Genomic DNA, 53372 nt, shown 5'->3' with positions numbered 1-53372 from the left:
AAATGTAAAACGCATAAATAATTATGTGAATAAACACAAAAGCGTAAATAAATTTTATTGATCTCGTGGTTGAAAATGATGACGAAAGAAGTACGCAACGACACATAAGATAGAACCTTTGTATAAAGAAACAACAAATTGAATGAAAAAAATGAAAGAGAATTTAGATTTTCGTGTGTGAAATGTTAATTAATCAAATCATTTATACTTGATCTGACTATTTTCCAGCTCTCAACTTTAAATTCATGGTCAATTATCAAACGCCTAGTTTGGACTTGATTTTATCTGCAATATAGCTTAGAGCGTGTAAACTCAAAGGTAAGGTTGACATTAATTTTATGGTTTCACGAACAAATAATTGATGTGGATAAATTAGCTTTACCAAACAATAAAATTATACTAATTATTTCAAAGTAGTCTTGATTATGTTGTAAAAAAAACAGAAAATAAAGGAATAAAAAAGACGTGGTTTTAATAGAGAGTGCAATGAGTAAATTATATAGAATTTAAACACCCATGACAAAAATAATCATAAACATAGCTCAAACCCCCTATGTATTGAGGGCATTAATATGATTTAAATTTGACACGAAATAAAATACAAAAAAGTATCATTCCACTTCTCAACATGAAGCTTAGTTTATATCGGTCCCAATACAATGGGCATCAATAGTAGTAGCTTCTTTCGATGTGAAGTCAATGAGTATTAAGCAAATTTGGCTAATTGATTTGGATTTCAATTTTATAGCGATTTCAAATTATTTTATAATATCATCTCCTAAAATAATGACTAACATAAATTCAATATTTTCAAATTATTTATAGTCGTAAATATTTATTTTTTGAGTTGAATTGAAAAGTTGCGTTCAAATATCTCCAAAATTTGAATTTAGAATTATATTCTTCCTTAAAATCGTGCATTTAACAGAATAACAACTTTTAAAATCAAGATTGTATCATCCTTGTAATTATGCATTGAACGTCTACACCATTTACTTTAAGAAATTTTTGAATTGTTAATTTTATTTACAACAAAACTTGAATTTAGAATTTTATGTTAAAAAAAATTGAATTTAGAATTGTATCCTTCGATAAAATAGTGCATTTAACATAATAATAAATTGAAATTAAATCCGTATCATACCCTATAATTATGTATTTAATATTTATATGATTATGTTAAGAAAATTTTGATCATCCACAAAATCGTGTTATTTCACTAATGTCCCTCAAATAATGGCTAACATAATTTCAAAGTTTTAGGTTTGTTTCGTAAATATCCTTATCTATATTCCAGAAATTTTATACAAAATTTGATTTTAAATTTCTATTTGAAATCGCCACCCTACTAAAATTTTGATTTTAGATATTAATATCCCATAAATACCATGGTAATAGGGTGATTCTTATGTGAAAATTTTATTTGATTGTACCAATTATATTAAATAGCTTTTTATGGGACGTTATTTTTTTTAATTACATTAATATTCAATTTTATTTTTATTTGGCAGGATATATAATTTTGGGTTTGCCTACTACTTTCTTTTACGGTTGTGTTGCTTTTATTTTACTGTTATCATTTAGCGTTATGTGTCATGGCACTACAACGTGTGAAGACTATGTTTGATGGTAGATGAATTGAATCTTTCCAATATATTGACTACCGCGTGGTCGATGTATATGTTCTATGTTCGTCTTCGTTTTAAGAATTTATACAATGCATTCAAGGTAGACTTTTCCCATCTCTAAATCTTTCTGTGTATCGGTTGACTCTTTATTTAGTATAGATGTAACAATTCAAACCTTGTTCGAACTGTTGAAGATAAGGACATGTATTGGCATAATTATGTAGGTTTTGTCGAATTTTTTCGATAATGATTTAGTGGTTGTCGCCACGTGCCCGAGATGACGCGGAGTGGCCGACATCCTCAAAAGAGTTAATTTTTTTTTAAAAAAAAATAGGAGTCGCCACCAATCTTTTTTACGGTGTGATTGGTCACCGAAATAAAGTAAACAATTTTTAAAAAATGGTCAAGTTGAGTTCGGAAGTCATTTGTGTGTGGGGAAGGTATTAGCACCCCACAACACCCATTTAAAAAAACGGTGACCAAATTTCAAATGTCGAATTAAAAATGTTTTTTTTTATTTATTTTAAAACTAGTATCTTATTTTACCCCTTATTACTCCAATATTAAAGCAATGATCTGATAAAATAAGTGGAATAATATTTCCTTAATTAGTCTATATGTTGAAGTAAACTTCTCACCTTAAGAAAATGATAAATTATTATAATTTCTTTAAATCTATCATGGGCTAGTCTTCGAATAAAGATTTTTTTAAAATATTGATTAAATTCATTTTTTCTTGGGATCAAATCTCAGACTCCCAAAGATATTGATCCTTCATCTCAAGAATTCTAGGAAATCGGACCCCCAAATTTTCTAGATTCCATCATAGGTTTTTTTTTTTAGCGAAATAGAAGTGTGTTATTAAAAAAGTTGATTAGGAAGACTTATGAAGTATAAATTTATATTTTAAACTTTTTTTAAAAAAATAAAAAGGATAGTTTTAAAGTAAAAATTTCTAAAGGACTAAAAAAGAAAATTTAAGAAAGGCTTCAAAATTAGGTCAATAAGAAATAATGCGCAATGAAATCAAATATATTATACAACAAACAAAAAACGATTCCCTCACCTCAATAATTTAGAAATGACGAACTCCCAAATTTTTTAATTCCATCGTCGGATTTTTTTTTAGAATAGTAAAATGTAAAGATAAATATGATGTAAGAAAAAAAAACATTTAACTGATATAAAATACCGTGATAATATTGCAAAGTGTAAAAGAAATATTCATAAATTTAATATTACATAATAATAATTATTTATAAATTTAATATTACATGATAATAATTATTATGCAGTCAACGAAAATAAGTTAAAATAAATAAGAAAAAAATAAAAACCATAAACAACCAAAAAAAGAGAAGAAGAAAGAAAGGAAAGAAAGAAGGAATAAAAGGAAAATAAAAAGAAACATTTTTTTCATTTAAAAATAGAGGTGTGGCAGCAAGGAGCAAGTTACCTTCCGGCCATCCATCATAAATGGTACAAATAAATTAATAATAATAAGTTTTAAGTATATAAAAAAAGCAATAGCAATAATAATAAAAATAAAAATAAAGTTAGAAAGGGAAGGAAAAAAAACAGTAAGATATAATGAGAAGTTAAAAAAGCAGTAATATAAAAAAAAGTATTAATAACAAATAATAGGTATATTAATAATAATGAGAATAAAAAATAAACTTAAATATAAATACATAATCTGTATATATATATTTTTAGAGGGAAGAAGGTAAAGATTAATATTTAAGAAAAATAAAACTTATGTCTTTTTCTTTTTCTCTATTTTTTAGGGAGAAGAAAAAGACATTAGTTTTTTTTTTTTTATATATAAATAACAATAAAAGTACGAAAAAGCCAAAGAAAAAAACCTTATACATTTCTTTTTCTTTCTCTCTATCTTTAAAGAAAATAATAAAAAAAAAATATCAAATCTAAAAGAAAATTAATCGTCCATGAGGTGCGAATCTTATGAGAGTAAATATCTACCACATGCAACCTCTAATCAAGTTTATTTTAACGTGAGATTTAATTTGCCAAAGAAAAACAAAAAAAAGGTAAAGATACTTTCTTCGATTTTCTAAAAAACTTTTATCTAACAACTTTCTCTAAAGATTTTTTTGTAATAAAATTTTCTCCTCCAAACAATTCTTTGTTTAAAATACTCTCTTCCCCTTTTCGAATGACATGGATTCTATTTATAGACATGTGGTATACCATAAATTAGGAAAAAATAATAGGAACAAAAATCATTTGATATTATGTTAATAAAGTAAATTTAATTTTTCTAAAATAAATAAACAAAATTAAATGTGATATCGTGAGATTTTGTGCAAAATTAGTTAATAAATTAAATAGATATTAAAAGATTAATTTTTTTCTTTTTTTTTTCCTAAAATGATATAAAATAAGTCAAAGATTTTATTAATTTATTTAGGAAGAAGATGAAGACGAAGACGAAGTCGAAGAGGAGAAGGCCTGATCGGGAAGAAGACGAATTCAAAGATGAAGAAGAAGAAAAGGAAAAACAGTGTACTGTGTTAGAGAGATGAAGAAGAAAAGATGAAAACTAAATCAATTAGGGAATTTAATTTAAGAGAAAAAGAGGAAATTAAAAGTAAAGAAAAAAAAAGTAAAAACGTAAAGATAAATTTATTTAGATAAAGGGCAAACCTTTTTTTGACATTTTAAAAATGTCAAGTATATTAAACTAGACTTGACGTTTTTAATGTGTTTAAGTATTAAACATTTTTTTAAAAAATTATGCATTTTTTAAATTTTGTTATTCTTGAAGTTTTATCATGTATAACAAACTGCAAGCGTCAAGTAAGACTGTTTTTATAGCAGTGGTAGAGGTGGATTACGTCGTCACTAAAATGCCACATTTGCTTGACACATGGTAAACACTAAACACTAATGGGACCACATGTACACGATCATCTACTTATATTAATATTATTTACCATAAATATATAATTTTCCGTGGTTTTATGGATTAAAATAATTTCCCTAGATTTTATATTATATGGGTTAATATTTTTGGATGTAATTATTACGTAATTTGTAAGGAGCAGACCCATTGGGCTATTTTAGGCTGCCCATAACTCCGATATTCGGCAACGCTCAAGTTGTTCATATTCACATTCACAGCCGAACCTCATCTTCCTCAGCTACATTTAGCGGCCTGCCCCACCGGCTACCGCCTGAGAACTTCATAGTTGAAAATGGTTGTTTCACTGAGGCTACCTTTGATCTCCTCTTTGCTTTCCCCAGCCTCATCTCGCTCCTCAAACTTAGCTTTCTCCAGGCGAGCTCTGGGGATTTCATGGAGGCACCAACGCCAACGCCCCCCCTTACGGTTCCCGCTGCTTTCTTCTCCCTTCTCTCCTCGAAGTTCCTCCACCAACACCGAAATTCATATCGACAGCTCCAAGAATCGAGTTTCTGAAGGACCTATCACTCCTCGGTCGCAGGATTTCAATGCTTGGTATTTGGATGTTATTGCGAACGCTGAGCTCGCGGATTATGGTCCTGTTCGAGGTACCATGGTTATTCGTCCTTATGGCTACGCCATATGGGAGGCAATTCAGGTGGCGGAAACTATAACTTATGTTTACTTTGTTTGGAACATTCGAACACTGTTTTGAGTTTTGTTTTTTGTATTTTTAATCAGACGATGGTTCTTTGTGCAGGAGTATTTAAATGTCAAGTTCAAGGAAACCGGCCATGAAAATATGTACTTTCCCCAGGTGTGTCTTTGGTGTGTTTAGGAATTCTAGTATGAATGTGCGTATATGCTGGAAATGTTAAATGACGTAATCTTTGATTTTGACTTCAGTTTATACCGTACTCTTTTATTGAGAAAGAAGCTAGTCACGTCGAGGGGTTTAGTCCAGAGTTAGCTCTTGTAACAATTGGAGGAGGGAAAGAACTTGAAGAAAAGCTTGTGGTACGTAGATTCAGCAAAAGACCATTTGCCCGTTTCCTGTGTTTCATTTCTCATTAGAAATATTAACCTTATTGTATGTGATACCTTGCATTGCCAAAATTGGAAATGGATATTAACCCTCAATAACAGGGCCTGCGGTTTGGTTTTGATTGTTGGTTTGGCTGAGGCTTTGGCAGGTTCGACCCACAAGTGAAACCATTGTGAATCACATGTTTACTCAGTGGATTCATAGTCACCGTGATCTTCCTTTGATGATTAATCAGGTTCGTTGACTTGCCACATCATGAAAAATTCTTCCTTTGTCTGTGGCATTTATGTTATCCGTATCTTCATATCTTTTTGTTTGTGTATGTTAATGTAGTGGGCCAATGTCACTAGATGGGAGATGCGCACGAAACCATTTGTTAGAACTCTTGAATTTCTCTGGCAGGAGGGCCATACTGCCCATGCAAGTCCAGAAGAGGCAGAAAAAGAGGTATATTTGATGCATCTAAGATTACTGTGTGGCTCTGTTTTTTATAATCATATCTTTTTCATTTAAGGGCTTTGATGCTGCATTGCAGGCTATTCAGATGATTGACATATATACAAAATTTTCTTATGAGCAAGCGGCAATACCTGTTATTGCAGGTCGAAAATCAAAGGTAGAGACATTTGCTGGTGCAGACAAGACCTATACAATAGAGGCCATGATGGGGGATCGGAAGGCACTGCAGGCAGGAACCAGCCACAACCTAGGGCAAAACTTTTCTCGTGCTTTTGGAACACAGGTATTTTGACAAGTCAATGAAATTTTTTCCGACACGAATGAACTTGTTAAAATCGTTGAGATATATTCTTAATTCCATTGTAGCACATGCACAATTCTTGTTCCTGTATCTCTTTAATGTCCAACCGTGTTTGATTAGTTAATATGATTCATAAATTCCCTTTTGAGACATTCAACCGTAACATTATTTGACGTCTGACATATTATATTGCCCTTTTGATGTGACTTGGGTTACTGAAACATTTACTGTAGTTCACAGATGAAAATGGACAAAGACAACATGTATGGCAGACATCGTGGGCAATTAGTACACGTTTTGTTGGTGGAATTATTATGACTCATGGAGATGATGGAGGTTTAATGCTGCCACCAAAGCTTGCTCCCATACAGGTATTGAGATGAATCTATAAATGAACTTGGACAGTATTACTATCTACGAATTCTATGAAGTGTATATCAAATGACAATTACCAGAAGTTATTTAGGATGTGAAAGTGACCATAAATTCTGTGCACATAACACATTTCTGTTTTTTTGAGCTGCTCGATTCATATTTTTTCTTTGATCCTTTCTTTTTACAAATATCTTTTTAACATAGCTGACTTGTATCCAGGTGGTAATCATACCCATATGGAAGAAGGATGGTGATAAAGCTGAAGTTCTTAATGCTGCTTCTTCTGTAAAAGAATTTCTTCAAACTGCAGGGTTAAAGGTTAAACTTGATGAGTCAGACCAGAAAACTGCAGGATGGAAATTCAATTTTTGGGAGATGAAGGTTGGGGCAGTATTTTATGATTAAGATCAATCTAATAAAAAAATGATTAAGATCAAGCTATAACCGTTGTCTTTCCCTCAGTTTAGGACAAATTTGTCTAAAAACAAACGCTATTGTTATATTTTCAGCATATGTTGACTGGTTAGCTGCCAATAGATATTCATGTTGAATCTTCTGTGATTTCTATATCTGTTATGGTATTTTTCCATTTGGAATCAAGTTTGTGAGAAGAAAATACTTCTGCCGTGTAGGTTGGTTGGCTGACTGGCATTTTTATTTCAGGATGTATGCTGAGTGGTTATTGCTAGTTTTGAATATTAAATTACCCCAGTTAGAAACATGATTGTGGCCTACATTTTTTCTTCCTCTCTTTTTTTATGTGTTCCTATTAAGTTTAAATCAAATATAATTTATATTGTAGGGTGTCCCTTTGAGGATCGAGATTGGGCCCAAGGATGTTGCAAGTAAAAGTGTGGTCATATCTAGGAGAGATATTCCTGGAAAGCAAGGGAAAGTTTTTGGAATATCCATGGAACCTTCCGTTTTAGAAGCTTATGTGAAAGAGAGATTGGATGAGATCCAATCATCTCTTCTTCAGCAGGCAAGAACTTTTCGTGACAGGTACTTTTTTATTTTCTTATTTTTAGATGATATTAGATAGATATGTAAATCTACATTAAATTACATTACCTTTATTCTTTTAGAATTGAAGTAATTGAATGTCGGAATGGCATACTTCTGTTAGGCCACTAATAGTGCATCAATATAGTAGGAGAGGAAAGAATAGTATAGGCAAGGGAATTGTAAGGGGTGGGTACCACTCGGGAGAATAGTATAAATATTCTCATAGTGCATTGAGTTAGTTAGTTAGAAATTGAGAGTATCATCTCGAGAGTGAGAGATAGGGGAGTTAGGGACAATCGACTATGATTGTGCCCTAGTTATTCTACTGTGATTCTTGTGTACGATCCATTACTAATACAATAAAGATTGATACCTCTTTCATATTGGTATCAAAGCAATCAAATCTGGGGAAATCATCTAATATGGCGCAGAAACGATTGGAGGAGAAGATTGATGCAAATGAAGTTGAAATTTCAGTGATTCGTATGGAGATTTAGAAGTTGGCGAGGATGGAGGAATCCATGAAATCCTTATTGAAGAGCGTGGAAGTCAACAATGTAATTCTGAAGAAATGAATTAAGTTGTTGACGGAGATTGTGCAATCACAATCTAATACATCTTTGAATAACGAACGAGGTGAATCAAGTGGTAGTAAGAATGAGAAAGAAACACTAACAGGAATGACTACAATTACGAGTGAAGTTGCACGATTTGGAACGGGAGATGCAACGTTAGAACATAGTAAGTTCAAGAACCCACTATTGCAACGTTAGAACCCACTAATCCCTATTCCTGGTTATTTCGAGCCGAAAGATACTTTCAAATTCGTAATCTAATGGAGGAGGAGAAATTGAGTGTAGCAGTTATAAGTTTCAAAGCAGCGGCTCTTGACTAGTACTGAGCGAAGGAGGACCGAGAACTGTTGTCCGATTGGAAAGCGTTGAATATGCGACTATTGCAACGATTCCGATCTCGGCAAAGGACGGTACGTAGCCAACTTCTTGCGATTAATCAAGAATCAACTGTAGAAGAACATATAATTTTTTTGATAAGCTTGTTGCACCGTTGCCTCATTTGTCTGATAAAATTTTAGAAATACATTCATGATGGGCTTGTACCATGGGTTAGGGTATAAGTTGAATGCTTGGAACCCAATTGGGCTTGTGTTTATGATGAAAGTGGCCAAAGAGTAGATAATAGAGAAGTGGTTCGGTCCGAAGTGGTGGAGAAGAATGGGGAGAAGGGTGCGACCATTGAAAAAAATAAAGGAGTGAACATGGTGCATAACTCTAAAGGAATCCCATCGATTGCAACGAAGGAGATACCAAAGATAGTTGAACTAGTTCCTACATTGTGAGGGGTGAATCAAGCTGGAGTTAAAAAAGAAGGCATGTTCAAGCGTTTATTTGACTCTGAATTCAAAGCAAAAAGAAAAGAGAAAGGACTATGTTTCCGCTGTGATGAATTATACACCATAGGCCATCAGTGTAAAATTAAAGATCAATGAGAACTTCGAGTCCTGTTAGTACAAAATGAAGATGATGAGTTGGAAGTATTTGAAGATTCAGTAGAAGAATTTGAACAGATTGAACTCCAAATTGCAGAAGTTGAGATGTTGTGGTGTTGATCGATTGTGGTGCAACACCCAATTTCATTGCACAATGAGTAGTAGAAGAGGAGGAGATCAAAGTTGAGTTGACTGCGAATTACAAAGTAATAATGGGCACTGGCACAGTGGTCAAAGGGAAAGGTGTGTGCAGTGGAGTGCGATTGCATAGTGGAGGATTAGTAATTGAAGAAGAGTTTTTGCGGGGGGTAGGTGGGGTGGGTAGATGTTCTTTTGGAGATGCAATGGTTACAAACTCTAGTGGTGACAGAAGTAGATTGGAGGACATTGACAATGAAGTTTCTGCATTAAGGGAAGTCACTAGTGTTGAGAGGAGACCCAAGCCTAAAAATGTTACAAGTGAGCTTGAAACGCTTGGCAAAAACTTAGGAGATTGGGGATCAAGGATTTTTGATTGAATATAGATCCTTGCAAGGTGTGGAGTCATGGGAAGAACTCTATGGAATAGAAGCAAAATTCAATCCAACAAAGGCGTTGACATAAATTTTGTTGAAGTATGATGATGTGTTTGAATGGCCAGAGGAATTGATCATCACGTTCATCTTAAAGAAGGAGAAAGCCTCGTGAAGGTTAGACCATATAGAATGCCCATAGTCAAAAGTTTGAAATGGAGAAGATGGTTGCAGGTCTGCTGATTTCAGGGATCATGCGGCCAAGTGCTAGCCCTTATTCCAGCCTAGTGTTGCTAGTGAAAAAGAAAGATGAAGGTTGGAGATTTTGTGTAGACTACTAGCATTGGTTCATTGAATAATGTGACCGTGGTGGATAAGTTTCCAATACCAGTGGTAGATGAGTTGTTTGATGAATTGAATGGGGGCAACTTGGTTTTCAAAGATTGATTTGAAACCAAGGTACAATCAGATTAGAATGCATCCTACTGATATTGAGAAGACTGCTTTTCGTACACATGAAGGCCACTACAAGTTTTTGGTGATGACTTTTGGCTTGACCAATGCGCCTTCTACGTTTCAAGCCCTGATGAATTGGATTTTCAAACTGTATCCGAGGAAGTTTGTTCTAGTATTCTTTGACAACATTCTGATCTACAGTAAGAATTCAGAAAAGCATCTAGGAGTGGTTTTGGCTGTGCTGCGAGAAAGTGAGCTATATGCTAATAGAACTAAATGTCAATTTTTAAGACGAAAAATAGAGTATATGGGGCATATTATCTTTGGTGAAGGAGTCTAAGCTGATCCCAACAAGATCTGAGCAGTATCAGAATGGCCAACCCGTACGGGTATCAAGGAAGTACAAAGTTTCCTTGGACTAATGGGTAATAGAAGACTTGTATAGAATTATGGAAGTATGGCTGCTCTACTGACGCAACTGTTAAAAAATGGAGCTTACTGGTGGTCAGAAAGCTAATGAAGCATTTGAACGGTTGAAGAATGCCATGGTAACTTTGCCGGTTTAAGCAATGCCAGATTTCAGCAAACCCTTTGAGATAGAAACTAACGCTTCAAGTTATGGGTTAGGAGCAGTCTTGATGCAACAGAAACGACACATTGCTTTCTATAGTCATACACTGTTGACTGCATAACGAGGAAAACCGGTATATGAGAGAGAGTTAATGGCCGTAGTATTGGTAGTGCAATGTTGGCGTACTTACTTATTGGGACAAAGATTTGTAGTGTGAACTGATCAGAAAGCTCTTAAATACTTGTTGGAATAGAGTCATTCAGCCTCACGATGGTTATCTAAATTACTCGGGGTACGATTTTGAAGTAGAATGACCAGGAGTGGATAACAAAGCAGCAGATGGATTATCTCGAAAACCAGAGGGTGTTGAGTTAGCCTCCTTGGTGGTACCCACATTGGTAGACATGGCTGCAACCCGTGCTGAAGTTTATGAAGAATCCAAGCTGAAAGAGACAATTGAAAAGTTGAAGGTGGATGGGGACAATGTTTCAAACTTTTCACTTCAACAAGGTGTATTGAAGTACCAGGGACGATTGGTAATCTTGAAGACCTCTTCCCTATCACACTTGTCATGTTTCTGTATTCAAGGGACATTTGGGCTTGAAGAAAATTGTTTCCTCTCTCTCTCTCTCTCACACACACACAAATTTCATCAGTTCCCATGGTAGTCATATTCTTGATCATAATTCTGAGTCGTAAATAGTGGGTTAGTGTATTCTGTTCATTTTTTCATCTAAAAGAATTCAACATAGTGGTTAATACAGCATGATTAAATTTGTGTATGAGTGGATCGGTTCTAAAGCTGACTGCACTATTTTTTTACACTCTTCTGGAAGACCACTGATTATCCATCAAAATAAAAGAAAGGTTAAGAAAGTAATTACGCAGGGGAAAGAGCTAGGAGAGAGAACTGGATAAAAGAATGATGCTGGTGGGCCCACAAATGATGAGGAGTATAAATAGAATAGTTTTAGGGATAGGTGAGGCGAGGTTTTAAATAGAAAAGACTGCTGTTCTTTAAAAGAGCAGCTGGCAGCCTTCTCAAAGGAGCTGGACTATTTTGGTGTGTTATTTCCTTATTGTTTTTACTTGTTATTTCTTTGATATTTCCTTGTATGAACTTTGGGTTTATTGAATATAATCAAATCACAGAGTACTGTCCCTATTTCTGCCCTTTTTGTTGGGATTCTTGTTGTTTTAAGAGTGAAATTCTAATATCTTCATAATGAAAACCTGATGCATTTACCTCTAGTAAGATGTACCTTATTTTGTTAATGACCTATTTGCAGTAACATTGTGGATGTGAGTTCATATAATGAACTTAAAGAGGCAATCTCCGAGGGAAAATGGGCTAGGGGTCCTTGGTCAGCTAGGTAGGCTTTAATTTCATTTTCCGGGCTTCATTGATAGTTTTTTATTTATATGTTTGTCTTATTGTTTGCATGTGTATTATCTTGATCATTTTGTAGTGACCAAGATGAATTGAGAGTTAAAGAAGAAACAGGAGCAACAATTAGGTGTTTTCCTTTTGAACAGCCACAAGGGCCTAAAACATGTCTTATGACTGGTAACCCTGCCGAGGAAGTTGCCATTTTTGCGAAGTCTTACTGAGATACGATATCAAGGCATTCTTAAAATCTCCAAGTCTTGTTCTTTTCGGGCCTTCAATCACATTCGTGCACTATCTTAAAGGTCATGTTAAATATTTTTGGAAGAGGGAGCCTTCTAAATCAGTTCTTCTAAGGCAAAGGCTCTAGCTAGCTGGTCTGTGTTGGCATTTGTCTTTTGAAGTTTGACATGTTTTTGTTCTCTGCCTGCCTAATTATTTTCTTGGTGGCTCAGTCTTTCATTTTTGGAGCCCTATTTAAGTGATCCATTTATTTATGAACTAATGGATTGACAATCTTGTTAAAGCATCACTTAATTTTTGTCTTTTATTTCATAACATGACATGAGCTTGTTGTTCCATTTTTACAATGTTCTTCTTGTGAACTAGCTAATGTAGTATTATATTGAACATTTAACCCCTCAGAAATTTTGCAATTTTGCCTGTTCAAGGAGACAATTTTAGCAACAGGATTTATAAGTTTTTTGTTTGTATTCTCACTTAAATTTGGTTTAAATGTGATGTAGCTCCTAGAATTTTCGGGCTGAAATGTATTGTGTTTACATTGGCTCACTTGAATGAACACAAGTAAATACAGATAATACAAGAACATGAACTTTCAACTTCATAATCGAGCATGGCCGTTTACAGTAATGACACAGCTTTAAATTTAAATTCATGCACTGTAATTCAGGTCTTTTTAGGTGAAACTTTAGATTATCTCCATAAGCAGAAGAACAAATTTTTGCTACTTCATGCCGCAGCCCTGTTGGGCCACTGAGTAAAACTCTAATACCCGATCCTTTGCAGTCCAACAAAATTTCTGTATAACAAAGCATGTTACCATGTATCATTGATGGTGGTTGCTATGTATTGTATATATACATCATATATGTATACGTAGCCTGCTTTTTGTTAATACAAAGGCAAGAAAACTTATTGTTGAGATCAGGCCTGCCTCCATAACGGATGTTGGTTGCTTGAACAGGGAAGGCTCTCAAGCTCACTATCACCTCAAAAGATCCACGACTCAGGTGATGCTTTTGGTGATTGAAAATTGTGAATTTGAATTTGTTTATCATTTGAAGCATTTGTTTTCCTTTGCCACAGAGATACAAAGCTAGAAGAAATGCAAATACAAGCAAATGCCAAGAACATGTCCCAGAGAACTTTGTAGGTGTAATTATAAATGGCATTACCATTTCGTTCAATTGGGTAAATGTAGTAGCGAGTGATGATGCCTAAAAGAATCAAGAGCATCACAAACAAAGATGAGATAATTGCACCAAAAAGCAGCCAGTTGTTCCGTCCAAGAGCCTTCGAGACTGGTGAGTCCAGTGGATTTTGCTTAAACCATGTCATGTTTATAAGATTTTCAGAATTTGTTTGAGGTTGTTCTTTCTCTCTGGTTATATAAGCTTCAATATGTAACGGTACATTTGATATTTCTGTTTGTGTACTAGATAGCGGAGGTAAAAGATCCAACATGGTGAGATCAATGGATTTCTTGAGGTGCAGATGAAGGAATTTCAATGATCAACTCTTGAGAAAAAACTAAACCTGGACTTCTCAAAAAGTTTAGTTCAACAATGCCACAATGAAGATGGCAAGCTGAAACCAGCCTTACACCGCGTTGCAATTGTAAGAATCGTAAGTATCATCGATAGCCCGGAGAAGGATGCTAGGAAGAATCAAGCACACATAAGCTACTCCCACATGGATTAGATAGAAGATGATGTAGAGTGTAAAAATGGTGAGTGTAACAGGAAACCTCAAACATTTTTCGGCGAATCGATTGAAAGCTCGTTACCCTCCTGCAACATTCGATACATAGTCCTCACTCCATTGTTTCAACTGCTTAATGATGGAACATTCAATTAGTAGTGGTTCATAAGCAACACATGAAGCAATATACTAACAGACAAATAACATACTTCTTATTGCTTGCTTTGCAGTTGTGTTTTGATGTAGCCAAGAGCTATATATTATTTTACCTCATTTTTTTCTTTCTTTCTTAGAATACAAATTGTTTTAATCACAATTTGAAGTTATTCCTTAACAAATTATATGTCAATCAAAATATAGTTATTTTGAAGCCCATAGTAACATGTATTTTATGGAAATAATGTCGATTACATGTTTTTGAAAACTTTACAGATGGTTTGCTAAAGGTCATCATTTTGTATAGTCAATTAGAACATAATATAGGGTAAAATATTCTGATATGGTCAAAACTACTCAGTTGGAAATAGAGTTTAAAATTGTGAAATTAAATATTGAATTGACTTTGTGATTAAAACCATGTTAGTGATTTAGAAAACTTCAACATTGCTTAGGAACTTCAAACATATGTTCCATCAACACACTCTTTTAGTCACAAAACTAATTTAATATTTAATTTCATACTTTCAAATACAATCAAGGAATTGGGTTTTAGTAGTTAAGAATATTATAGATCAATATTGAAAATTACAAAAATAATTTTATCTTTACCTAGTAAATAAGACAATAACTATCATAATTTAAAAATCTACGAGATTTTTTTTATTGAATTGCAAATTCACCCACGAGCTTAACCTCATGGTTGAAGGCAAATTTAATTATATATCACAAACACTTTTTTACACTTGTTGGCTTGAAATATTTGAAAGACCCAACAAGTGGAAATCAATTTTAATTGGAGAGAAAACGACAATGCATGAGGCTTAAAAACAAGACCTCCCTGGACCACTTGCTTTGATATTATATTAAACCACCAATTTATCTAAAAACTTAAGTTTTTGGATGAATTGACCGTTTAACATGGTATCAGAGTCCATTAAGCCCAAACGGGTATACGGTTCAAAATAGGTGAACCCAGACATATACCATCTTGAGGGGACATGTTGGAGATGTTGAGATTCCTATATTAGAAAAACCAAGGAGACCCACACTTCATATAAGATAGATGAACGATTCTTCTTATTGTCAATTGATTTTGAGATGGAAGTTAAATTTAACAACTAGTTGAAAACATAAATAACCCAAGAGAAAATAGACTAATGACAAATGGTACTAGAAAAAATGATGAGCAACCAATGTAAAAAAAATAAAATATTTGAAACTTTAAAAAATAAAAACAAAAACTATACTATGAAGCGTAGATAAGTTGATATATGTTTAAGATTGTACCTTTATGTTTAGAATCTAAAAATGCTTTATAAGAATGTGAAAGAACCAATCACTTTCAGATGGACCAAAAAGCAATGAAAATGAGAACTAAGAAATTAGCAGAGGCATTTGATGAATGAGGGGAAGTATATATGATGAATCCAATGGTGTGTAATGCAAAGAGAAGATTAGAAATATGGGGAAGGAAGGCAGATGCGATATTTGATGGATGATTCTGAAGCGAGTCCAATCAGAGGTAATAATGGTGTGTTATTTATTTCAAAGTTGATCCAGTTCTTTTTTGTAATTTGTAATTTGTAATTTATACTATAAATTATGAAATAGAGGAATGGGATGGCGGTTTGGTAATTTCAACAATTGGCAAGTTCCATAACAATAACATTTCCCTCCCTTTAGTCCTTTTACCAATACCATCTCTCAAATTGAAATTTTTGAAAACGAAACGAAGTACCCGCCGGAGACAAATATGAAGGGTACAGCCCGCCGCCGTCCAAAGGCGTCTTTCAATCCTCCGCCACCCCCTACTCCCCAATTCCGCCGCGATTCCGATGTCAGCTTTGCCAGTAGCCGCCCTTCTTCCATCGGAATGTCTCGTCCCTCCTCCGCTTCCATCGACATGTACAAAGAACGAGCCGTTCAAATTTCCACTGTCAACACCATCAACTCCTCTCTCAAGGAGCTCTTTTCTCACTCCTTTAACGTAACATTCAAACCCTTCTCTCCCCCTTCCCTCAAAGATCTTACTGAAACGATTAATTTGCTTCTTCAATGTCTCGATTATCCTCCCACTAAGCTTGAGGATGATCTCCCCATCCTTCTCAAATCCCTTGGGTATCCCTTCAAAATTAACAAGAACATCCTCAAGAATCCCCCTGCTCCTCATCAGTGGTACCAAATTCTTGCCCTACTTCACTGGCTTGTTCAGGTTGCTCTTTATAACTATAACCTAGCAAATGATTCCAATCCCATTTTTACGGGTCACGATGTGAATATATATGTGTTGAATAGCTATTTGCATTATATGCGTGGGGATGATGATTCGGTTGAGGCTTTAGATCAGGAGTTTATGGAGAGGTTGAAGAAAACGAGGGATGATTCACGTGAAAGCTTGAAGGAACTGGAGGAGGAAGTTAAGGTGCTCGAAGCCAAGGTCGAGGCCTTGCGGTCAGATCCCTCGCAGAGGGAGGTTCTTGAGAAGCAGCAGAGTTTGCTTGAAGAGGATGTGAAGAAGTTCCATACCATGATCGCGGGCTACAGTGAGAAGATGCAGGAAATGAAGAAACTTTTGGAGGAAAAGGAAAAGGAGTTGGACGTTAAAATGGAGGAGAGAAATAAGATTTGTGAAGAGAATGAAGAACTGAAGAAGAGGGTGGAGTCTCAATTGTTTAATCCTAGAGATGTGGAAAGGATGAGAAGAGAATTGCAGGCTGTGGAGAGGGACATTGGTGATGCCGAAGTCTCGAGGAACTCGTGGGAGGAGAAGTCATGGGATCTTGATGCAACTCTAGGAAATAAATTTAAGGAGCTTGAGGCCATTGCAATGGAATGTAACCAGGCGATGAGAAGGTTGCTCCTCCTTCACTTTTCTTTATTTGTTGTTATTATCATTTAGTTCTTGTTTTCAAATATCTCAAACTTAATACTTCCGTCCTATAGAACCAAGTTTAAGTTTATTTCCATTACTTCTAGTTCGTTCTCTTGAAATCGTTCTTGACAAGAATCTTATCAATTGAGAAGAAGTTTTAAATGTATTGATTTATTTGGGGTATCTGCCATCAAGTTTCAACCTTTCCTTTTAATGTTTTCAGCCTACTATACTATGAGAACATTTTTAAAATCTAATGTTCATAGCTATGGTATATCACCTCCATAGTCTTCTACATATTCAGGGGAAAGTATGTGGTCCAGCATTGTAAAGATACTAGAAATATTGGTCATCCCAAATCATACTTATCATTTATATTGATAAATTGAAAATTTTAAACAAACTATTGGTAAAATTGAACTACTGTGAAGTTTGTTGAATCTTTCTACATTCACGATTCAAATGTTTTCATCAAGTTAATTTAGGTATTGTATCCAACATTTACTTAATCTGATTTTTTTCGAATTATAGTTATTGCTTTGCAAGAATGTAGTTTTTGTAGTTTCTTGATTTGGTTGTTAGTAATGCATTTCTTCTCCTCTTATTTTATTTTTGTGAATTTCACATCTTATGGTACTTATTCATCTCAAACGATACCTATGAGTATAAAGGGTTATTCAATAACAAAATTCAATAGCCCCTTATACTAATGGGAACCTTTTTCTTACCAACTCAGCATATTTACTTTGTTAATACAACTTCTATTTGTTGTTATTAGATTAAAGCTCGATAGTTGTCATCAGTATGTCCTGAATGCAAAGGGGTCGACACCAGCTGATGTGATGGGGATTGACTATAAGACAACGCTTAAGCCTGCACTTGATTCCTTTGCAGAGGACATAAGGAGAAGTTCTATGATGAAGTTGGAAGAGTTGATTTCTCTTAGGCAGCAATCAAGTGAAAATACTGCTAAAATTGAGTCTAAACGCGACCACATAGCTTCCCTTCAATCCCATGTTAATGAAGTAAGGACATGACAAAATAAATGAGGGGTTTGCTTGGCTGGTAGGAATTAACTCGTACAAGATGTTTTGCTGACCGCTTAAATGGTTTCTTTCTTCCAGCATGAAACACAACTAATCTCCTTAAAAGATGAAATGAGAGATTATATTTTAAGATGCTCCACGGAATCTAAGAAGATGGTGGAGGATGTTCAACAAGAAGCTCATAACTTAGATCTCGTGGAAGGAGAAGCAGAGGAGAGTTTGAAGGTATTAGTGCTTTACCACAATTATTCCCTTTATTTATTATTATTATTATTGGGTGAGGGGGAGTTGACCTCCCTTTTCCCCTTTCTTTTGGTAACCCTGATGATCAGTTGGCTTTGTAGAGGACTATTATTTCTGTGGGTAAATAACACTGTTAGCCCTTGAATTTCAAATTAATAAGTTTCTATTCGATCCCTTGCAGATATTTTTAGTCTATGCCTTTAAGAAATGGTACTAAACTTAGTTGAATATTTGAATGATGATTTGGCAGGTAATATAATTTTTCAAATGAGTTGGATTTTTTTTAGCTTACATGGCATTTAAATCTCTTTCTTTCCCTACCCTTCTTCCTCATTTGCTCCCTCTCCTTTTATCTGAGTGCAAAAATTCATTCACCTTCCTTCATTAAAAAAATATATTGTCTTTGCCCAAACCTCTCACTCTTTCTTCTCCCAAAGCTTTCAACCAACAACACTTCATATAAGAAAATAAGTTATATAAAACTCTGAACATTGCACGCCTAACATTTGTGCAAGTGAGTGAAGAAAGGATGCATGCACATGAGTGTGAAGAATCCATGTGTGAGAGAGACATATAGAGTTGAGATAAATTTAAGAGTTGAGTGTGATATCGATAAATGAGAAAGTCAAGTGTGACTTTTTGTATTATGTCAATGCAAGTTGTGAATGAGAGAAGGATTTTGAGTTTAGGTTTTAAGAAGAGGATTGAGGAATAAGAATAACTAGTACTCATATGGAATGTTATCCGTCCATTATTTTGAGCTCGCCACTGCTGCTCCTTTTGTACCGATGAGATACATTGACCTTTGATTGGCTCCATGATCTCATACTTATCCTTCCAGATAAAATGTTATCCTCTTTGAAATCAATCCAATGCTAGCAGTGGCATACTTACTAGAAGAGGAGAAAAGAAGGAATAACAAGGGTAGGGAAAAAAAAGAGAAAATCATGTCTACAAATCTAGTCAGCAAGTTAACTGTCAAATCATCATTTAGTTAGTTAACTAACAGTCCAAGGATCTTCTAGAACAATTTCTTGGAGGGATGGGACTAGAATGTTAGTTGTTGAAACTTAAGGGACCAAACAAAATTCTATTCTCATATTTAGAGGCAATGAGAATAAAGATTGATTGATAACTTCAATTCCGTTAGAAGTTAGATAACCATTTGGTTTTTGCTCCTTGAGAACTAAATTTAACACAATTCTACCAATTCGATTTTTTATTTTGTTGTCTACTTTTTAAGAGTGTTTTCAAAAATTCAAGTCAAGTTTTGAAAACTGAAAAAAGTAGTTTCTAAAATGTTATTTTTGTTTTTGGCATTTGGCTAAGAGTACAAATGTTTATCTTGAAAGCATGAAAACTATGATTAAGAAATTGTAAAAACCAAGTACAATTTAAAAACTAAAAACCAAATGCATGTTTGAAGTTTAAATTTCTTTCTAGATTTTGGAAGAATTTTAGATGGACTGGTAATCAATCTTTTGTTAACACAACCAAGTCAGTTTTCTTGAAGATTTCTGTAGGCATTGCACCATATCATTGTATCTTGTCTTGCACCTAAACTAGGAGAGAAATCACTTTAACTATATTAACTGTTACAACACTTTCTACCACCTCAGTTTCGCTTAGTTAATTTATAGTTGATGCTAAAATCTCCTCTCTTATTGTGATCTGTTGTTGGTTCTGTGAAGAATGCCAAATTGGCGCATCAGGAAGCAATAAAGCAAGGAGAAGAAGAAATTCATATGTGTGCTCGTGAACTACTTTCATGTCTTGACTCTGTCTCACAATATAAAGCAGTTGTTAGCTGCAAAATTTCAGATATGGAAAGCTGCCTCTCGAAGGCTGCTGCCGGTATCTCTGAGGCTTTCAAGAATTCTATGCCTGCAGAATAAGGTACGCTATAGCTTTCGTTAAAAGTTTGTTTTCCATAATTCACTTTATGAATTTCAAAGAATGAATTCTAACGAAAGTTCGAATTCTATATGGAGAACAAGATTGGTCCTTGGTGATGTTCCATGTTTCATTTTAGGCTTTGACATCAAAGATCTTTTGTAATTACTCTTTGGGCAATAACTTTCTTAGTTGGCCCCCTTTTTATATGCCATGTATTTCTTCCTTCTTTCTCAATGAAAGCGCTTGTTTATATCAAAAAAGAATATATTGGATTCGAGATTTGCTTTTTTCTTTGCTTAAGTTTAGAAGCAGCCTTGGTTTTAAATCCTCTAAAAAGGACAATCAAGTTTCTGGTGTTAGCTACTAAAAGAAATTGTTTATATGAATCTCCCTCTCTAAAGAGGGAGAAAGACATTATTTATAGAGAGGTGATATTACAAAAGTTAGTTATTGTGTAACTAACTGAAACTAACTAAACAGTCTTTTATTCTATAGCTTTGTTTACACCATAATCCACCCCCTAACACTAGACTCGACCTCGAGCCGGATCAGCAAGCTGGTACTCGTCTGGTGCGTGGTATTTTTTTAAGTCCGCCACATTAAAAACTGGGTTGATATTTAGGTCTTTCGGTTCTTTCTTGTAAGCATTAGGATCATATCACTAGGACTTTGCAAGGACCAACTTCTTTATCTTTTAGCTGTCCGTAGGTCCCAGTTGGGAATCTTCTTTTTCTCAAGTGTGCCATAACCAAGTCTCCCACTTAGAAGTGAACTTTTCTTCTCTTTTTATCTTTATCTTCTTTATAAGATGCTGTATTTTTTATTTAGTGATTGTAGACTTCTTTATGAAGCTTTTGTACACGGTTTGCCATTTCTTCTGCTTCATTATGTATATCCACACCCGTAGGTAGGTTGGCTATGTCAAAAGTGAGCCTAGGGGCTTTAGTATAGACAACATTGAAGAGACATTTGCCAATGGTTATGTTCTTCGTATTGTTGAAGGCGAATTCTGCTTGCGCAAGAGTCATGTCCCACTGTTTGGGTGTGTTCCACTCAAGCATCGAATTAAGTTTCCCAAGGTCTTATTGGTCACTTCAGTCTGGCTGTCCATTTGAGGGTGAGAGGTAGTGCTGAATTTACGTGCAAATTTCTTCCAAAGTGTTCTCCAAAAGTGGCTAAGGAATATTTCATGGTTTCTCACAATTTCTCTTAAAAAAAAGAGTAGCAATATAAACATCATTAGTTTTTTGCAAGCTAGGAAATGGGCCATCTTGCTGAATCGGTCCACTACTACCATGTCAACATCAAAACCCCTTTGAGCCTGTTTGGCCCAAGAATTACCCGGGAGTGGAGTGGACTATTATAATTCATTTTATGTTTGGCCTTCAGAATTGCTTAATCTGGGGATTAAGGCTATTATAATATGTTTCACTCCTCCCAACTCCATGCGTGCTCCACGTCTTTCCTTCGTACTCCATCTTGTACTCCTCTCCAACTCCACGCCATACTCCACCTCTTGCTTCTCTTCTGGCTTTCCATTTCCACTTCTCTCATTCATCTCCTCCCAATTTTCCCCAATAGTGTCAGTCATCGGAAACTACTTAGGTCAAGAAGAATCCACAGAACTCTCCGCAATTTCAAGCTCACTATCCTCTGTCTTTCTCATCGTCATTGTCCTTTGAGAAGAAATAGTCTCTTTTTTGAACAATCGTTTTCTTAGACCCTGCTATTGAAAATGGGCAATGGTGGTTGTCCGAGCGGAAGGTTTTTTCAAAAGGAGGTGCTCACTTATGCTTACCTTCTTCTCTATATTGCTCTCTTCAGTGGCCATATCTTCTTCAACACGGCAATTCTCTTCTTGCCTTTTCCTTTTGTTTATTGTTTGTTTGGTTTCTTTCTCATCTCTCCATGCAGTTTTTCTTTCTTTTAAATCGATTATGCTCTTGAAGAAACACTTATTGTGTGCGTTTTTTTAATCTTGACTTGGACTATATAGACTGTTGAATTTTGGGTTTAGGGTGTGATTCTGGGTTCTGGCTTCAATTTGACGGCAATGGTTTCATTTTGTTTTTCTCCGGTCAGTCTAGTATAATGGTGATTGGAATGTGGGAAGTGATTGGAAAAGAGAAGTTTAAGCTTGGGGCATTTAGCACTCGTTTTTTCATATTTATGTCTTAATAAATACTTTTAGAAGGCGTAATGCATAGGTTTCATTATGTTGTTATCAAATTATGTTAGGGCGTTTCTTCTTCTAGGAGCTGTTCAGCAAGCTCGGGTGAATTAGGTAGCTTTCTGGTTGAGATAGTCGAACAAAAAATTAGAAGGAATGACGACCTACATTAACCTTTTTGTGACCTGTGAAAGAGAACAAATAAATTTAGTACTAAACTTTTTTTATCATTTTGATTCATTTCATATCATACATAATACAACGAACATCTTATTAAGGTGTATGTCCTCTATCAACAAGTCAGATGTTTGAATCTTCTTACTCTATGTTGTTGAACTCTCGAATAAATGGAATGATAATTTTTTCTTTACATAGAACATGAGTATTATGGATTATTGATTTTGTAAGGTTGACATTGAGCAATAACTATTCGCATATAGATATATATGAAACAGAGTGTCTTGACCTCAGTCTGTTTATTATCTCATGTAAAGCTACATTATAGGGGTGTATTATCAGATATCACATTTTACAAAGTTATTCTGTATGAATTTTTATTGCTCATTATAGTGGAAGAATAGGAGAAATGTTTTATGAATTTCCTTGGTATGGGTTAAGAGATATTAATGTCAGAGCCAATGGATATATGTTCATGTTCGATTTGGTTGCTTGTTAGTTTTGGTTTTTTTTCCCGTCTTCTTTTCAAATATATTGAAAATTGTTTTTTTTTTCTTTTGTTTTCTATCTTGGTTTATTTCTAAATAACAAATAAATATACATACAAAGTAGTAGTTGGTCTTTTTTCTTCAACTGACAAATATATATGCATGAGATTTTTAGTTGTTTATAACGCATATTAGTATGAATCATGAGGCACCAACATATGGACTATTAACTTGCAATAGAGAACCTCATGTTTCTAAACCATGTCATATCAGCACTAAACTCCAAATGTTAATTTGTCACGTTGGGGTAAATTTAGTGATTCAGATCTATTTATGCATGTTTTCCTATTGTTGTCTTGAAACATCTGAAAATACAGTGTTTAGTTTGAGTGTCGTTTAGGCTCTCTAGAGTTCTTTCACATGAGGTGTTATTTCCATCGGATAGAGCTTGTTTTCTCTTGTATGAAAGGTATTTTTGCTGATTCAATTTTCATTTTGTTCGTCTTTTTTGTTGTTATATTAGTAATTAGTGATGGAAGCCTATATGATAACATTAGGCTTCACAGCCTAGCAGGACAACAAACACAAATGCTACAAAAACCCATCCTTTCCTCCAATCAAGGGTGTATAAAAGATTTAGATAAAAGATTTTAAATTAAAATATTTAGATAAAAGACTTAAATCAAATGTCTTAAATTTAAATTTAATATTTTTAGGACCGTTATAACTTTATCTATATAATTTTTTAAATTATATTTATATTCTTTTATTAATTATATTATATCCTTTTATTATTTAAACGATAACTATATTAATTATTGTATAATTTTATTATGAAAATGAATGGAAATAGTTTATTAATTTAATACAAAATGAAATCTTTTTTAGTATGAAATAATTTAATAATTAAATATAATGGCATATCATTAGTTTCGTCACCATGTATTCAACTTGTGAAATTTATTCCGACACTTTCAACGATTTCGTTCTCTTTTTCAATTTCGTTATTTTCTTCCATCAATTTCAACGTTGACTTTCTTTTCTAATTTGTATTTCAAAAAATTGCTTTCTTCTTTTCTTTTGATTTGCTATAGAATATACAATTAACTTTTTTTTTCATTTTTTGTTTTGTGTATTCTTTCTTCTTTCGTTTTGTAACATATATTTTTTTCTTAAAAGATTTGTCATTTCGTTTCGTAGCATATATTCCGATCATGTTTTCTTTATTTTGTTTAATTTTTTAATATTCAGTTTATTTTCCTCTCATGTTCGATATAAAATTTTTATTAAATGTTTCGTCATTCGTATATACTATGATATACCACTAAATAATAAATTTATGTTTTGTGATTTGTCACCTATGTACTACCGTATATATTCAATAATACATACACATTCTTTTTCATGTTCTATGGATTTTTCTTATTGCGTATATATACCAATATATACACAGATTATATATGTATTTTTTTTGTTTCTTACATATATGTTACTGAATAATTCATTTATATTTTGTGATTTGTTACATATATACTACTGTATATATAATTTTTTTTTTCATGTTTTGTGATTTTTTCTTACTGCATTTATATATCACTGTATACATAGATTATGTATCCGATCAATTTTTTTTTTAATTCTTACATATGTACTACTGCATAATACATATATTTTCTTTGATTTGTTACATATATATTACTTCATATATTCAACAATACATAAATGATGTTATCTTGAATATACTAAATATACCTTAATGTATTTCGAATACAAAATATAAATTCTTACTAACATTAAATTTTTGTCAAATTTTTACAAAAAATCATTGTACCAGTCGACCATCAACGTTCTTCTTTACCGCTTATATTTCCCACCAATCTTCTATTATTCGATGTCTTTTGTGAAGAAAATGGAATCAATATTCAACATATTTGAATAAGTAAGCTTTTACTTCCTTTTTTTCAATTTTCTAAACCATAACCCATGTTCCTAATTTCTCTCCTTGTCGGTCCACCTTCTATAAACAAATTGATATAAGAACATTTCATTCATAAAATATACATCGTATTATTTAATATATACTATAATTAGGTAAAATATATGAAAAACAATGCAAAGTGAAAGAAAGAATTGATGGAGAGAGAAATTAAAAAGTGAGAGAAATCGAGAGGGAAGACTTTTTGAACAAAATCACCAAAATAAAAATAATTAATGAAATTTTTATTTATTATAATATTAGTATATAAAATTAATCTCTTACCATATTTACATAGAATATCTAATAAATGCAAATATTAATCATGATTCACTTTCATTTTTTCTTTTTCTATTTTTAATATATTGTTAATAATAAAGATTAGTAAATTGGTCATCTCGGCCTATATTTATGTAAAATATTAGTCAATTTAAGATATTTATGAAAAACCTAGAAAAATTGGATAAATCTTATAAAATGATATACCATTTTAATTATCTTAGTTAAAGATCCAAAATTTAATTTCAATTTGATAACTATAGATTAAACAAATGAAAATCCTAATTAAGAAGATTTAATAATATTAGTTTAAAAAATATTTAATTTTCATGTACCACATATATGTTTATGGAAAAACATAGTATTGAAAAACCAAGATTCAAGTTAAAGTTAAAGTTTATTAAATGTAGATCAAAATTAACAACATTTAGTGAATTAAAATTAAGAAAAAAATGTGTATTAAGAAAAAATGAGTGGCTAAGATTCTAGCTAAATTTATGAATTAAACATTCTAATTAACAAGAAAAATATGAATTTTAAAAAAAGTAGTGAAAAATGAAGTTTGAAGCTAAATTTATTAAATGAATATCATAATTAGTAAGATTAAATAAAATCAATTGAAAAAAGATGTGTATTTCATGTATAGTATATATGTAGAAAAGAAAAGGAGTGGTGAAAACCCATATTATAGCTTATAGTAACTCAAATTATAATAATATTTACTCCAAACACAACCTATAATAACTGCACTCCAAACACAGACTATTGTAATTCACAAACTATTATAATATCTAGACTATTATAAGTCATTATAATCTCTAAACTATTATAATACCCATAATATTTTAAGTCACTCCTTGCCCTCAAACACCCCATTTGTGGCTTTGGCATGCCAACCACAAAATCAATTGAAAGGTCCTCCCAAATATTAATAAGAATCGAAAGAGAGGAATATAGGCCATCGTTAGTTGTTGTTCCTTTAGCTCTTTGGCATACGACACATCTCTTCACAAAGTTATTAGTATTTTTTCTTGCTCGCAACCTGAAAAATCTTTTGCTGATTAAATGGAAGGTTTTATTCAGTCCAAAGTGGTCAACTAAACCTCTAGCATGAGCTTCTTTGATTATAACTTCCCTTAGTGATGTATGAGGGATACGTAATTGATCACTTTTGAAGAGTAATCCTTCGATAATATGAAAATATTTCATGTAAAGATGGTCAATGCAATTACACCATATTTTTTCAAAATCTTCATCATCTTCATACAATTATGAGAGATGATCAAATGCAATGATCTCCGTCGGAGGTGTTTTTTCTACTCTGAGCATCAACTACCTTATTTTCTTTCATGGTTTGGTGATTGATGGAAAATTCAAAGAGTTTAATATATGATATCCAACAGGTGTGCATTCGTCTAATATTTTTTTGAGCTTGTAAGTACTTTAGAGAAAGATGATCTGTGAATAAGACAAATTTTGTAGACAATAGGTAGTGTTCCCCCTGCTTCAAAGTCCTCACTAAGAGCATATAATTTTGTTCTTCATGATTGTCTTGAAGTGCTAATCTTTTCACTAAAGAGCTCCTCAAAGTGGCCTCTTTAAAGATAAAGCGATTTCAATCCTGATTCCACGTGCATCTACAAAAACTTCAAAGGGATTATTAAACTCAGAAAGTTTCAAAATTGGATAACTGTTGAGTTTCTATTTAATCATATTGAAATTGTCTTATTGAGCTTTTCCCTAAGAGAAACTTTCTTTCAAGATATCTGCTATAGGTATTTTTAATGAACTGAAATTTTTTATGAATTTTCTATAAAAAGATGCTAACCCCATGAAAGCTTGCACTTCTTTTATTGTTTTCGAAATTGGTCAATTATCAATAACTTCCTTTTGCTTCATCCATTCATACTTTATTTTTGTTAATGACGAAGCCTAAGAATGATTTAGTAAAAAAAGTGCTTTTCTTCATATTGATGTATAACTCGTTCTCCTCCAAAACCTTGAATATTAGCTTTAAGTGTTGATAGTGATCTTCCTCATTTATGTTATATATCAAAATAAACAACAAAAAAATTGTTTAAGAAAGAGTGAAGTACTTAGTGCATTAAGAGCATAAATGTGCGTGAAGCATTAGACAGGCCAAAAGGCATCATTAGCCATTCAAACAACCCTTCGTTTGTCTTGAAGGTAGTGGATTTGGTGGTAGCCACTTTTCAAATCCATTTTTGAAAAAATAAGGGCCCCTCCCAATTGATCCAATAGGTCACTGATTCGTGAGATATGAAAGTGATATTTGACTGTTATTCGGTTAATGACTCTGCTATCAACACACATTCTCTAGTTTCCATCCTTCTTCGGATTCAACAATGTTGAGGTTGCACAAGGACTCATACTTGGCTATAAGTGGCCTTCTTTTAGAAGCTCTTCAATTTGTTGGTGTAAAATGACATAGTCTTTTGGACTCATTCTATAATGAGGAAGATGAGACAGGGAGGCTCCTGACAAGAGATCAATATTGTGTTGTATGTCCCGTAATGGAAGAAACTTTGAAGGTTCATCTTTGATACTAGGATATTGCTCCAATAAATCTTGAATTTTTTGAGGAATATTTTCAGATGAGTCATCTTGAACATGACCTGCAATTAAAAGACCCAAGATATCAATTTCTTTCTCTTCATCAAATTGTTTTCCACTTATAGTGATAAAAAGATGGTTGCTGGAGTGCTTTGCCGTAAAGTCGTTCTCATTCTTCTTACTGACTGAAAGCAAAATTATTTTCTTGTTCATCTACTAGAACTCATTTGTGTTCTCTCTTCCTTTGTGTATTGATTGAGTGTCATATTGTCAAGGCATTTCAAGTAAATGTGACAGACATCCATATCAAGTACATCACAGACAATTTAATCTTTGTAGCTTCCTCCAATTGATAATGGAACCAAGAAAATTTCATTCACTTGTGTGCCATCTCCCTTCTTGGTCTGGCCAATTTTATAAGGATTAGGTGAGGTTTCATTTTAAGGTTTAATGCAAAAATCAGTTTCTAGGCTACAAAATTTTCACTGCTGTCACTATCAATTATCACATTATAAACTTTATTTTAAATTGTGCATTTGGTTTTGAATAAGCTATGCCTTTGTTGGTGATATGTATCTCCTCTAGGTGGTATTATGAATCTTTGGAGAATGCAAGAAAGTTTCTTCCCATCATCAGGTTCCAAGATCTCTTCTTCTTGTTCAAACACAACTTCTTGATCTCTATTCAAACCTTCCTCTTCATCCATAAAGGCTACGGTTATTCATTGAAGACAAGCACTGAATAGATGCCTAACATGTATCGATAAGAAATGAATTGTCTTATATAAATGGGCATAACCGGATAAAGAAAAAGGTAAAAAAAAAATCTGTAATCAATGGTTTTGCTACAAGTCTTAATACTCAAGGGATTTACTATTTTTCAGTTTGTTATTTAATATTTTGCCATTTTCACTGTTATTCCTATTCTTGTACTCAATTGAACTCTAGCCAAATAATAATATTTATTTGAACCTAAATATTTAGTTTTGTTCAATGGTGATGATGCTCACATCATATCAAGATTAGTCAATTTATTTAATTTAGGATACATGCCATATTTAATTAGTCATATATTCAATTATCATTCATTTGAAAAATGACGGTAACTATTTATGATTTATTCAAAAAGATTTATTGACATTTTATACCGAGGAAAATGTTTTAAAATATTTATAAAATATAAAATCACATTCTACCCATAATAAATACGAATCTATAATCAATTAAATGATAAAAAGGAGGGAAAATAACCCTTTTAAAAGAACAAAGAAATAAATTTGCCCTTAAACTGTCAACAAAGGACGAAATAATCATTACCTGAACCCCTTTTGAAATAAGTAGAGAGAAACAGAGGTGTGGATGAAATCATAAAAATGAAAATAACTTTAATTTCTATTTAATCTTTTTTAAGTTATGATTTTAATTTTAATTTAGTTTACCATTTTTCTTTAAAATTGAATTCTTATAATTAAATTAAATATTTTACTTTATTTTATTTCAGTTTTTCATTGAATACTCATTTACAAAATATTGATCTCAATATTTATTAATTAATTTAAAGTAATTATGAAATAAATTTTTTAATTTAATTAATTTTTATTCGTTTAGTAAAAATTTGAGATTAAAAATATAAATAATATTAAAATTTAAAGTCCAATTTAAAACAAAATTTAGACGTCAGCAGTAGAATACTAATCGAAATCTAAAACAAAATTTAGACGTCAGCGGTAGAATACTAATCGAAATCGATTAACTCAAAATTTAAGAGCTATATTAAAACCCCTTTAAATCTATAAACTAAATAAAAACAGGACAAGAAGCTTATTATTGACTGAAAAAGTGATTTTTCCTAAAAATTAACTAGAGAATTAATACAAAAAATTATCAATATCTATTTGATTCCATACATTTGGACGCATGTTTAAAAGTTGAAATAGCCATTTAAAAACTACGTTCTAATTAATTAACCAAATTTATTACACTAACTCATTCATAAAACTTTAGGAATTTCAACTGATATAATTGTTCATAGGAGTTTTGAATCGTCACCCCTATAATTTGACCTTTATTTTATCCAATATATATAGTTTTATTAAGTCTTCTTTATTCTTAAGGCAAATCAAAAGTACAAATAGGCCAATTCAAATATAACTTAGTTTATTAAAAATTTCAAATCTCTCATTGTTGAACTGAAAAAAAAAAAAACAAAAATCAACATAAATGGGTTAGTGCTACCAATATGACTAAAATAAATGAATAAACAAATATATATTTGAAATCAAGTGAATTGGATAACCTTCTGCTTTATTTTTCCTATATATAAAATTGGATGTGATTGTTAAATTTAAGGCAATCTATCTTGATGGGTGTGTGTTTTTCAGATTGTAAGGCATTTGTTTAGTTTGGATCTAATAATTAATAATATAGCAATAAATTTTTGAAAGGGTAAATATAACAAAGTTTATTACTTCGGTTAGATCTAGCGTAGTAGAATATTAGTGCTGTGAATTTTTATTCTATGATGCATCTATTAATATGTTGTGTTTGCATATCATTATGCATGTGTGTGTGGAGACTTACCTCTTAGTTAATTAGAAGTTATATATTTTAATAAATTGAGTTTAGTTATGATCAAAGTTGTGTTGGTTGACAAAATTATTTAAAAGTTTACTTTATAGTTTGAATTTTTAAGGCTATATTTTAATAATTTTGTTTACCCACGAGTAATACTAAACCTAGTTTAATCTAGATTTTTTCTTTTTTTCTTTTTGAAAAAGATACTAAACGTAGTTTAGATTGAGTTTGAAGGAACAACAAAACCATTTTCTCTTGTAGGGTTCAACAACATATAAATTATAACATGTAGGAGTACGTAGGAGATGCATGATGGTTCTAGTATTTTACATTTTAGTGGATGTTATAAACTTAATAATTAAGTATAGTTTTTGAGTTTTCGATCAGCTGCAGAAACCCCATATCAGTACCCTAGTAGTTAACAAAGAGATGCCTCCATAGAAAACAAAAAAACCCTAATTAATTAGTCCAACATGAAGAAAGGGTTTCCCTTGAGAGAGAGAGAGAGAAGGAAAGAAGTGAGTATAAAATAAGGTAATAATTAGTAGTATCCCAAGGCATGAAATGGTTGCGGCGTTGATTTCTCGTTTTGTCCATATCACTTTCTGCCTTCAACTTTTATTTTCTATAATATCATTCCGCACCTCACAATTAATTATATCTATTCCTCAAACTTCTATTCACACATAATTAACGTAAGCATATATATATATATCTAACTTTACTCTATAAATTATGAACTTTAGGCTCAACTTCTATACTATCAATTATTAAACTAAATAAAAACCAAACAAATCAATATATATATATAAAAGAATTCACACACAAACAATCTCTGTTAAGTTGAAAATAGAAATAAAAATATGTTAAAATTGAGAGAGGAAGATATATAATGGCCATATTAAATTATTTAAAAGAAGATATGTGCATGGAAAATTTGGAGAGAGAGAGAGAGAGAATAAGAGCTTTGAAATTGAAATATATAATTTTTGCTTAGAAAATTGAAATGGTTGTTATTTGTTTATTAATATTGGAGGTCAACTCTAAGTTTTAGATGTGTAAGCAACCCAAGACTCTAATACTTTCCTCTCTATCATTCACTATCTTTAATTTGCTAATTACTCTCTCTCTTCTCTTGCTCTATATAAAGAAACATTGCTCTTCTTTGTTTCTAAACCATTCAGCTTACTTATTAATCAATATTTTATGATCGTCTGATTCTTTGAATCTTTATAAATTACCAAATCTCTAAAATTACACTAATAAAGAATTTTAAACCCTAATCTAATAACGAAAATCAATTTTATCAAGATTACATTTGAAATCATCTAAACGTTTACTTTTTACATTATTGTTATTTTTGTTCAAATGAATGATTTATAATTGATGTATGCATAATTTTTGAAGACAAAATCTTTTTATTGAGAGATTCATTTGCTTATGAAAGTTTTGAAGTTTAATTGATTATGATGTGTGCTTAATTGTCTATTTCTATGGCATGATATTTGCTACTAAGATGAGGACGTATGTGGTGAGGGTGCAAACACATTAACCTAGTTGATCTAGATGTTCAACATGGGAACCTATAGACCTTTGTTATGCCAATAGTTTTTTTTTTTTTTTTTTAGAAAAAACTGATAAGTTTTCCCAAAAAAGTATATTTAAAGGTTGTTTTGTGTTTTATTATTATTATTATTATTATTATTATTTTCTGTTGGTAACATTCATTTATCTTTAAACTTTAGAACAAAATATCATTATTCTCTCATCCAATTCACACTTCAGCCAATTATATATGTAGTAATGTGTGACTCGTTCAATATGCACATCTATTTCAATACACATATGTATATGCACAAATTGAGAATATATATATATATATATATATATATGTAATCTCATCTAATATTTGTGCCCCAATGGCAATTGACATAAAATTTAAATTTTGGAGAAGATATTATTTGTCACATAGGCCCAACACTTGGAGTTAAATATCTTAACAGTAAATTTTAGGGTTTTATAATGAATAGTGAGACGAGATTTGGCTCTTTAGTATTCATAAAGAATGTCTCTATAAAAGTATTGAACTAGTTTTTCTTTTTTTTTCGTATTAGATTTCATCGACCTAATAATTAATGGAAGATATTTCGTAGCTACTTTTAATTTCATTTCACAACTTGGGTTCAAAATTTCACCCACCACAACATCAATAACATCTTTAAACCCACATAGTTATGTATTTGCTTACCTAATAATTGTTAGCTCTTACATGTCAATTGAAGTTAAGAAGTTTTACCTTTTAAGTTTTAGTTGCTGAATTTCAAGAGTTCATCTTACATGAAAAGTACTTATCTTTCTTGCATTTTGTACTATATTTTTAATAATTGTGAACTAAGATTTCGTACCATCAATATAATCTCCAAAATGGTAATTCAAATCTTATTCGTTGAGCTATTTTTGGTGTATGATAGTTTTATATACACTGCATCAATGATTTGATTTGGTGGGTGTGTAAATAATTTACTTTAAGAAAAAGTAAAATTGAAGTTATTTTTTCTTAATAAACCATATGCTTAGAAGAAGTTAGGGCTTTTCCCTTGAATTACTAGTGACAAAGGCCTAGTAGATGGTTAAGTCATCTCAACTTAGCCAATAGGGTTAGTATATATAAGGTATACAGTACCCTAATTATTACAAATTATTATTAATTCATACTAAAATTAAAATTAAACCTCATAGAAAAATTTCAAAATATATAGTTTTGATATAACCTAAAAGAATATATCAGCTAATTAACTACGGTCTACAATTTTAAGATTTGCTAAATAATGATCTAAAGGAATCTATTTTTTAAAAAAAAAAAATGGAGGAAAAAAAATATACTCATCTATCTTAAAAGTCAAGAAAATAAATTAAATAAATTAAAGTGATTATGAATTTTGTTGTGGAAAGTAAACATAAATTTAATTGTTGGTTTCAAACTATTTATAAACAATATCAACAATACTAAATGATCATGTCAGCTACTTTAATTACATAATACATCACCCATAAATTAATCATAGTTTCTTAATTAAATACAATTTTGAAAGAATTTTATATCAACAATCTTCTAATTTTTTTTTTCTAAGAAAAAGGGATAACAAAGTATTTTGACTATAACACATAAGAAAAACATTGAACAAAATAGAAATTAATAGACTTAAATGGAAGGGTAAAAGTCTTATAAGTGGACCAAAATTTTTAAGGTTTTTATGATAGAGGTCCATGCTCAAGTTTGCAATGAATATGATCCTAAAATTAGTAAGATACGAATACAAACAAACAAGAGAGACTTAGATTATAGATTATGAATTTAAAAGTATTCTTACGTACACATAATTTAGAGGTTTATGAGCGCCGTTCAACTAACACATGTACCGTTGTAGGATTTTTTTATAAAAGAAATGATGGAAATTAGAAGAGAGTGAGTATTAAGAAAAAAGAAAACAATAGAGATAGATATGTGTTGAAGTGTTTGTTGAATAAGTCCAGAAATGGTTGTAAGAATGGTTTTTGTTGCGTACAAGGCTATACATAAGTGAAATAATATTGATAGGTTGAAGTTGTTGAATATGAAGAATAGAAAAAATGGAGCTTGTCAATTGTGATTAATATATATATTTTGTATTTGATTTGATTTGATTACTAAAATATGTGTTGAAGATAAGTGTGATTTTTGAAGTTCAACCCGTGCAAAGGAAAATATATGTCTTTAAAAACTCTACGTCCTATCAATCCATCCATCCCTAATTTTGGAGGTAGATTTATATAAAGGTGTTATTTTATTGCTAATGTAATTTCTATATATAATGTTTAAATACATTATCCATTTATTCTTTTAATAACATTTAAAACTATGGACTTTATGTATACTCTACGTTTCTTAAATATCCTTAACCTTCATTTTTGCAACTTGTTGCAATAATTGATTACTACTTTTTTTTTTTAGTGAAACTTTTATGGGAAATTGTCTCCAACCATGCGTTTTCGATTTTACGTTTCAAAAATAGTACATTTTTTGTGTTTGAAATTAAACTCGTTGTAGTGTTTTTTCTTGGGATATCTCGACTAAGATTATTGTTACTAAAATTTAATATAATCGTTTCAAATTCAAAATGTAGGCTCTCTCTCACGGGCGGATTTAGTATAGGCTCAGGGGGCTTGAGCCTCCCCTCAACTTTATTGTCTTCATATAATATGTATAAACAAAACTAATTAATGCTTAATATTATTAGGTAGTTTAGTGGTAACTATGTTTGTTAGCCCTTCTTTCAACTAGAGTTCAAGACTTGCTTTAAAAGTAGTTGATATATATTTGCATATCTTGTCTTTAATTTCACGTAGGTTCGATTGAGATTGGATGAAATTGTCTCGAAATTTGTTGAATGAGCCTCTAGATTGACCCATATTTGTATTTTTTGTATACATTAGGTGTTGGCTCTTGGAATAGATTTAGCCCAAGATTTTTCATATAGAATGCATTAATTAGAACCTACTCTTGTGGCGTCCTGGTGTAAATGACCTGAGTTCTTCATGATTTATGTTGTTCTCGGCTGAGATTAGATTGAGATATATAGCCCCAAATTTTTAGACAAATTACTTCTTTTTTTTTCCTGTTATATGTGTTTTCTGTTTGGCAGATGCCTGTAGTCATCAAAATTTGTACATAAAATTTTTTTCTTGCAAATACGACATGTTCTCATTTAGCCAAGACTGTCTCCAATAGTAAAATTAAGTTAACTCCTAAGCAACTATATATGTTTAAGGAAACTACAGTTGGCCAAAAAGACATTAAGTTAGTGTTCAATAGATCTCCGTGTCATTACATCTTGTTGAGAGAGGTTGAGGATGATCGAAATGATGCAATTTAACATTTTGTTTTATAAAAAGTAAATGCTTCAATAATCACTAAATTATGTCATTCATGTTGATCATTTCCTTAACCAATTCTAAATTTTTTGTAAATTCTCGAATTTTTGCCTAACGTGTCACTTAGACTCTATTTCGAAATTATTTAGACTCCAATTGAAAACTATTGGATATTTTTAAAAAAAAAATGGTTGGTAATAATAGTCTTTATTTCTTCAGAGGTAACAATAAATTTGAATTGTTATCCAAGTTAAGTTTTAAAACTTGGCATGGAATATGGAATTTGAAAACATTGTTTGAAAGTAAATAATAAGATAAAAGTAACTCCACATATAGATTTTACATAAACTTAATTAATTTTAGAAAATCTACCGTTCAAATTACCATTTTGGTTTTTCAAAATTCAAGTGAAGCCACATTAAAAAAAACTACAAAAATATATATATATATATATATATATATATATATATATATATATTATTTCTGAGATTTGATTAAGAATTCAAATATATTTTAAAGAAAACAAGCATATGATCAAATAGAAATAAAAATGGAAGACAAAATCATTGTAAAAAAAAATCAAAACATAAAAGAACTTGTTATTATAAATAATGGATTCCTTTTAAAAAAAAAAAAAAACAAAAAAAAAAAGTAAACTTTAAATTCAAAAATGAAATGATCATTGAATAGAACTTTATTATTTTCTTTTAAAAAAATTAGTTAAAATTTTGTTAAGAGGACGAAAATGATTATGTTTAAGGTCCTTAACTTATATATATATATAATTAAAATGGAATGTTTTTCTTTTTATTATTATTATAATAAGTTGTAATTAGAATAAAGTAAAACTGTAATCTAGTTCTTGCTATTAACTAAGTTTTCATTTTACATTTAATATCTTTTATAGACTTTTAGTCCACACTCTATTTTGATGTACCAAATATTAGACTTCATTTATATGCCACTTAATATATAGCATATATATATATATACAACTGATCTACATGTGTGATGCTGTATAAATAATGTCCAATACATAATATAAAAATTGTAACAATAAAAATTACAATACTTTTTTTTAATGAAAATTCACATAGTATAAATAAATATTTAACGACTAAAAATTGGATTTGAACTCCACTAAGAACTAGTAAATTGAGATGTATGAACAATAATACTTAAAATAACTATTTTACTAAACCTTTAAAAAGTTAAATCTTTCAAACAAACTAACACAATTATTTCTCTAAATTAACTATACCAACACTAAAAGTAGTATTTCTTTTCTTTTTAAATTACCTATATATGCCATTATCATCTTTACCTATCCTAATTCTGTTTCTCTTTGCATTTTATCATTAACATTCCAAAAGATCATCTACTCAAAGTTTCAAAAAACAATATTATATTTAGAAAATATAAACTAAGTAAGAGTATAATTTAATATAATACTCTATGCTACATGTTATCCTTTGAAAAATGATCTTAAATAAGGGGGAAAATCCTTCTTCAATTATAAAATACCATATAGGTTATGCAATAATAACAATTGGCTTTTGACTCTTAAAATAATGGAATAGAGTTCACATAATTATTGTTTAATATTCCATAGATCTAGAAATCAATGCTTCCATATGTAAAACCATATAGCTAATATATTCATATGACATTATTTAATTAATTTTGTACTTTATGCGAAAGAAAGGGATGAAATTATTAACAACAAAATTCATATTTCACTATGACATATGTCATCTATATTTTAGTATTATTTCCCATTGGTAACGTGAATGATGGTAGACATTATATTAATATTCATAAATCAATTAACCATTTTCTTATTAACTATTATTGTTTGTTTTCATTCTCTCTCTATTCAAATTTTATTTTAAAAGGTAGCTTCTAAACTTATCCATATATAGTAGCTTTTTAGAACCCTAATAAATAAAATAAAATAACTTAACTTAAAGAAACAATTTCTTAATAACATGACAAAAATTATCTTTTGGAGAATGATATATTGCTAAAAAAAAAAGTTTAATACCAACTTTTGTCTTAGTATTTTCATTCATTCAATTTTAGTCCATCTTTTAGATTATTATTATTGTTGATTATTTCAAAAAAAATTAAATGTATCTTTACTTTTGCTTGTTATTAAGATTATTAAAAACTAAATCGAAGAATCAATCGTATGTTTTTTTCAGTTTGGTTTTTGTGTTTCGCTCAAAAGAAAAATACTTAGGTACATTCCTAACTTCAATCATTTTTGTGTAATAATCGACATTACAAATAGTTGTCACGTATCAAACTTTTTAAAATTTTTAGAATAAAATATTTTTGAAAGTTAAAAATCTCTCATCATAGTAATTCTTCAAGGCAAATCACTCAAGTTGGGAGCTCTCTTATAAGTTATAATTAAATCACTCAAAAAAAAGATATACTGGTTATTAGTATATTAGCATAAATAGTAATTATTTGTTCTTAAATCATACTTTGGCAAAATTTGTAGTTGAAAAGTTACAAAGTTTTATAATAATTTCTATATATATATATAAAGAAAAAGAAAAAGAAAAATAGAGAAACATGGGTGTAGAGTTATGAGGTCTTCGAGTTGACCATTTCAAGATCGGATCCCAAGGTTTCTCTTTCTCATGGGATTTCGTTAAACACTCATTATTTAATTAATGAGTTTGATGATATGTTGAGTTTGCATTCTCTTTTATATATATTTTAGAAAACAAACTCATTTCATTTTATATTTCTTTAATCTCTAAGTCCAAACACCATAAATAAGGACAGTGATGCAACAGCTAATTATAAATTTTAATCACACATACATAATTCAATAAATAACCTATATATGCTAGGGTTCAATTCAAACACCCTTTAACCAAAACCATTAGTTAACACAACACACACCTTACATTCAAGAATTTCATTACAATAATATTTTGTTATGATATTAAATTTGATATATAGGATCAAAACATGAATTTAAGTCGAAATCAAAATACTAATTATCATTTCAAAAATCAATTTATTTTTATTTGCTATTTGTGTGATTTCTCCATTATCATAACAAAAATTCTTTTGAGTGTTTTTGTTTAGAATTGTAGTAAAAAATTTAAGATGTGAAAGGATAATTTTCCTTAATTCTGTTTTTTATTTAAAGAAAAACAAACTTAACTAGTTAAGAACCAATTAAGCCTTCAGAATTATTTGTGCCTTCACAAGATGTGTTTAATGGCCCAACTAAAGAGGCTACGATAATTAGCTATAATAAATTGATGTGGCTGTCTTTAATTAATTAAAAGTTAGGCTAAATACGGCTGCTAAAGTTTCTCTTAATAATCACATAGTTGAAAAAAGGCATTCAATCAAAATTGAATTTTATCACATACTTATGGTTAAATCCGATTTTTCACTCGAGGGTAAAAACATACTCAACGTAGCTATCACATTATTCGCCCGAATAAGATTTCACATGGAAAGAGATTGAGAGACTTCACAATTTTAATAAAATATATACTTTTTTTCTATACTGTCATTTGGTTTTAATATAAAGTCTATATTTGTATTTATTTGATGTGGTATCATAGCTACGGACCTCACAGTTTAATAAACTACGATAGATTTTTCTTTCCTATATTAGTGATTAGTTTTAGAACATATGAAATCTTGTGTATTTGTAATATGTTATTATAGCCATCAAACCCAAATAAATACTGAAGAATTATATGTTGCAGGAATTATAAATCTAAGGAAGAGAGGCCCTAACTTGAGAAAGATAATGCATAAAGAACTCACCATATTTGTGAGATGTATAAGTTTAATTACGAAATGTAAACTTGTGAGACCTAGCTCATTCATGAATGAAAGAACTTAAGAGCCTACTCTCTTGCTAATGCAACTAGTAGGACGTATATATATCAATTGATTTTGAGATGAAATGCAAAATATTCTCCTAATATTATAACAAACTGTCCAACATAGTTATCCCTAATAATCGTGCAAGCGACAAGAAGTATAATGATATTGCATCTTCTAATAAAACATTATTGAGAGTTCAAAGTGAATGTATTTCAACAAATAATCGATATGATTTTTTCTCTTCAAAAGTTAGAGATTTAATTCTCATTCCTAAAATTGTTGTACTAAAAATTATAAACATATGAACATGTGTCTTGCTCGTACAACTAATTAATTAAGTGGGTAGAGGGTAAACACATTCTCGATTGATGTATAATATAAAAATAAAGATGGAGTTTAGGGTTTGGGGGGTTTTAAAGAGAATTAAAATGAAGGGGGTGATTGAATTGAGGGTTAATTAATAATAAAGGGGGACCCCATTAAAGTCAAAGCCAAGATGCAAGGGCAGGCTTGTGTGTGTGTGTAATAATAATAATTCTTCCATTGAGACGAGAGAATTGACTTTGGTGCCTCAAAATTTGTATTAATAACCAAACAAAAAACACAAATAAAGAGAAAAGAGAGAGAGAGAGAGAGAGAGTTTTTGATATGATTAAAATCTTTCCATAATCTCAACAGTGAAAAAGAGAGAAAGAAGAAAATTCTTATGGAGATTGATCTATCACTCAAAATAGATCATCACAAGGAAGAGCATCATCATCATCATTTGATCAAACACCAAAAGAATGATCAACAACAACGTCAAGATGATCATGATCGTGAAGAAGAAGGAGAAGGAGAAGGAGAGGAAGAAGAAGAAGAAGAAGAAGAAGAAGAAGAAGAAATTGATATTGATCATCACGTTGTTCCTTCGACTACTTCTGGCTTAAAAGTGTTTTTGCCACATAACAATACTAATGTAGGAGAGGTAATTAATTGCATTAAAATTCCTTGATATATCTCTTTTATCACAAATATATATATATATATATATATGATGTTCATATTAATATTTGGTGTTTTGGGGGGGTTAGATTTCAGAGTTACAAATGGAAATGGATCGAATCAAAGAAGAGAATAAGGCGTTGAGAAAAGCTGTGGAACAGACAATGAAAGATTATTATGATCTTGAAATGAAAATTGGTTTCTTTCAACAAAACAATAACCTCAACAACAAGCTGGTAACCCCTTTTTATTAATTTTATGATTGTTTTATATCTTTTAACCTTTTCTTAATTACTCTATTCTTATTCTTCTCCTTCAGTATTGATACTATATGTATGTGATTATCGAATATAACTATTAAGATATATAAAGAATAACTTATCATATCCGTAACAAATTTTGAGAACTTGATATAAATTTTTGTTACAAAAATCTTTTGAATTATGCTACATCTACTAGTAATTTACTTTTTTTTCATCCAAATCTTAAAAAAAATCCACTTTGACTAAAATGATTAGAAAATATTAAAAAAAAATTGAAAGTGAATAGTAAACAAAAGTAAATTAAGTGAACCAAAGTTAATTAAGAGTGGTTTATGTATAATTAAATAAAGAAAAGCAATTAAACACACAAAAAAGGTAGCCTTTAAAGTAAGGTATTTTTTTTGGTGTTAGTGAAGAATTTAAATGAATAAAGAAGTATGATGAGGTCTATATATAATGTATGTTCAATTTTCTGCCAACATTAATTTCCTTTCAGCTCAGTTCATTTTTATAATAATCTACTCATTGGATTTTGTGCTAATATTGACCCCCTAATTTGCTTCTCACTCTCACAAATTTTCCCTTCCTTAAATATATTATTAATTACCTAATTTTGTATTTTTCTTATACATCTAAAATTAACTGTCACACACTACTACTACTAATAATAATTTAGTTCATTTAATTTTTTTTACAAAACATTACAACTTTCTTGAGTAAAATGGGTTGGTTTAATTTTTTAACCAAACTTTAAAAACAAAAACTCTTTTTTAGAATTACTTTTGTTTTTAGTTTCCAAAACATGGATTGGCTTTTTAAAATATGGATGAAAACTAGTAGATAAATAAATCAAGAAATTTAGGAGTGAAAAGTTGCATTTGTCATAGATTTAACTTTTTGAAACAAAAAACTAAATGAATAGTAAACCCATTTTTTTCTTTTTTCGTTTTTTGTTGATTTTTATTTTTAAAAATTAAGTTTATAAGGATTATGGTATTTATCAAATTGTTTCCAAAATTGATCAAGAAAGTTAATCCAGAAAATTAAAAGATATTAATTTTGTCCCAATTACACAATTAGCTATACATATATATAATTAATTTGGTTCTCTCTTTTGATATATATACACACAGGAGTGTGATCATAACTTCCTATCATTCCATGGAAATGAGAACAAAAGGCACGAAGAACTAACAAAACACGACCTCGAACTCGGAGAAATGGCAAAGAAGAAGAGACGAGTTGGGTCGGCATCGAAGGAAGACGAAATGAGGGAGAGTGAACTGGGGTTATCATTAGGGCTCCATACAAAAAACAGTAATGATGATTTGGAACAAGAAGATAATGATAGGGAATTATTAATAGAAGAAGAAAGAAGAGAAATTAAGAACAAGGAAAATTCAATAATAATGTCAAATTTCAATTCAATCCAAAACAAACCACAAAGGCCTGAATTGCAAGCAATGGCACCCCCACAAAACAGAAAAGCTAGGGTTTCTGTAAGAGCAAGATGTGAATCTGCTACTGTAAGTTTCTTTTTCCTTGTTAATACGACATCGTACATTCTAACCTCTTCGTTCAAAATATATGTGTTATGCTATTTGAACTATACTCATGTTAGTATCTTATGTTAACAATTAATAATATTATATTGCTGTAGATGAATGATGGTTGCCAATGGAGAAAATATGGTCAAAAAATTGCAAAGGGAAATCCATGCCCTCGAGCATATTATCGTTGCACTGTTGCACCGGGTTGCCCAGTTAGAAAACAGGTATTTTTCTCTTTTTCAAGAGTTAAATTATAAGTTTAGTTCTTTAATTTAATTTTAGTGGGTATCTCGCTTACTTGATCAATTCCATAAATTAAGTTTTATTTTTAATTTTGTGTTTCATATGATTTCTTAAGCAATTGTAAAAATAAAATTGAACTTTATTCATTATATTTTTTTAAAGAAAAACATATGTATGATTTTTCATGTTAAGAGAAGTAAAAGATTGCATTTTTGGAATTAGAATATATATATTGTAATGGTTGGAGGAGTAAAGATTAAAGCTTTATTACCATATTTACTGTTTAGGTACAAAGATGCTTAGAAGACATGTCAATTCTAATAACAACATACGAAGGAACACATAATCATCCTCTCCCTGTTGGAGCAACAGCCATGGCTTCCACAGCTTCAGCAGCTTCTGCTTCCTTTATGCTCTTAGACTCATCTAATACTAATAATACCAATCTTTCTAATTCTCTTCATCTAAACCCTAATATTCTTAACTCTTCTTCTCCTTCTTTCCTCCAAACTCAAAACCCTACTAACCATCTTTTCACCCCATTATTCCCCACCTCCTCAACCTCCCACTTCCCCCATTCCTTTTACCATTCCAACTTTCAACCTAATCATCTTGTTGGTCCTCTCGACCGTCGCACGTGGAAACCGACCGATGATAATAAGCCACCACCGTTCACGCCCGATGCCGTGTCTGCCATTGCTTCTGACCCTAAGTTTCGAGTTGCCGTTGCGGCCGCTATTTCTTCGCTCATTAACAAAGAGAATGAACACATGACGACATCGATGACGGGAGAGACGGTCACAGATGGTAAAGGCGGTGGTGGCAGCGATAGTGATAGTGGAAACAAGAAATGGGTTGTTGAATCCCTCTCCTCAAAATCAAATGGTAATTGAGATGTTTTTAACCGGTGAAGATTTGCCATTTTTTGAGGGAGATTCAAGTTAGGGTTCATGTTTATGAAATGGTTAAGATTTTAATTTTCTTTTCTTTCTACTCTCTGTTACGTTTGATCCAAATTTGTATTTATACTTGTAGTCTCTTTCTTTCCATGATTTGATTTTCTGATAAGAATTTTGTAAGAATTCACACAAAGAAAGAATAAATATTATTTTGGTAATTTGTGTTATTTCACGTACGGAATGGAAATAGGAATCTGGGATGTGAAAGTTTTTTTTGTCCTAATCAATATAAGAAAGCTAATTAAAATTACAAATGAGATTTCATGGTTTTAGTTTCAATTTGATTTGCTATAATTATTTTAGACATTTTATCCTAATTTTTGGTTGAAAAGTTCTATTTACTACAACAACAAGAAACATAATGAAAAATTGAACTTTTGAACTGGATGTAATGCACATCGATATAGACTCAAACTTCTTATTTAGGTTACACTACTTGGTATAGACTAATCATAGAAAATCATGTCCATATTGTAATTTAGATGTAAATTTCTTTAGGACAAATATGAGCTAAAGTTTTCTATTTGAGTAACAGAGATTAGATAAAACGAATAATATAAACTATGAGCTAACATATGATACACAAATATGGTGGGAACAAAATTAATATATATCAAGAAGCAATTAATTATTGGGATGAAAAATAATACAATGGCAAAAAGAGTTGTTTTTATTTCCTAGACGACGAGTTTTGATGTGAAATTTTACATAGACGACTTAACTAATATTTTATTTCCTAATAACTTAGAATAATAGATATAGATCCAATATTTTTTGTTTCACGTTTAAATAAAATTCAATTTTGTTCCTATAAATTATTAACACATACTCAAAATTAATATTAAAAGTTAATGGTCAAAACTAGCAAATCCATTTATGGATATAAACTTGTTGGATTGGATCACCGATCGAGGTTTTTTGACTTAATTATTTGAAACAAGAATGATACATACAAACACAAACCCATCAGATCAGAACCAAAATGTCTAACCATCCAAAGTTTTAAAATTCAAAATTTAGCACTTAGATCATAAAATTAAGATAAAATAGATTTTCAAAAAAAAAAAAAATCTTTGAAAAAATAAGAACCATTAAACACAAATTTTAAAATTTTAACACCTTAGAACCCATATTTAAAAGTTAATAAGATATGTATGAAATAAAATTAACATTAATCTTTAAAAATCATGCAACAAAGTACGAGATTAGCTAGCTACTGTTACTATAATCCTATACTTTAGTCTCTCCTACAATGTTCGATCATTACAAATATTGATGGTTAAATTTTCCGAGTTCAAAAAAAAAAAAAAAAAAAAAAACAAAAAGCAGTTCATTTAGCAAAGGGTTTATTTGAGAAAGGCTTGGGTCAGACAAGATGAAACATCATCATCTCCTACCAATATAGTATGAAGGAACCACGTTTAAGAAATCAAGAAGGCTCACATCGTTTACAAGACATCTGAGCAGCAGTCATGGTTATTTAATACAAGTTAGGATATGAAGACAGGTATTAGACCCAAAAAAGTGATCTACTTCTGCCAAATTGAACCTCAACCGGCTACTTATTCTCAAACAACACAGCCATTTTTTATAAATCAAAGAACAGCAAACTAAAAAATGGATCACACCTTACTAAACATTTGTTTTCTGAAACCAGAATTCATCTATCACTAATGTTTATATAAAGCAACCATAAAATTGAAGGAAGAAGTTATTCAAAATCTCCAAACGTGAATCCAATCTCCTTTCTTATTGACCATGGTTAAAGGTCTGGCAGTTTTTATAAAATTTCACAGCCCTTGGCATTTTTTGTTGATGCAAAAATCAAGTTCACAAAACGACATTGCATAAAAAATCAGAAAAATGCTGCAAAAGCAAAAGGATAGGATCCCCACATCCCTAACAACTCTCCCATTACTTTAGTTTCGTCAATAGTTTTGGTGCAACCTGCAAGAAAAAAGTGTATTTCAAGTTAGTTCCAAGGTTATTATTTCAGTTTTTATTTCTAAAATGAACTTGTTTATGTGTACAACTTTTTCTACAATTTAGTTTCTAACAGAACCAAGAGCTACTTACACATTTGTCAATGCAAGACCAGTAATCAAAATATTGTCCAGTGCAATGCTTATGACCACTGTCATCTCCTTGGATTCTCTTCACGCATGCCTATGACATGGAAAGACAATAACCATCATTTTTACCTTATCTTTATACTATTGATAGAATTTGAATCTGCTCAGACATGGTTAATAAACTAAAATATTAGCAACGACATCATCTGAAACTCATATGAGAGACTAAATAAACTTTGCCAATTTTCAGGGAAAATACATATTTTTGGGAGCTCAACTCTCTTTTCTTTTTCTTTCTTTCCTTTTTTGATATCTTTCGAGTGTCCATGTTAGCTTAGGCGCATCTCAACTAATCTAATGGGACAACCCGCTTGACCCTACATACCCTACATCATTTGGGTTTCAAAAAAACTCAGAAAATTAATTCCTATCTAAGTGTCCACCATGAATTGAACCACTAGGTCAACCTATGATGGTTGAGAGTGTCTCCAATGGGTCAACCTATAACCTCTTAATTAGTTACTGAAAGACTTTCCTTTTTTACCACTGATCAACCAATGATGGTCGGAAGCTCAACACTCATAGGAAAAAAGAATGGGGAGCTCAACTAAAAGAACTCCAGTTACACGAAATTACACAAAATTAAACCTGTAGAGTAATTACAAGTGGTATTCAAAATCAAAATCCAGAGGAAAACATAAAAACTAGGGGAAACAGGTCATATATGAAGGTCAAAATAAACAATTCTCCAAATTTGGTAAGGTCTAGCATCCTAGGAAAAAGAAGTCCAACACATGTTTTGAGATTCATCAAACTCACAATAAAAGGATGTCGAATGACCAAGTCAACTTGAACCCCAAAGCACAGTATCAACTAGAATCAGTGAAACATGAGATATCTAAAGCTTTGGCAAAAGGATATCTTTGTCCTCAATATTGATTTGAATTCACGAAAGGGAGCTAAGACAATTTGTTAAGGAAGGTTATTGTTGCCTCCATGACCAAAATGATTGCCATGCTAAGCAAGGATCTTTCACCATAATTGCACAGGGTCAAATTGTGTTCATCGTAAGGTTGCACTAACAGCTTTGGACAAAAAAACTAGGCTTCTTAACAACTTCTTAACAAAGAATATACAAGAGCATACAAAGAAAACCCAACATAAGGAGACCAAAAGTAAGCTTGTCAGGTGAAAAGATTCTCATCCAAAACCAAAAAACTGGTTGCACTAGCAACTTTCTTCCTGTTACTTTTAATGGCAAGATAGGACCCAGAATTGAAACAGAATGATGAAATATGTTGTTGGAATTACTAAAAGAATGAGAATTTAAATGATGCTACTTAGCATTTGAGCGACTTCATTCTGTTTGTTTTATTATTAAGTTCATTTACTTACGACCACTTATTAGTTAAATCATTAATATGCCCACAATATCCAAATAATGTTCCAAATATCATACAGCCCAAAGAAAGACTTTATCCTGGAGGCGCGGCTTTATTGATCGGGATCAGGACCAGGTGACATCAATTGGTTTTTTCCAAAAGAAAATTCAGAAACAAAGGTGGAGCCAAATCCAATTCTAACTTCCTTTTCATTTTTTTTCTCTCTTTACCCTCTATCCATCAGTTCCTGCTCTTGAAGGATGGTATTTTGGTATTCACCATGACAAGCCGAAGCCCAAGTCTTGTCAGAAAGTACCTAATATCAAACTCACTCCTGTAACTAAGCTTCGTTATTCTCCAGAAAGACCTATAAGACTGAGTCAATGGTGGGCCAGTGGCTGCCCGTTCTGTCACAAAGAAAAGTTTGAAGCTACAAGAAAATCTACTCATTTATAATGAACGCATTCACTGGAGAGATGCAAAATCTTCAATCTAGCATAGTGACAGATTAATTTCTAACCAAATAAAAGAATAGAAACATACCTACTCATGAGACCAGACTTTTAAAGTTGAGTAATTATGAAAAAAAGAATGAATAATGAATACAAGTCTAACAACTGAAGAAATTAGTATATCCAACTTCACTAAGACTCATCAATCCCCCACAACAAAGTATCAATAAAACACAATGTACCTGATATTCAAGTAGTGGTTTCACACACTTGGGTTTGCAAGCTTCTTCAAGATACCTCTTCTGATCAACAGGCTCTTCATCCGCCCTACATATTATGAAGAATCAAGGAAACATAGATAAGTTGACATCAAAACAAATAATCTTTAACATTATGAAAGATAAAGATAGAGGGTATGGAGAAGACATGCAATGATGCAACTATCCTGCTGATTATTAAACCTTAATAATCTCCAAAAATGTTGATCACATCACCAAGCGAACAAAATGCTACATCTACTAAATGCTAGCACATCTACTGTCTCATTGAAACTAAATCTTCAGCAAACCGATTCTTTCCAATGTGTGCAAAATTCATCAGCGCTTTTATATTTCATCTTTTCAATTGCAGCAACAGGGAGATGATACTTGTCTCCTTAGAACTCAAGGTCATAGTTTACTACCTATAGAACAGATCCTGTTCAAGTAAGATCCTAACAGAGAGATGATACTTGTCATGATAGTTGCTCAAAATATCAATATTCAGAGAAAAGTTTGCCCCAGTATGTGCTTTACAGTCCACCTTAATAACTCTTCTGACAGCAATGAGCTATACTTACAAAGGAAGAATAGTGGCTTAGAAATTTATGAATACCAAATAAAAATATAAACGCTAACAAAACAGCACTTGACTACAGGGATACAAATCTATAGTAATGTAGCAGACAATAAAAAAGTTCATTGTGTAAGAAATAAAAAGGCAAGAAGATAATAGTACATGGTAAAACAGAAAGGAAAGAAAAGGGGGATACTCACATGGCTAACAAAGAGTACTGACTTGGAGGGAAAGAGCACGCAAGAAAACCTGAAAAACAATTCAAATTAAGCATCAATATGAATAAAGAAAAAGGTCATTGTTTTAGTTTGTACAAAAATACTGACACCAAAACCATGAACTTTATTCCACAAATTCGAGATGTCCATGCCTTTAACTCAAGCATTCATTTGAGGAATGGCAGAAAAAATATATAAATATATATTTTTTTTTTTTAAAAAAAGAGATTTGTAATTAACGAGTCTCCAGCTAAACTCAATCTTTTAAGACCGTCGTTGCCATGAGATTAGATTTCAGGTTCAGAAATGAAACATTAAAAAAGGAAGATACTCTGAAATATGGAGAACCTTGCAATTTTGACCAAAGGGAAAGCAATTGCTTTCAATCCAACGATTTGTTCCCACGTAATAATACTCGTTAAACTTGATCCCATTCCAAATAAATGGAAACCCCCCATTTCAAAATTGGAAAGTTGAATGTCTATCAAAAACAAGAATCAGATCATATAATGCAACAAGAGGGGAAAAACCCTCAAATACAAACGACTACTGAGAGGTAGAAGAAAGAAATGAATATTGTAAAACAAAAAAAACATAATACTCCATCGATTTCTTGGAAAAATTCAGAGCAAACGATCCCAAATGATAGAAGAAATCAAAAGCACCGGAAAATACAAAACATACACGATCGATGAATGTTGGATCTGATAATAAAAATCGAACAAGAATAAAAAATAAAAAAAAATAAAGAAAAAGCTTAGAAACAAATAAAAAAGTTAAAAACAAGGGAAGAATTCTTGGGCTAAAAAACTCATACCTTTGGAAGCTGAAACACGAATCTGAGAGGAAACTAGGAACTCTGATTAGGTTTAGTTTGGAAGCTGAGAAATTGCAATATGACAAATCTTTCACTTCTCCGGTTCATTAGAAGCTTTTCGGGTCGGCTGCTTAGTCTGTTCGGGTCGGGTCAAACCCATCAGTTTATACCCCTTTTTAAAAAATCCTATGCCTTTAAATCTTACATTATTTACACTTTCTATTATCTTCCTTTTTCAACTTTCATAACTTCATCCTTTTAAACGTTTACACACATTTTTCGTTTTCCAATTATTTGTGCATCTCTTCTAATCATTTATTTTGTAAGACCCATATTCAAAACAAGTCTACTTAATTTTTTTAAAATTTTTATTAACTAAAATTGGTAAATTGATATATCTATCAAATTTTAGAGTTTACGTTATTATATTATTTTAGAATTTTAACGGACACAACTCAAACTCCAAAGATATAAATCCATCTTTTATCGTGAAAATGTCTCTGAGAACTTTTTAACTTTTTGAACCGTGTAACTAATTAAGCCGTAAGCGGAATCAAATTGGTCCTCCAACTTCCAATTATGTGTTTTAATGTAATTTCTTAATTTTTTTTTATTGTATCTATTTTACTTTTTTATTTTATATGAAATAAATTAGTTAACTTTCAAATTTTCCAAATTTCTCATAAGAGTTTTTAAACACAAAATGAAAGTTAAAAGAATTTATTGAACATTTTTAAAATTCACTCATCAATTGATATGAACGAAAAGTTTCAATTCTACTTGGATGTACATGGTTTATGAAAAATGGTAAAGAAATTATTAAATTATTTTATAAAACGATTTAAACCTCATTTGTTTTTTTAGAAAAGGTATAAATTTATTGTTTTTCCTATTTAAAATGAGAAGAGGTTCCATTTTAGTTTTGAAGTTCACTTTGCTTCAAAACCTCAAACTCTCACAATATTTTATTGTAGTGTTTTAAAAAATATATAAAAAAAAGTGACAAAACATTTACACTCAACCATTTTGAAAGAAAAAAAAGTTTGGAGACCCAAAATTAAAATTTTCAAAAATGCTCTAATTAATTGACATCCAGGTCATAATATATTTGAGAAACGATCGTTTAATATTTGAAAAATGATCATTTAGATTTGGTTATTATTTACTAGATCAACGTTTAGATTTGATTGGTTAGATTTGGCTTCTCGAATTTAAATGATCAAATCTAAATCTAAAAGATTTTTTAATAATTTTTTGGTACACGATCGTTAAATTTGAGTAGTCAAATCTAAATTATTTTCTTAAAGATTCTTTGGGCTATTTTTTTTTTTATACGATCATTTAGATTTTGCTATTCAATATTTTAACGATTTTTTTCACTGTATTTTATGTTTGTCACATGCTCTGAACAACCAAATAACAATTTGAATTTTTTTAAAAAAAGATCGTTTATATTTTGTACACGATCTTGGACCAAATAATAGTTGATATTTTAAAAAGAAATTGCAGAAAAAGACGATAAAAAGAAGAAAAAAATCGCAGAAAAGAAGAGGAGAAAAAGAACGATGAAAAGAAAGCGCACATCTGAAATATTAAAAAAAAAATTGTCAACTTAATGGACTTTTCATTTTGTTACACGAGTAGTAAATATTGTACTGAGTAAATATTGTACTGATTTGTTATATTTATAAAATTTAACCTATTTTATATTAGTTTTCTAATTTTGAAAAAAATAGCTTGTTAAGTTGGATATCTTTTTCGAATATATTGTTAATTTATTTGATCAATAGCTTTATTTACTCTCTCAAATTTATTTATTTATTTAAGAGAATGCAAATGAATATTATATGTTTCAAGTCAATTTTTTTTATTACAATGTAACTAGGTTAAAGAGATTCAAACTAACTTCATTTTTTCGAACAAACCTATATCTTAATTGAGCTATACTCGCTTTTTGTACATAATTTTTAGTTAACTACATCTAATATTAAATTTATAGATATAAACGATAAACCAACAATTTGATCCTTCTAATTGTTTTATTTTGTTTTTGCATTTGTTGTTTTTGTTCAAAATTTTTCTTAAAATATTATTTGCATTATAAACATTACAAATCATATGTGTTAAACAAATGTTCATCCTTAAAATCCACTATCAAGTGTCAAAATATGATCATCTAATTTGTTGTCCATGTGTCTCTCGATAACACACCATTAGAGAATGTAGTCCACCACCTACTTGTCATTCTCGGTTTGGTTCATGTAGACTAAGCAACTCTATCTTGTCATTTCTCGACGTCTTACTATATCTTGGTTTGGTTCATGTAAACTAAGAAACTCTATCATACCATTCCTCGACGTCTTGCTGTATCTTAGTTTTGAGGTGGTAACACCACAAGATCAATGCATTCTTTGGAAATAACATCTCTTAGTATTATTCATATGCTTGAGTTCGAAATAGTCCAAAACCTGCTGGAATTTCATGATACTTTGCTTTTCATATATTTTTCTTACTAAACTATGTCATCAAAACTAACTCGTTTTTTGTGATCTTTCTTTTTAAGAATGATTCTCGTGTGATACTTACTAATAAAAATCAACCAAAAGAAGATGGACTTAATCTCCCTGTAGAGAAACCATTGGCTAGCCCTTTCAAAAATTATTGGCCAAGCTTAGACAACAACCTGATTCTTCCTAAATTATCAGTAGAGATAACTTTGTCTCAGGTAGAAAGTACATGGGTCTTGCAATCTTCTATCTATGATGAGGCTTCTAATTTCAATCGAGTTCTCACTCTCAAACATCATATAATTGAAGGTCAAACTCGTTAGGGTGTCGTAACTAAGGTCTCAGGAGAATTCAACTTTACTGATTGTTATTGGAAGTGACTAGAGCTTGCAGTTGGTCGAAATTGATGACTTCTCTATGATGCTTGTTTATTTGGCGTCATGATAGGTTCTTTTGTAAACATACCATCGTATAACAATGATGTGTTCGAGCATTTTGTGAAGTCTGGTGTCCTTCAACTATTACTCTTCATACCATGGCAGGTGAACTATCCATTTCCTTATTGAACTTGTGTTCATTCGGGGGTTTTCCAATTAAAAGAAATTTCTACAAGGAAGACATCTCTTCTCTTAAAAAGAGTTAGCCAATTTGCAAGATAAGATGAACTTTCTTTCGAAAATAGGTGAATATCTTTTTCAGGCGTATTATTCAATAGTTTGCATGTAGATGAATGATTGCATGACACCTTTCAAGAATGACTCCCAAGTGATTACTGGTTCTTGGATTTCATCTCGGTATCTTAGGTCTAGAAACTATGATAAGCCAATTACATACAAGCAAAATAAGGCATCATGCTCCAAATCTACCAAAAATCTTGATGAATCGAGAATTGAGTCTCGACAATGGTCCACCAGAGAAAATATGGTATTTGAAGAACAAATAATAAAGAACAATTTGAGGGATGAAACATATATTTAGATATCTTTCTATCTTGTTGGTTATGTCTTTTTGTGTTTCCGCTAAAGGGATCATTCCTTCGCCTTGGACTCGTCAAGATTGCAAGCTCATTGGCCAATGGAACTATTTACAGTCTTGTCATTCCAGTTCTAGCCAACATATATCATGGGTTAGGTTTGACAACGAAAGCTTCAAATCCAATCGGATGGATGGACTTTCACTTTCCCATGCATTATGTCCATGTTTGGTTCCCATTATTTTGGCACACATTACCCTCTTCTAGTAGAAGTACGAGGTCCCAAGATGACCAACTTTTTCGACAAAGGTGAGTCTATTTATTTTGGAGAATATGAGGCACGAGAACTAATCCACAACGATGCAAGAATTCAGTGAGACACAAAGCTTCAGAACCTATGCATGACTAATACTCATGATTCATCGTTTGCATTTAGTCTTCCTATCTTGTAAGTATGCACTCAGATACTTATCATCCCGTCGTGGAAATATTTGGACTATAAAGTCACATGGTCCATACCGATTTGGACAACAATTTGTCTTTTACCAAGATATTCCAAATGATATAGCCATAATACCATATGTGTGATTACAACAATTAATAACACATTTATTAGTGAAAGATATGCACGAGGCGTGTAACTTTATCTGAGTTATACTTGTTTGCCTATACGTTAGAGCCTTGCAAGCATGTGACGCCATAATATAGAAAATGGTGGGCAATGAAGCACAAAACCTATTTTGAGGATAATAGACACCATTTGGTGAGT

The 53372-nt window shown here is 31.2% G+C and overlaps 4 protein-coding genes across 7 annotated transcripts; 3 read left to right on the top strand and 1 right to left on the bottom strand.

The window, feature by feature from the left end:
* Nucleotides 1-4846: 4846 nt before the first annotated feature.
* Nucleotides 4847-14333, top strand: LOC101217773 (proline--tRNA ligase, chloroplastic/mitochondrial). Of its 2 annotated transcripts, XM_031882816.1 has the most exons (13): nucleotides 4847-5212; nucleotides 5315-5371; nucleotides 5461-5571; nucleotides 5748-5834; nucleotides 5933-6046; nucleotides 6135-6341; nucleotides 6593-6730; nucleotides 6954-7115; nucleotides 7537-7736; nucleotides 12075-12158; nucleotides 12255-13425; nucleotides 13502-13719; nucleotides 13855-14333. In XM_031882816.1, exons 1-11 carry the CDS (start codon nucleotides 4847-4849, stop codon nucleotides 12394-12396), a joined length of 1668 nt encoding a protein of 555 aa, XP_031738676.1. In that variant the 3' UTR covers nucleotides 12397-13425; nucleotides 13502-13719; nucleotides 13855-14333. The 2 variants fall into 2 exon arrangements, with proteins under 2 accessions (XP_031738676.1, XP_004149956.3); XM_004149908.3 differs by having other exon boundaries at nucleotides 12255-13719.
* Nucleotides 14334-15656: 1323 nt separating this feature from the next.
* Nucleotides 15657-22954, top strand: LOC101221570 (kinetochore protein NDC80 homolog). Of its 2 annotated transcripts, none has more exons than XM_031883172.1 (5): nucleotides 15657-15797; nucleotides 16618-17128; nucleotides 17926-18172; nucleotides 18272-18418; nucleotides 20128-20609. In XM_031883172.1, exons 1-5 carry the CDS (start codon nucleotides 15755-15757, stop codon nucleotides 20329-20331), a joined length of 1152 nt encoding a protein of 383 aa, XP_031739032.1. In that variant the 5' UTR covers nucleotides 15657-15754; the 3' UTR covers nucleotides 20332-20609. The 2 variants fall into 2 exon arrangements, with proteins under 2 accessions (XP_031739032.1, XP_004149971.2); XM_004149923.3 differs by lacking the exon at nucleotides 15657-15797 and adding an exon at nucleotides 22571-22954 and having other exon boundaries at nucleotides 15902-17128; nucleotides 20128-20332.
* A 16994-nt stretch (nucleotides 22955-39948) lies between these two features.
* Nucleotides 39949-43515, top strand: WRKY19 (WRKY protein). Of its 2 annotated transcripts, XM_011651926.2 has the most exons (5): nucleotides 39949-40316; nucleotides 40423-40569; nucleotides 41730-42122; nucleotides 42257-42370; nucleotides 42677-43515. In XM_011651926.2, the coding sequence occupies exons 1-5, from the start codon at nucleotides 40056-40058 to the stop codon at nucleotides 43280-43282; spliced, it is 1521 nt and encodes a 506-aa protein (XP_011650228.2). In that variant the 5' UTR covers nucleotides 39949-40055; the 3' UTR covers nucleotides 43283-43515. The 2 variants fall into 2 exon arrangements, with proteins under 2 accessions (XP_011650228.2, NP_001267666.1); NM_001280737.1 differs by lacking the exons at nucleotides 39949-40316; nucleotides 40423-40569 and having other exon boundaries at nucleotides 41817-42122; nucleotides 42677-43282.
* A 1544-nt stretch (nucleotides 43516-45059) lies between these two features.
* LOC101215359 (cytochrome b-c1 complex subunit 6) lies at nucleotides 45060-49262 on the bottom strand. Its single transcript, XM_004140641.3, has 5 exons — nucleotides 49124-49262; nucleotides 48289-48337; nucleotides 47497-47581; nucleotides 45425-45514; nucleotides 45060-45295 (listed from the first exon to the last, which is right to left on the bottom strand). Coding segments are annotated over exons 2-5 (210 nt in total). The 5' UTR covers nucleotides 48291-48337; nucleotides 49124-49262; the 3' UTR covers nucleotides 45060-45262.
* Nucleotides 49263-53372: the final 4110 nt, after the last annotated feature.

The sequence above is a fragment of the Cucumis sativus genome, chromosome 3 (genome assembly GCF_000004075.3).
Source record: "Cucumis sativus cultivar 9930 chromosome 3, Cucumber_9930_V3, whole genome shotgun sequence".
Lineage (NCBI taxonomy): Eukaryota > Viridiplantae > Streptophyta > Magnoliopsida > Cucurbitales > Cucurbitaceae > Cucumis > Cucumis sativus.
The sequence above is the reverse complement of the archived record's forward strand: the minus strand, read 5'-3'. Positions and strand labels throughout refer to the sequence as shown.

Bases quoted from the DNA above. Each gene is read 5' to 3' on its own strand.
- LOC101217773 (XM_031882816.1), top strand. From the start codon at position 4,847: ATGGTTGTTTCACTGAGGCTACCTTTGATCTCCTCTTTGCTTTCCCCA. The intron at 5,372-5,460 runs GTGTGTCTTTGG...TTTTGACTTCAG, and splicing joins AAAATATGTACTTTCCCCAG to TTTATACCGTACTCTTTTAT. The intron at 5,835-5,932 runs GTTCGTTGACTT...ATGTTAATGTAG, and splicing joins TTCCTTTGATGATTAATCAG to TGGGCCAATGTCACTAGATG.
- WRKY19 (XM_011651926.2), top strand. From the start codon at position 40,056: ATGGAGATTGATCTATCACTCAAAATAGATCATCACAAGGAAGAGCAT. The intron at 40,570-41,729 runs GTAACCCCTTTT...ATATACACACAG, and splicing joins ATAACCTCAACAACAAGCTG to GAGTGTGATCATAACTTCCT. The intron at 42,123-42,256 runs GTAAGTTTCTTT...ATATTGCTGTAG, and splicing joins CAAGATGTGAATCTGCTACT to ATGAATGATGGTTGCCAATG.
- LOC101215359 (XM_004140641.3), bottom strand. The intron at 45,515-47,496 runs GTACATTGTGTT...TCCATGTCATAG, and splicing joins AACCACTACTTGAATATCAG to GCATGCGTGAAGAGAATCCA. The intron at 45,296-45,424 runs GTAAGTAGCTCT...TTTTTCTTGCAG, and splicing joins GGTCTTGCATTGACAAATGT to GTTGCACCAAAACTATTGAC.
- LOC101221570 (XM_004149923.3), top strand. From the start codon at position 16,029: ATGAAGGGTACAGCCCGCCGCCGTCCAAAGGCGTCTTTCAATCCTCCG. The intron at 17,129-17,925 runs GTTGCTCCTCCT...TGTTGTTATTAG, and splicing joins TGTAACCAGGCGATGAGAAG to ATTAAAGCTCGATAGTTGTC. The intron at 18,419-20,127 runs GTATTAGTGCTT...GGTTCTGTGAAG, and splicing joins AAGCAGAGGAGAGTTTGAAG to AATGCCAAATTGGCGCATCA.